This window comes from Ixodes scapularis, unplaced genomic scaffold (genome assembly GCF_016920785.2).
Source record: "Ixodes scapularis isolate PalLabHiFi unplaced genomic scaffold, ASM1692078v2 PGA_scaffold3__209_contigs__length_174095766, whole genome shotgun sequence".
In the NCBI taxonomy this organism is placed as follows: domain Eukaryota; kingdom Metazoa; phylum Arthropoda; class Arachnida; order Ixodida; family Ixodidae; genus Ixodes; species Ixodes scapularis.
The window spans coordinates 75328429-75398850 of NW_024609868.1; the positions used below are offsets into that span (position 1 = coordinate 75328429).

General features: G+C 43.4%; 6 protein-coding genes across 6 annotated transcripts in view; 5 read left to right on the forward strand and 1 right to left on the reverse strand.

The window, feature by feature from the left end:
- LOC115315983 overlaps positions 1-1467 on the forward strand; it is a 16292-nt gene extending 14825 nt beyond the window's left edge. Inside the window, exon 5 of the mRNA XM_029975295.4 lies at positions 1317-1467. Coding sequence (XP_029831155.4) covers positions 1317-1463 — 147 coding nt within the window. The 3' untranslated portion in view covers positions 1464-1467. The remainder of the gene's footprint in view (positions 1-1316) is intronic.
- Positions 1468-7183: 5716 nt separating this feature from the next.
- Positions 7184-9880, forward strand: LOC115316000 (antimicrobial peptide microplusin-like). Its single transcript, XM_029975320.3, has 5 exons — positions 7184-7275; positions 7692-7753; positions 8629-8718; positions 8844-8870; positions 9672-9880. Exons 1-5 carry the CDS (start codon positions 7206-7208, stop codon positions 9726-9728), a joined length of 306 nt encoding a protein of 101 aa, XP_029831180.2. The 5' UTR covers positions 7184-7205; the 3' UTR covers positions 9729-9880.
- Positions 9881-11361: 1481 nt separating this feature from the next.
- On the forward strand, positions 11362-19253 carry LOC115314886. The gene is made up of 5 exons (XM_029974014.2): positions 11362-11497; positions 12048-12112; positions 14790-14879; positions 15766-15792; positions 19026-19253. Exons 1-5 carry the CDS (start codon positions 11422-11424, stop codon positions 19083-19085), a joined length of 318 nt encoding a protein of 105 aa, XP_029829874.2. The 5' UTR covers positions 11362-11421; the 3' UTR covers positions 19086-19253.
- Positions 19254-29017: 9764 nt separating this feature from the next.
- Positions 29018-34976, forward strand: LOC8043575 (antimicrobial peptide microplusin). The gene is made up of 5 exons (XM_040218481.2): positions 29018-29276; positions 30999-31060; positions 32115-32204; positions 34528-34548; positions 34800-34976. The coding sequence occupies exons 1-5, from the start codon at positions 29033-29035 to the stop codon at positions 34890-34892; spliced, it is 510 nt and encodes a 169-aa protein (XP_040074415.1). The 5' UTR covers positions 29018-29032; the 3' UTR covers positions 34893-34976.
- A 12774-nt stretch (positions 34977-47750) lies between these two features.
- On the reverse strand, positions 47751-56014 carry LOC8043576 (antimicrobial peptide microplusin). Its single transcript, XM_040218482.3, has 5 exons — positions 55929-56014; positions 54693-54754; positions 51994-52083; positions 51372-51398; positions 47751-47951 (listed from the first exon to the last, which is right to left on the reverse strand). The coding sequence occupies exons 1-5, from the start codon at positions 55993-55995 to the stop codon at positions 47769-47771; spliced, it is 429 nt and encodes a 142-aa protein (XP_040074416.1). The 5' UTR covers positions 55996-56014; the 3' UTR covers positions 47751-47768.
- A 13586-nt stretch (positions 56015-69600) lies between these two features.
- On the forward strand, positions 69601-70177 carry LOC120846639. Its single transcript, XM_040218466.1, has 2 exons — positions 69601-69816; positions 69935-70177. The coding sequence occupies exons 1-2, from the start codon at positions 69601-69603 to the stop codon at positions 70175-70177; spliced, it is 459 nt and encodes a 152-aa protein (XP_040074400.1).
- Positions 70178-70422: the final 245 nt, after the last annotated feature.

Below are 70422 nucleotides of genomic sequence, written 5' to 3' on the forward strand. Positions count from 1 at the left end.
GAGCGGTAATAAAATGCTCGTAACATTGCCGCGTCCCGCCTTTTTGGAACTGTTGGTGATTATTGTGTGGAGTATTCATAGATAAAACGCATCGCTAATGTTCAAGTAATTTCCCTCCTATTGATCCTGTGATAGGATGCTGAGATGGTTGTATTCGTGAGATAAGCTGATGGACTCGAGCAATGCCACGCTTCCTTCTTTCTTTTATCACATATAGGCTGGTTCGTGATCAGAAGTTGGCGAGCTGCGTTTTATTACTGTGAATAACAGCACCAGCACAAAAAATATTTCAAATACGCTTTAAAAAGAAACCTATAAGGTTTACTTCCATGCACAGCCCTCGGGAGAGCCAGTCGCTAAAATCCACGGAGTGAGCTCGGCGTATTGTAAAGCTGGAAACATGTTTAGACCACAAACCACAGTCTGCGCTGCGACATTGAGCATGGCGTAATCACGCAAAACCTCATGCGCAGTGTCAAGGCGCAGACAGTATTTTTTAGGCCTAAACATGCATTCAACGCGAGGGCATTAAGGACCTCGTGTCACAGAAGAGCCGGCGTCGGCGTCGGTACGACGGAAAAATCCTTATTAGTCGATAGGGTCATGACGTCACTGTCACGTGACTCCGCGAGGGAATTAAAAAATAGCCCACAACGCTCACGTGAAACGTGACGTCACGCGTGAAATGAAAGTGATTTAAACATGACATCGGGGGGGGGGGGGGGGGTAAAGCGAATTCAAGGTCGCCGCAAGTTTCAAATTATTTCACTTTAAAAAGTAATTCATTTGCCTTAAAGAAAAAAAAATGAAGAATTTTAGGCGGATTACGAACCCGCGATGCTTCGGTTGCGAGCCAGGCACGCTACTGACTAAGCAACGCAGACACGCTTGCACAGCTTGGGAACGAGAGGGGTTTGTATGTTTAGCTGTCGCGTTCTACTCGTAAAGGCGAAGCTTAAGCCCCCCTGTATTAACCTCGTCATTAGCCCATCAATCTGTCCATAGATTGCTGCTATTGGTCCTCCCAAGTGCTTTGTGGGAAAGTAAAGACATCCTCGCTTTACGCCCCTGCCAGACGGGCTCCTTAAATGCCCTCAGAAAAAACTCTTTTAAAAGCTCGGCGACTCAGCGAATGACAACGGCCGCGAGATCGGGAGTCGATTTACCTATTCGAGACGTTTGTTGTGAACACCGTTAACGTGTCCGTCTGGCAGGGGATTTATGAGTCTATGCGGGGCACCCTTGTATATAGAAGTATTTTGTTGTTTTGTTTTGTTTATAGTCCTAAGATGAATAATTATTCTTTACGCGCGCAGTATGAACACTTCATGGAGCTCTACGACGCAGCTCAACAGTGTCAGGAGCTGACGCCCCTTGCAGCATCGCAACCCACTCGCGTTCAAGGCTCGATCTGGAAGGCATTCGTCAACTGGATTCGTTTTATGATAGTCTCTCAAAACTAGCGTTTGCAATCTTTAAAAATAAGAGTTTTGTTCGTCGCTTGCTTATTCCAGTGACTTAAAATTTATATGAAGAAATGGGTACTCGCAAAGAATAAACCTTTGCCAAATAAAATACTGATTTAAAAGGTTTTGGTTATTGCCCTTCGTGTCAATTTATTCAAAATAACCCCAGATTCAAACTTTCTTGAGCTATGGTGTTGGTGCACACACAATACTTTTGTCATGCTAGTTTGTTTTATTCGAGTAGCTCTGGCAAAGCTTTTGTTTAAATTTCAGCATACTTATCTTACCATGAGTTTTAAAAGACACAACAGAGTGCCATTTACCGAAAAACTGGGAAAGTCGGACACAAAATGTGGCCATGCAACTACTTTCAATCTCTAGTGCGATCCCCTCGTGTCATGCAGTACCTACATATTTATACTGCAGTTTCACCCTGTGTATTTGATGTGATTCTCGGTGATGTGATTTGTTAGGTATTAGCCGTTTATGACACATTCTAGCAAAAAAACAAAATGATCAAATATGTTTTTCTTTATTATTAGAACCATGGGTTTTCAAATAGTTTGTGTGTTATATTTTTTGCTTCGTTAATATGCTCGTTTTATTAAGGAGTTGTGTATAGCGCCATTTATGACTGGCAAATCAAACGATGTGAGTAATACAAGACGGCCCGTCGCTCGTTGTCACGCACACCCACTCTTGAGTTTCAATTAATACATATGACTCGTTTCCACTAAAACTTTCCGTTTACCCTTAAAAAATATCCCCGAATTAAGTACCCTTGAAGTACTAGTGTCACAGGGCTTCGAGGTGAATAAGGTATAACTTGTGCGCCAATAAACTCTGTAACACAAGCTGTAGAATTCGATTTCTGCGGGTTCTGCCAAGCGCTCGACACGGTGTCAGAAATGAAGTTCCACTGTCTCTAAAGCTTCGGGCGTCGCCCTGCTGCTGCGGGCTGCGACTTGTACTCGTGGTTTTGGAAACAAGCCGTCGCTGGAGTCGCAGGCATTCACCCGATCCTTTGGAATGGCCGGCGTAAATCGTGATATTCGATGACTACAGCCACACGTCCGAACTTTTTGACGCAACACAAAGAAACACGGAAACGCCCTCTCCTCTACATGTCACGGATCAATCGCTCACTTTGTCCAAGCAATGCCTGTCGTGGCTTAACGGGCGGGTACAACTGGACCCACAGAAACTGCGTACCAGTGCGTTACCGCGCCGTAAAACACGACCGACCGGTGCGGCTGTGCTCCGTTACACAATCGAGGGTTCTGGGGAACCGTTTTTGCGCATCCGATACGGTATGATTGGTCCTCCAGTACGAACTGCGCGTGCGCTACTACAGAAGACCCGCATATGCGCAGTTCGTAGCGTATCGGATGCGCGAAAACGGCCTATTGGTTTCGCTGTCAATAGCGAACGCACAAAAACGACAAGCACCATGACGATGCACTTTTGGCGCCGCTTGATCTTCTCTATCGCATCGCAACATTTTTTTTTTCGGATTTAATGTAAAACGGAATTATATATGAAAGCCTCGGTGACCGCCCGACCAGCGACTGCAGGCTACGTTCACGGATTACGAGGAAAGGCACTCTGGGATGCTCTTCGGTCGGGCGCGACGCGCAATTCCTAACGTCAGCGCTAGACGGGGCACGACGACGAGTCTGTTAACCGTCAGCAGCAGCTGCATGGGGAGGGCGAAACGCGAGCTATCTGTTCGGTCGGAAGGCTTCGGCCACTACGCGTGCAAACTCGCGCGTGCCTCGCTTAGCGAGAAAGCTCGAGATGTCTCATGTCACACTCGTAGCATTGGATTGTTGCGCTATGACGTTGAGCAATCCGTAATGCGTCATATTGCATAATCGCACATTGCGGAATTGCTTAAGACCGTTTTTTTTTCATCGTAACTCAATAAGTTATAAGAAAGCACGAGTGAACTTATTATTCGTTTATTTATTTTAAATTATGAATATAAAGAGGACGTCAGTTACTGAAGCAATAGAGGTAAAAATGGGGTTTCATTTCATGCAAGTTTTGAAAAATTATAAGTAAAAAATTCCTATTGGTGAGGTCGCTGGCGCGACGTTGTCAGTGGGAATTTTCTTTTTCTGCACCAAGGTGGTGGCAAAGGTTGATCTGGAATTGAAAATTTTATTTATTTATTTATTTTTAAAAGAATGGTAAACCGCAATTTGGATTTTTTTTTTTTTTAATGCAGGAGATGTAGGCGGGACGCTGCAATCCATACAACACTATTCGTAAAGCGATATCTCGAATGGACGGCCGTATTTTTGGGAAAAGAGGTCGAGATTGAACCAGGCCGACGATGCGCGTGGCGTAGATATCTCGTTTCCTCCTCTCTTCGCTTCGCCCCCTCAAGGCGGCGAGGCGGAGAAGACGCGAGGCCGTTCCCTTTCCTTTTCAAAAAAACATGACGTGAACATTTCTGCCAAATGCGCCTCCTTCTTTTGAAAAATACGTCATTCGTTTGAGATATCGCAGTATGAGTGGAGTTTTGGTGTTTGTAGAATTCCGTTGCACGCTTTTGCCGCGTGTTTCGTGGAATCCAGATTTCGGTTCAGCATAACGAAGGCGATAGATATTGCGACGAGGTGTAATATCAGATAGGTTAAGATTAGACTTAATTAAATTATCACCTTCCGTCTGGGAATAGTTCCAAACAGAAATGAAACACGTACAGAACGATTTCGGTTGACTTCAAAGTTGAGAACAATATCCAGTGCATATGAGGGTCAGAAATGACGACTCGGGGTTTGTGTTCAGATCGCACCAACGTTTTAAGATACTTGTTTGCCATGAATCGGGGGTGTCCAAGCTGCGGCTCGCGAGCCGCATGCGGCTCTTCCCATGTTAAAGTGCGGCTCGCGGCTCCCTCCCCAACCTTCCCCCCCCCATCCCCCGGGGCCCCGCCTCCCTGCCGGTCACAAGAGCGCGTCCCCCTCAAAAAAAGAAATGACTGCTTTCGACTCGGATAGACTAAAGTAGTTTTGTTTTTTGCTATGTACAAAAATTTGCCCCCCCCCCCCCCCCCCCCCCCCCCGCGGTTCTTGGAAGTTTTGTGGCCTGTTCGCGGCTCTTAGGCCGGGTCAGCCTGGCCACCCCTGCCATAAGTGATCGAGTTTATGATTAGCATTGCATGTTATGTGTACAACGTGAGTATGCATTAGAAACTATACTACCTATTGATTAACTCTAACGGTCAGTCATGTCATTCTGGTTTCTAGCGCGGGAAACTTAAAACCGACAAAAGCATTTACACTCTTCTTCACGATATGATTTCGATGAATACTAGAGCTTTCAGATGTTGACGGTGATTCAAATTACATACCAGGGGACTAAATACTTGGCATTATCGAGAGCTGTGCTGGTGGAAGTTCCCACACTTTCAGTATTGGACAAATCGAATAACACAGACAGGCGACACGGGAATGAGAAAGATCAAAGGATAGTTGTGCGAGAGAAGTAGGTGTAAAAAAGAATACGCTGTTGTTGTTGTTGTTTTTTGTTGTTGTTTTTTTGTCCTGTCTTCTACAAAATAGTTTTGAGACGGAGACGACTGACCTCAATAAGAAGCACGCGTTAGCGCTGAAAATATTTTTGGTCTAAATACGCATGCAGGAGCACTTCTCTGAGATGGAACAGAATGCTTCACTTCACAGAAGTTTATTTTTGGAGTGCTACATTCTGAAAGCGAAAAAAGAGTAGTGTATTTTACGCATATACTTAACATGTCAATGACCATCGTCGTCTTCAAAATGCTTGATCGCATAGCTTGACTGTACCTCTGAGGTATGGTACTATCTTTTCGGTGTAGTAAAGAAACATATTAGGGGGCGATATATTCAAAAGTGATTATCTCACTGCCGCCACACGTTGTAACGCACAACATGTATAAACTTGAATGTAAACAATGCCTTCAATATTACATTATTGCAACGATCAAGATTCCAAGCCTTGTTTTCTTTAAGCCACAGTATACGGTATGTCTTTTACTAGTGATGAGTGTCAGGAAAGAAGGTACCCCGACGGTAGTCAATAAGTTTGATTAAAACGAGTGTTGCGCTTTCAGCACAATTTGGCTTCAGAAATAATTACCGCATTCTCATATGTCCGGCTAACAGCCTGCTGTAAGTTAAATGACCAAGGCACTGGAGATTATAGTTGGTATGCACCATAAAACAAGCATTAGTGTCGGTTTGTTGAGTTTTACTCAGTATGAGAATTGCTTAGATGACTTAAAGAGACACTAATAGCCCTCCTCGCCCCCACCCCCCACCTTCTAAAAAAACCATTTTTTGCCAGGCGATTTAGGATGCTGCCAGAAGACCACCCAATGAACATTTTGCTACAGAGTGACGTATATTTTGAATAAAGACACAAAACGCAACTGCTCAAAACCAAAATTTAAATATGTGCAGGGAGGCTCCGAGGAGACAACTGCCGGAATTCGCGTGGCTATCGCTCTCTACCCTGTATTTTTCCCGTTTCTCCGCTTCTCAGCAGAAGACGAAAACGAGGACTTTGCTTGAAGCGTCTGTCGTGCGATTCTTTCTCACTTACATCCCTTCCACTCAATGTTCAGCACTTGAAGATCGATTGGCCGGTGTCACGAACGACAGTTCCGAGGCAGCGGCCTCACGTCCGTGACAATGTTGGTCCGTCTAGGGCCGCCATCGCGTCGTTCAGCCCGCGGTACGTCGCCATTTTGAGAAAATGACGTGTACATGTACTTCCTTTTTTTTTTTCTTTTTCGATCAACGTATTTGCAGTTTTTTGGAAGCCAGAAAAAATGGTTTCATATTTTTTTCTATTTTTAATACTGAATGTGTGTTTTAGATGGCCCAGAACTTAGAATATATTTGATATTCATCAATTTCAACGGCACGTGACCATAGGAATAGAGTGAAGGCGCCTGAAACCGGCCAATTCTCGACCGGCGGTTTTTGGGTGGAAAGAATCCAAATTTCGAGCCGGGAATTGTGTTTTGGGTAATTCGGCTCTCATAGGCCATGTTCAGATAGAAACATCAGCATAAATTAGTACCATGTTAGTGGCCCTTTAAGTTCACGTCACATCAGCTGCCATTGTGGCAGTCTTGCAGCTAAGGGTGTGCCTTTTTCAGTTGTCCTGTCCTGTCCCCTCTTCGTTTCCTTGGTGTTTGCGCTTTTGAATTTTTATACAATGTGTAGCCAACTAGCCCAACAGTTAATTTTGATTGCATATCGGACCACCGAATTTGTTCTCCTCGACAAGAGCAAGTTCAAATGATCGCCAACATGTTGCAACTCTGTCACGTGCGAACCACGTCTAAAATATTACATAAAACCAAACTGATGGCGAAGCGTCGACAGCATCACAGTTCGAATCATGCCATCGCATAACGTTTGTGTGAGGCATTAAATAGTGCTCTTCAAATTCGTTGTCGTGTCTACCGACTCCCGGACTCCTACAGACCTTTACCCCCTTGTAACCCTAAAAAAGAAGTAATAAATATTCGCGGTACCTCATCAGGGGCTCCCCGGAGTTATCTGGGAGCGTCTGTGTCGGCAAGAAACCCGACCAGAAAGATAAGACAGGAAAAAATGAGTTTCATCGTTTATTATTATCAAGGTGTGTGCATGCGAAATATGAACCCACGCTGCCTTGAAAACTGTGTGTGCACCATTCCCGCTTTGCCCAAAGTCCTGACGGAAACACGGGAGTGCCATGAAGATTCTCTTTTTCACTATGACTGCCCTCCTTCTTTGTTACTCATCTGTCAGTCTGGACTACTGCGGTGAGTAGAATGGGCCGACGAATGGCTAGCTGACGTTTAATTTAAGAATATTAAGCCTCCTTGTTTTCACTCTTACTGCATCTATTGTTTCACTGGTTTTGTTGTGTTTTCAAATAATTTGCCTCGACTGTGACAATTTTCTTTACGCAAAAAAGTGAGTGTAAATAGTGCCGTAAAGGGCATCTGTCTCCACGTAACATTAAACCTCAAAATTTATGTTTTGTTACCTTATAGTTGGGCACGTTACTCTGAGAGCCTCTTCCGTTCAGAAGATCCTGCATTACGGTTACTGCTGAAATTACACATTTTGCAAAACCTCTTAGAGGCCTTTTAATATATGTGATTTCACTAGAGGGTTGTCAATATTTTCAAATGAATTTAAAAGTTAACGCACAAATGTTATGGCTTTTTGTCAGAACTAGAGTACCCCGATCTGCACAAATGGGCCGTCTGCGTCGGGTTGCATTCAAGCGTCAACGTAAGTTGATTTGAAAGTTGTGAAAATGAAGCATTAATTATTCTCTTAGTCTTTTTTTTTTAGAACGCAGCTCTTAGGGGCCCGTTCCCGGCTTGAGCGGCGTCGCCGTCGCCGTCGGCGTCGCCGTCGGCGTAACCAAGGTCATCCCAAGGTCACGGGACCCCTCCAGGTCACGTGACCCCCAAGGTCCCGTGACCCCTCCCAAGGTCATCTCAAGGTCACGTGACCCAACGTGACTCCCAAGGTCACGTGACCCCTCGAGGTCACGTGACCCCTCCCAAGGTCATCTCAAGGTCACGTGACCCCAAGACCCCACGTGACCCTTTGAAGGTCACGTGACCCCCAAGTCACGTGACCCCTCTGAGGTCACGTGACCCCCGAGGTCACGTGGTCTCCTCCCCAAGGTCACGTGACCCCCAAGGTCACGTGACCCCTCCCAAGGTCATCTCAAGGTCACGTGACCCCAAGGTGACCCCCACGTGACCCCCAGGTCACGTGACCCCTCTGAGGTCACGTGACCCCCCCGAGGTCCCGTGACCCCCTCCCCGAAGTCACGTGACACCCCCCCCCCCCCCCGAGGTCACGTGACCGCCCCCCCGGAGCATATTAAAGAATGAGGAGAGGAGGAGGGGTCTACCCTCCCCTCAGTACCCTTCACTCCTCCTCCTCAAGAGCTGCGCTCCAATTCGGCGTTACAGGGATTTGTAAACGGCTTTCACTTTTTTGCTAAAACAGTTTGAGATTTTGCTTTCAAGACATCATTTCTTAACTCTACCACAGGCGTTTATAAACAGTGATACTCTTTATTGTATAAAAGCTTGACTGGGCGAATGTTTAACTTCCCTGAACAACCTGATGGATGTTATAATTTCCAGTTGAGGACAACAATATTGGAAGTTGGAAAAGCTCTTTCCTGTCGCAACTTCTTGTGCACATTTGGAAAGTTTTGTCTAGAAGGAAGCCCGGTGAGTTCTGCCAGCTTCTTTATTATTACAAGGTTTTAATTACGACCTCCAGTTAAACAAAACGCAATTTCGAATATTGTCACTGTGACAAAAAGTTTTAATACCTTTTTTTTCTACGTCTTTAGGATACGGTACTCCCAGTCCACTTCACGGTAAGCCAACATCAATTGTATGTTGCAATTAACTTTACACGCCCCCACAAGCTTGGAGCCCCGCTTGCGGGGCCTGCCCAACAAAGATATACCAGGTGATATATAACCCGAACCACATGAAGGAACACACAACAAAACTGGGCGAGCCCCCGTTCAAGCAAAGTTCCAACTTTATTCAGCTACATTTAATTTACTGAGAGGACCATTTGGGCACACAACCGACTCCGTTTATCAAGTTTGACGAGCCCTGCTTACAGCCGTTCTCTAAAGTACACTTTTTTTTCATTGCTTTTCTGGATATACATCTGCATGCTTTACATAGGGAAAAAGTAACAAAGCCTAACACGTCCCCTCTCTTTTAGAAAGCTACTGGTGCAGATCAGTTAGCAATCTACCATGTAAATACATAAAAGAAAACCTACTACGTGAAAAAATACTAATGATCGAGCGATATGTCATAAGTCAACAAAATGTTCCGCTGCTTTTTTTTTGTTTAAACCGCACTGTCTTGTACAATTCTTAGATAGTCATTGATAACAGAATGTTTAAAAAGATTAAAATATGTCGTGTTTTTTTTCTGGTTTATATCCATAACAATTTCGTCTCTCCATTATACGAACTTTGGCTAAACATTGGACGCATCGCTAAAGTAACAACATTATCCTATTAATATACTGTAGACAGATAACATAACATTTAGTTTTGTGATTCATTGCGACCGCAATATAAAAAATGAGGTGAAAACGTTCTAAAGTTGTATTGAAGTATATATACAATTTGTTTTCTTTTTTTTTTTTGCAGGCGGAGCATATTGCCGAGCTAGAAACACTGTGGAAAGAGTGCAGCCTGGGAAACTGACTAAAAAACAAAGCAGGCTTTGACTCTAATTTGGGAAACTTGAGCAATAAAAAATTACATAAACAGTGATTTTGTTAGAAAGTGGAGTAATCTCTCACCAATTCGCAGTTTGGCTTTTACCAGCGTGTACATCTCGTCTGCCTTCAATGCAGTCAAAACAATTTTAACTGACTCGAATTTTTAAAAAAACGTTATGTTCGAACTTAAATTGCAAAGTATAAATTCTTGTGTCTTTGAAGTATTAATATATTAATTTAAATCCTCAAAAAACTACGGTGGTAGTTTAACCACAGCCCTATATATATATTAATAGTAAGGTACACACGAAATTGATGGCAAGTCACTAATTTTCCTAATGATAGGGTAATGCTTAAAGGAACTATCAAACGAAAACTGCGAGTGAGAAACCATCTTAGCTTTTCTTCCTTGTTGGATTCTGTCATGACTCATCTAGGCTCCCCAATGACATGTGCATTACTTCAGGATCATGGGATGCGTGGGTTGCAGACGTTACTTTCTTATTTTTGTTTTACCTCAACGGCCAATGGTTTATCTGTCACTCTCGCAAAGGTGATCCGATGAGCAAGGCTCCCGTGAAAATGGTTAATCAGTTTTTAACTTTTTTTTTTCTTACGTGAATAAAACCTACATAAAAGTATGAAATCTTCTCCATAAAATAAGAGCAGTGCGGCGCTCTAATGATTTACCATCTCTGTTACTGTAGACAATACCAATCCGAATAAATCCAAACCGCTCCATTAAAATGTGGTCTTCTCCAGCAGTCAGCGTAAGGAGCGAAAATTTAAAATATTTTAACTTACTGAATCAGTACAAATACGACATTAGTCGCGATGTAGTTAATCTATTAATTGGTAGATTCATTCATTAAGTCTACAACCCCAGCATTTAGATGTACAAAAGTAAATCCGCAGTAGTGTATATTGAAAACATAAGGTCCTTGAGAGGCAGACGTCCCGCAAGGATTTTATTCTTGCTCTTAAATTAGACTGCAACGAAACCATGGGTGATTAATACATTATTTAGACTATCCTAGCTTCATTTAACAGTTTCATAGTCTTACTATAGTATATATATATATATATATATAATACACACATCTGGGGCTTTATGCTACACGGCGGGACCAAGCGGAGCAAAGGGACAGGAAAAAGCCGTCTGCTGCGATTAGTCAACGGCGCGTCGCTGACCAATCGCAGCAGACGGTGCTGTACCGGTCCTCTGGTCCCTCCTGGTCCCGCCATGTAGCATAGGGCCCCAGGTGACTTCAATCAAATATGCGTGGGAAAGAGAGAGGAAAATACTCTTACACTGTATAGGACATGTATACTTAGGTGACTAGCAGTGACTGCAGCGAAAATGAAACCCGTTCCGGAAAGACAACTCGAAGACGCTAGATGGCAAAGAACCTCCTGACAAAGGCAAAAACTTTATCTCTAAAAAAACTTATCTACAGCGAAAACCAAAGAAAGGCTTCCAACGTGGAAAGACAGCAGAAAATAAAATGGTTTCGTCTATCTAGGCAGGTGCTTTTACTGCAAGTAAATCTCAGGTGTTGCATTTCTGGACGAGTATCGCAGAGCGATATCCGATACCCGCGTGCTAATATAAGGTCCAGGAGTGTGTCTCTTGTGCGGCTTCTTCAGAACTTCCACAGGAAGCACACAGCACAGCCATGAAGTGCGCAGCCGGTCTCCTGGTTTTCGCTTCCCTTGTCTTCCTTGTTTCTGCCGATCACAAAACCGTGTGCGGTAAGTCTTTGCCGCATCGACTTACCTGAGATTGAATGCATTAGAAAGGGCAGGTCACTTTGTATTACTTTGTTAAGCCTTTTCTTGATCAAGACTTAAGTAACATTAGCCCCAACAATACTTGCAAGTACAAAGACACCCCACCCCATTCATGGTAAATCATTACAGGAAGTTGCTTATGGACGGCAAAAACTAAAACAAGACTTTCGAAGAATATAAACGTGTTTTAGGGAAGTCTCGTCAGCACCCAACGACTCAGAAAGAATGGTATTAGTAAGAGCTCATAACTTTTCCGTCCGCTGCATCCCATTTTTGCGAGACATGGCCCTCTATAGTTCGTATAAGTACAGTATCAGGAGTAAGCTCGTAATGCGTGAGATTTTGTTTATAAATAAAAAAAAAAAACGAACAAGGTTCTGGGAGCATCAAATCTTGTTTTTAGAATGTTATAGATGGTGAAAAACTTATGCCATGTCGCCGTCAAGACTGGTTCATAAATAAAAAATATTAACTTTATGAGCAATATCTAGAATTTTTACTCTATTTTCAGACCTTCAGGATGCGGAGTTCACCGCATTGGCGAGTTGCGTTCGTACCGCTCTTGGTGATGGAGATGTAAGTTCAAGATTTCTACGAAGAAACCATTGTAACCGATCGTGTCACTTGAGTCGCTCACAAGTTTATAACGTAACCTTCCTAGCAGCTTTTTACAGTATTGCCAGGAAAGAAGTGAAACGGCGGACATCAATTTTCTAATAAAGAAACTTCTGTAAGGTTGCTATGTCACATTGGCTTGCTCTCCTCATGTGAAATTCTAACATGAGACATGTCTAGACATTTTCGTAAGAAGTTATTTCAAGCCGAACCGTATGTCTACTCAAACGTTTCGTATGATTCATTGTAAATGCAACACATTTAAAACCTGCAGGATTTGAAATTAAATAAAATATATAAAGTACCCAAAATTATCACAATAACACTCTGTCAAAGCTACCAGCCCGAACTGTTTTTTTTTTTTATTTCTATTGTCGCAAATCATTTTCCCTTGTTATAAGGAATCGTCATAGCCATAGTCGCACTATTTTGGTTTCGTTGCTCTCTCAGTTTAAGCTGATACCACACTACAGTTTAAGCTGACACCACACTACGACCATTAATAGCTAGCACGTAGAAGTGGAACTTAATATTTTGTTCTAGTCATGGGGACACAATATTGTACCTCGAAACACGATATAACACTTCTGCGAGCTTCTTAATCGCAAAACCTCACTCGTCAAACGTCCAAGCACTCTTTTCCTTCTTTTTTTTTTTCTTTTTTTCATTCCTAATACGCTGAAATGATTTATTTTTTGTATGAACTGGAGTTTTCGATTCATGTATTTTGCCTTTTATTGCAGTCAATGTAGTCTAGTACAGTGGTGGCCAGGCTGACCCGGCCTAAGAGCCGCAAACAAAACCACGAAACTTCTAAGAGCCGCGGGGGGGGGGGGGGGGGGGGGCACACGTTTGTTTAGAACAATAAACGAAATTTGAATTACTTTCAACCTATCCGACTCATAAGCAGTCCAATTGTGCTGAACGTAGCAGTAGCACAAGACAACCAAACCGCAACCTGTCTCAATTTAAAACGGGTTTGATTTCTTTTTTTGGGAAATTGCTCTTGTGACCGAGAGGGAGGAAGGTAGGGAAAGTGGGGAGTTGGGGAGGGAGCCGCGAGCCGCACTTGAACACGCGAAGAGCCGCATTCGGCTCGTGAGCCGCAGCTTGGCCACCTCTGGTCTAGTACAATGCCGATATACTAACTCGCTTGGGGTCTCATCTCGGCACGAAAGGACATTTTAGGAGCGAAGCTCCTTAGGGTCTAGCCTTGTCCGTCCGGCGTCCGCGCTTACATCGATCTTGCTGGTGCTCGTGCTCGTGATCGTGCTCGTGAGCTTACGTGCTCACGTGCTCGTGTACAGCAAAAAAAAATAATAATAAAAAAATGCGTGCACGGTCGGCAGGATTTGAAACTGTGCGTGGAGACCCCAATAGATTTCTAGTCCATCGCCTTAACCACTCGGTCACGACTGCGGGACGAATGGAAGCTCTGAGGTGTGGTAGTAACTCAAGAGCTGGCGATGTCATGGATGAAACGTTGCATGTAGCCGCTCAACGTTTATACAGGAAAGGGCGCTGCGGTCAAATGCGTATATAATCGCGCTAAGCTTTGCATGCATTGACTCAACGTTTATAGACGAGGGGGCGCTGCGATCAAATGCTTAAATGCGTATATAAGCACGTTCCATACCACACATTCTCTTTCTGACATGGATGAAAACGAACGAAAGACTCGTCATGCGGCGGCTCAGCGTCTAGGCAGACAAGCACCATAAGAGCTTCGCCCCAATCAACATCGTTCACCACGTGGAGATGCATTCATTTTTTATGTTATACATTTAAGGAAACTTTCTGCAATCAACTCGTTAAGTTATCGTTGGCTATTTAAGAATATCACGCTTTTTATCAAGGGCTACACGCCTCATAAAGAGAATAAAAAGCATAAAGAAAAAATAATTAAAATATTCGAGTCAAATAACCTAGTCCAGTATCTTAAGCGCTCTGCTTTCTCAGATTATTTCATCCAATCGCACAATGCAGAAAAGTCGTGTGCCCGATGAGTAGATGTGCGAGCTTCTGATCACCCTTTTTCATGATCTGTTGTTTTAAAAAGCACCGCCATCGTGTTATAAGCAAAATGTAACAAATAGTAAATATTTAAAAATTAATTACTTCTATATTATTTATTTCTTATGTCCAGCACTTAGTTCGCTGTTAGTTAGAAGGTAGACCCTTCTTCGGTAGCAGCTCAACATTTTCTGTACCTCGTTACACTGTGAGGAAAGCGAAGGGAATGACCAAAAGAACTCCTAATCTTCTTAAAAATTAGAATCGGAGCTGGTATTTGTTAGGTTTAATAATGATATAATGTTTTGTGGTTGTTGTAATTGTTGTTGTTGTCGATTTGTTTGCAAGCATTTTACTCTTTCTCGTGATAATGTCCCCTCACATTTTAGACACTCCTAATTATTTTCATACAAGCTTTAATGTAAATGGTTCCAAAACTAAACTATAATCGCCCAGTGTGATTATGCCGCTTTTAGTGCCGTGCTGTTGCGCTGGAAGGTAACACTGTTTTTTCACACAGGTGTCCTAATAAAAAGTGTTCGACATCATTGTGTTTTCCACCCTTGTGCTCACAATAAACTTGCATTACCCACGTTTTTCTAACGTCAGTCGCATCCTCTCACAGCTCGCCAAGAAGCTCGCGACAATCCGGGCAAATGCTGACTGCGCTACAGACGCTTGCCTCCATCGCAAGTTGTGCGAACAAGGCACTCTGGTGCGTATCTAAAAATGTCTAATCTCTAAAATCGTAAATAAATGAGAACCTTCGGCACTCATTACAAACCCGACTTTTTCGGCTTGGTCGCTAACGTCAGTAACGGTGAAATAAAAAAAAAATCAAAGTCGTTTACAAATCTCCGTAATGCGAAAATAGAGCGCAGCTCTTGTGGAGGAGAAGGGGAGGGTACGGATGGGAGGGTAGACCCCTCCTGCTTTTCCGTACCCTCCACTCCTCCTTTCTTTCTCCTTCCCTCCTCGTCTTTCTCCTCTGCTCATCTTCCTCCCTTCCTCCTCCTGCGTACCCTCCCATCCTCCTCCTCCCACAGTTTCCCCGCTAAATTTAGCTGGAAAATTGATGCCACGTGACCTCAACACCAATTTAGTTTTCCCCGCTAAATTTTAGCGGGGAAAATGACGACGCCTGACTTCGTGTCACTACACAGATGAACAAATTCGGTTTCTCCGCTAGATTTAGCGGGAAAATGGACGTCACGTGACCTCAACACGAATTCAATTTCCCGCTAAATTCAGTGGGGCGTTTACGCCGACACCGACGCGGACGGCGACGCCGCGAAACGCGGAAACGGGCGCCTAAGAGCTGCGCTCTAAAAGATATTGACCGTAAGGCTTCTCGGATACAAAATTTTAAGTGAATTAAGCAGATGAAAATGCATACCATGCCCGCACCAGGCGGATTTTACTTTTTATATTTGTTTTGTTTTTGAACATCAATTTTTGTCCAGCAATCCAAAAAATGTCGTATCGATATTGAATTTTTTTCTCTTTCTCTCTCTCGGCAACTAGTTTAGTTGCATCCCTGTTTTATGTGTATTCATAAATTATTCCTATGTGTCTGAACTTGATATTTTGCTTTATTTTAGAACACTCCGGCTTCAAGCCAATTCACGGTGAGTATATTTCTTTCTCATTTTGCTTAAAAAGAAGACGAAGATTTGTAGCTCATGATCTCTAAAGTGTTTTCGATGTAGCTCGCACCAAAGCGCAAAGTTTTGCATTAGTTGTATTTTTTTTTACTTACGGTTTAAATGACGGCATTTTCAGCCTATTATGCTCTAAACCTTAAAAATTATTACCTTTCAACTTTTGTTTATTCATTAAAAGCCCAATCTTGCAAGAGATTGTTCATTTCTATTTTCCGGTGAAACGTGTTTTAATGGCGAAGAGCTGCGTTGGATTAGTAAATTCTTACCAAAAAGAACAAAGCGTTGCTTATAATACGAGAACTCGTCAACCTCGTTAAGTAAATCACATCCGATATTTTGTTTGTTTGTTTGGTTACGCAAGTAGTTATTTAATGTTATTCTTCTCTTGTTTACTGCATTTGTATATCTTTAGTTAGATCGCGGTTGGAGTTTAAAGCTTTTACCTGGGATTCCTTGAATGTTACACGGGCCAATACGATCGAAAATGTCCAGAAGCAAATCATTAGATTTGTTTTTGGTAGGTATATTGGTAGAGAGTATTTCTACCATTATGAATCATTGTTTCACCGATTTTCATTGCACAGGCTGTTCGTGAGGAGACAGTACAATATTTTATATTTTTGCACAAGGTAGTTTCCGTAGATGTGAATCCGATAGATTTACTCCAGTCTATTTATTTTTGTGTTCCAACCCATATGAGCGGGAACAGATAAACTTTTTACCCAGCATGCATATTACATGAGTCACCTTTAGCGAGGGTACAACTGGCTGTAATGTTGTTCGTGAATTTCCCTGTGATATTTTTACTCCGATCGGGATTTTATTCGGCATGTACGCGGATGTATGACTTCTGTATAAGCACGACAACGCGGGTATAGCATTAGTTATCTATTTCCTGTGTTTCTTGTTTTAGAGATATTATGCCGGACATACTTATATTTTTATATGTATGAAGTCTAATTAAGAAGTAGACCGCGAGAATGTTTTTGGGGCACAGAGAAAAAAACTTTTTTATTATTATCTCAAAGTTAGCTGCGTATACTTTAAGAAATAGCGATCAATAATTTATACATCGCTTTCATAAAATAATCGTATTACCTAATAGTAATTGGGTTATATTACGTAACAATAATTTCACAAAAAATGTTTATAAACACTATATTGCAGATGTTCTTTTTGTTTTTGTTTGAAGAATACTTATGGAACATATCACCTTCGGCGTGTTCATGGCATTCAGAAATCACAAATTTAACAATTTTATTAGGTTTATATATCAGTGAGAATGGCGGGGCGTTGTGTTTAATAGCGGTAATTAAAAGTAAACGTCATATTTAGTAAACGCCATATACTCCCCACGCTAGCCACAGTATAAACGAAGCAGTCACTCTGATATTCTTTCTCCTTTCGTCAGCATGAACTCCAGAATTGCAGAATTATTGCAAAAGTAATTGCAATTGAAAAGTTTTTTCGGCCTCTATAAAATAGAGAGCATTTTACTCACTTTTGGTCAGGCGTAATAAATTAAGAGCACACAATGCATTACTCAAAGTACAGTAATTTAATAACTAGAATTGACTTATGACCCAATTATGTTTGTTCTTGCATAAACATAACATTGTTTTTGGCTTAAATGAGACGAACGGACAGAGAATCACAATATACCTACAATAATAGACCTACAGTCAATTATTTTCTAACTAAATTATTGCCCAATATGCTCGATCTAACATAATTGCAGCATATAAATTTGCGCAGTGCACTTAGCCTGTTAGAAGTTAATGCTACAAAGGTAATGGACTGGTTTCAAACCAATCTTATCAAAATTAACGTTCAAAAAACGAAACTGATGTGTTTCTGCAGTCCATTGAAACGTAAATGCCGTGATTTTCCATTTGCGCTCCACACGTCAAAGTGTGCTAGCTCCAGCTGCTCACCTGTTGAATATGTTTATACAGCGAAATACTTGGGGTTATATTTTGATAGTGACATGTCCTGGAACTCGCATCTTAGGTATGTTGCTAAAAGGCTCCGAAGTGTATCATGCATGTTATATTCCACAAAATCCTTTCTCCCTTTTTCTGTTCGAAAGATGGTGGTCAACTCTTTAGCCTATGGTGTTTTACGTTACGGTATCACAGTCTACGCAAACTGTTCGATGACTTGGCAGAATAAAATTGATAGTATATTGAGGGGAATTCTGAGGGGCGTAGCTTACGCTCCTCTCGATACTCCAAGTGACGAACTGTTTTTATCTTTTTGCGCCTGCCGCGTTTTTCAGCTCCTTTTAAAAGAAGTGTCATTATGAAGCATTATTGGACTACCACCTTTAAGACCCCCCGTGTTTCCGAGCGTATTCTAAGGGACTGTGAACGCTTTATCATTCCTCGTGTTTATACCAAGTTCGGAAAACGATTACGTTCGTTTTAATAATAATAATAATAATCTTTATTTTTCGGGTGCCCTAAAACGGCCGAGCGGCCTTCTCTTAGGTACACCAACTCAATTTATGTGCCTGAACTTTTTAATGGCCTACCTGATTCCTTTTTAGAGTTGAACTCAAAACGTCAATTAAAGAGACAGCTAAAAACAATATGTTAAACTTTTAAATATTTATTTTTGTCCCTACATTAGCTCCTTTAAGTGACTGTTAAATACTATTTTTCTTTTTGTCGTGTTTTTGCTTTTTTGATTGACCTTGTCTTTGCAGCTCTAAGATACTCGAGATGATCTACGGTTTGCTTTATTTGTATCATTCAGTATTGTAGTGTTATAGTTGTTATTTCAGTGTCATAGTGACCTTGTTTCTTTTTAAGAGATCCTTCTTGGTGTTCGGTTTTCTTCGCTTTTAATATTTTTTCAGGTTTTTTCATATCTTTTTTCCTTTTTTGTATTTCAAATAGTTCATGGTTTTTGTTTTGTTTTCATGTGAATAGTTTTGGTATTTTTTACGCCGCTGCCGGGTCCAGTCCCACAAGCCGCTATCGGCTTTTGACGGACCCGCATTTTTATATATTGTATTTATATTTGTGCAATAAAATTATTATTATTATTATCATTATCCTACTTTTAGATAAGCGAAAGAAAGTAAAAGAATATATTACTCCAAGTAATAACCCTACACCAATTCAATTACTTTTATTCAATTATTACTGAAGCATGCTCGTTCTAACACATTTTGGTGTTCCTTTTTGTGACAGCCGGAAGAAAAAGCCGAATTCCGGAGGCACGCCGTAGCGTGCAAACAAGCGCACCCGTGAAGCTATATGGCTCCGAGCTTCGCAGCGTAACAATGGAATAGCCCAGCACTGTGATTAAAAAAAAGACCTAATAGGTTTTCCTTGTGTTCTTTCAATGTGTTATACTGTAATTGTCCCCATCTCTCCACCGTAAGAGCGGCAATAAACTTTACTTCTCAAGTTCTCCAACTGGGGATGTTTATTGTGCCAACGCAACGGGAGAATTCGATTCCCCGTGCCAGCGAAAATATTGACTTTTATACAGAATGTGTGACCAACCCCTCACCTGTCGTATACCTAGCAGCCTACGAAATCGCGAAGGGATGTAATAACATTAGTTAGGAGTCAATTGCAATCATACATACTCCTTTATACTTTGCCTGGAAAGGTTATTGGGCGAGAGCATTTTCTACTTTGACATTGGGCATTCTTTATCGCTGTTTTGTATCTTCTTGGCATTCACTTTCCCCATCATAAAAATAAAAAGTTAAGTTTGGTTGTGCTTAAAATTAGGACTTAATCCTGATTTAAACCACCATACTGTTCTTTATATTATAATTTGAACGAAACATTTTGTACACGAATATTTTTTTTTTGCATCTATACGGTATTCGCTATACCGCTTGTCTGTGAATCGGTTCTATCCCTGTGCATTTATTTTGTAATAAACTAGAAGCATAATCAAGCAAGAAAGGCTTATATCAGGCTAATCATAAGCCAAGAGTGTTGCTCTTTTGAACAAATTGGAGCGTCCAGCTTTCTTTCTAAACTCCAGCTTGTTTGTCCGCCCGTATATTTTACTATTTTAAGCAAAACATGATGCAGAAAAAAACAAAACAAGAAAAATATACTTGTACATGCACATGCACACACACATATATGGAGAGAGAGAGAGAGAGGGAGAGAGGCAGACGGACAGAGGGATACGTCGAATATGGATCATGCATCAGCTAGTCAGTCGTTTTGTCTAACATGATGTTGCCGCCTGCCTCATGAGACCCCTAAAACTCTAAAAAAGGTACCTGTGTTCACTTTCCCGCAGAACACGGAGGTTTTACGAACGAAGAACATAAGAGTCGCAGCAAATGACAAAGCTCAAGATACATACAGATCTGAGAAAAAAATCGATTTTTGCATTAACAATTTTCCAGGAAAACGTCATTCTCGTTGACCCTGGGCACTTACTTATCAATTTTCATATCTAATCGTACTGTGAGCCTGGTCATTCGCTAGGGTCATCTTATTGTGCGCATTGATTGGCTGTCTCCGTGTTTTTCAGGGGATGTAAACACGTAGCCCTTTTTCTATGATGCATTCTGGGCATTATACAATACCACCGTGTAACTTATTCTTAGAAACAAAAAAGCGCATGTAACTTTTTACCGCATAAAAAAAAAACATTGTGACCGTGCAAAGAGGTTTCGGGTTTTAGTTCAAATAGTACCGGGCTTCAACTCGTTAAAAGTTAACATTTCTGTTTTAATTCTAAACTCAATTTTCACAAAACTTTCAAGTTATTCGCGTCCTCATATCTACGCCATAGCAATGATCAAAATAGCAGTAATCCTTTTTTCTTTGTTTTTTTTTGGTGCGTAGTTTACCAATTTTTGGCTTGTTTTGGGGAAACACCGTATATTGTTCAAAGTGATAAATTAGTAGTATATAAAACCGGGGAACATTTACTTTGTATACAGTTGATCTTAAAACGTTGGTGAATTTTATGATACACAGATACTATGAGTTTTGTAGTCGTTTTTTTGTCGTACTTTGTCTAGGGACCTCTTTTATAATTACCAGTCGTGTAGTACTAGAAACCATCGCAATCCTTGCGGTGGTTGGACACAGGCGCCTTCCACGGAGTGCTTCTCCTGTCTGTAGCTATCTAGGCAGCCAGCTAGTTGAAAGAAAACTCAAACAGGTAGGCAAACCATTATACGATGAAAAAGTTTCAAAAAACCTAAGTATTAAGCAGCCTCTCACAATATTTACGGGGAGCACTTTTTTTATACCAGGACCCCATATACAAAAACCATGTAAGTACGGCACTGCAACAGAGTATATGAAATGTCACAAATCCGATATTAAAAAAAAAAGCAAAAGAAAAACAGATTTTTTTTACAATTTTATTTTTTTTTCTAAAAAGAAAATATTTCGGAGCCGTTTAAACGGCTTCATTAAATTTAGTGATGTACAATGTCACTCGTGCTAACGCAAAGAACACAGAAGGAGTTTTCGCTGTGATCTAGACCGGGTATTTCTGCAAATATTTTTTTTTCTAAAATTACGGTGGTTTAGAAAAAATAAGCTCTTTTCAGGAACAAACTGCCAGCCACAACGGATTTTTAAAAATTTTTGAAAGCACATTATTTAGAAAACAAATCAGCAAACAATTACTAACTGACGTTTTGCTTACTGAAAATAAACAAATAGTTACAATTAGAGACTGTTGACGGTCATCAATAACTCCAAAATCAATCAATTTTAAAAAAGACCTGAAGCATGTATAGGAAGCAAAGGGTTGCACTAAAGCTACCAGTCGTGCAGCAGACGTGAGTCTCGCGGCGTGAAAACGCGGACGATAAGAACATTAATTAAACATGAGGAAGATTGTTGTCCGTCGTTTTCCGTCCCCCCTTTCTATGTATCTTCCTCATGTTTAATTACTGTTACCAACACGCTCGTTTTGTACTTGATAAGAAGATCATCCGCATCTTGGCATCGCCGACCTTGTGGCTGCTGAACGAGTGGTAACTTGAACCTACACCCGCCCTCCCCGCGTGCTTCAAGTCGCCCTAAAATTGACTGATTGGCGGGTTTTCCATGATTCTTAGCAAGTTTTAAATGTGAAACTGTGGTGGTGGGGCCCACAGCCATAGCGGTGGCCGCGTTCCTCCCCCCAACACGTCCCCCAGATGGCACTCTCGGAAGACCCCGCGCACAGCTGGGACCGATACCCGACCAGCCGTTTGGGACCAGCGCTCTCTCCTCCGCCAACGGAGCGATGCGCTGTGTGCCGGGAGAGGAGGACGCACACAAAATCACGCACAAGCCTGCAATAGGCTACACGACTTGGGACCAGCGGAAGGGACAGACGCCGACATCGCGTCTTCGTCCATATTCTAAATTTGGCTGTGTAGCTTCAGGTCCAAAAATTACATTTTGTAATAGAACGCACTTCACTACCCTGGTGACTTCTACAAGCCTTATGTTTCTTTCACGAAATAAAAAGGCAATGAGTAAATTCGAGGTACAGTACATCGTTTGGTAATATATGTGAAGAAAACAGTTTTGGTAAAAACAAAAGAGGCGGGGTCACTTTCTGATGTCTATGTTTCATAGATATTAAATTAAGGCTCTCGTTCCGTATTTCCAGCTTCATCCAAATGAGGCCAGAGCAAGGTACGGACTGAACGCGAGTGCTGACGTCAGCGTTCAACTGGGACTCGGGTCTTCACTGATTGGATACGAGCCCCAGCCGAACGCTGACCTAGCACTTAATGCATCGATATCTATGAGGTGTTGACAATGCTCTTGCCTTTTTATCTTTTTTTTTGACGCGGAATTAGTTAGTTAGTTTTTTTTCTTTTTTTTTATGCGAAATAAGTTGCATTTTTAGGTCTACTTTTACAAAAATAAACGACATCTGCGGCGCCACAAAAGAAAAACACGTTGGCAATTTATAGAGACGGTAAATTTCACGCTCAATCAAAATCCATTTTCAAATTTGTTTAAAGAGATACCTGTTACAACTTACGATAAAATAAAATTATACTGTAGGTAGTAAATACCGACAAACTCGAACAAACTTTTTCAATTATTAAATCTCTTATCCGTCCCAAGCAGCGTCTAAATATTCTACATATTTCTAAAAACTCAAACTCCTTAGACCTAAAACAAAATACAAGTGTATACCTTGAATCGGAATATGAGTATTTTGTCTAAAAGTATTGAGGCCCAATTTATCGTAGACATTTCGATACATTTTATTTGTCCGTGTGTATTATATTCCACGTGTTTCGCGTGTGTCACGTCGAAACCTGTGTGGGCTATAAAAGCATAGCCGATTTTTAAAAAAATATTATGGAATTATTTTAATAGCTCAAAATAGAAAATAAACCATTATTGGGCCACAAACCTTCTCCCTCTATTTGGAGCCTCTCACGGGACACAGTGCCGACCCGCAAATCCGCCCTGAAACCCAAACCGTATAAGCCCTCACTCTGCACCGATGGAGCCACTCTAGGCAATGAACGCCTCAATAGGGTGAGACCCTGCGTCCACGGCAAACTTGGCTCATCTAACTCCGTTTCACTTTAGGTACAAGCGAAGCGGACGCTACGAGACGATAGGGCCAATCAAGCAGGCAACAAAAGCGCACTTTTTGCACCTTATTGGGTCCCCCGGTGATGCACTCCGTGACGTTGCACCTTTGCCACTATTTTGATTGGCTCTGCCGTTTTGTAGCGTAAGCTGCGCTCGTACTTAAAGGGATTGTCCGGTCAAATTTGGTATTCGAAAAAACAATTGAATACCATTGTTATTGCCTCGAGACGCATCGTACGTTCAATATCTGAATTTTATATGCCCCTCTGCGTGAGTAATTGAATTTGTACTGCTCCAATCGCATTCTAGCGTAAACGCTGCTTTCGTTGGCAACATTGAAGCTCTGACATCACAAAACACAAAGCTAGCATTTTCGTCTCGTCGTTTGCTTGTGAGTGAACGCCTCAGCGTGCTTCGTTTTTGTTGTTGTGCTCGACTTGTTTCGTGGTTGGGTGAAAGTTTTGTTGCGCGGTTGGGTGCCACAACCACCGGGCAGCACATGTGACCCCAGATATGACGTTCCACACTTTTCCGCGAGACGTGCAGTGACGAGCAAAGTGGATCGTCGTCGTTCGTAGGGGTTGGGTTCCCGTCAAGATCGAGATCCCGCTTATGCAGCAATCATCTCACAGAAGAGAGCCACGAGCTGAGCTCTAAGCGGACAGAAGGCATGTAAGCTGAGGTGTGATGCTGTGCCAACGATATTAAACTACGTCCACCCACTCCTCGCCCAAATCAGATCAGTCAATTTAGGTCTGTTCCATTCGCCTGAACTGGCTGAACTAGTTCAGCAGTGCAGGAACTGGTGCATTCGATTCAAGCGGAAGTTGCACGACCGCTACACTGGCGCGTTCGATTCATTTCAGTTCTGAACGAGTTCAGACCCAGTTCCTCAAAATCATGCACCGGCTCCGAACTCAGTTCAGCGTCCGTGCAGAAGCAGACAAGAAGAGCAGACGGCGATAGCAGACGACAGTCCTCTCCGTCTCTGCTCGCGGTGCCATTTTTCGCATACCTTGCTCAAATGTCTGCGATGTTTAACAATAACGCCGATACGGAGGTTGCATTTCCTCTCATTTATGATAATAACGTACACGCGGTGGACGCGGAATTGAGATCATAACCGAGGTTAGGAATTTGCTTGATTATGATATTCTGAAAGCGTTTTAGGCACCTGCTCGCGTAGGTTTGGCTCCCTGTGGTGAGTGTTGAAATATTGGCTCACGTAAATTGTTTCTTTTTGATGCTATGTGGGGATGCACAGTGTTGATATTCTTACTTCCAGACACGGGAAATGTATTGCCCTCTTGATAGACCCCGCCTTCAGTTTCTCTTGGAAGCATATTGACGACTCCGATACAATGCAGAGGTCTGGGATTTAGTGCGTTGGCACTTGCATGTCCCCGTAGCTGAGCATAATACTGCATGCTTTGTCCGCTGGTATCTGTGGACGCCCACTAAAGGGCCTAGGAAAAACGCAGAGAATCGGAATTTTTGCCCATTCTCCTTTTAACTTGACGCCAAAGTTACGGTCGATAACTGTCTTGGCCAAGACGCTATCGCCATGCCTTCGTCTTCGAGGTGAACAGTATACCGACCGCGCGCTGCCACCAGTGACTCTCGACGAAAAATCATCCTGATACCGCGAACCTATCGTCGAAATGCAAAGATTACTTTGAGGGGCATTTGCCGCTACCTTCTTGAATTGTAACCGACTATTGATCAGAACTTCCTGGCCGAATCGAACAGACCTTGATTATGCAGCGAAGCCGAAACCAACAGCTAGGCCATCTCGAAATGATACCAGAAGTTGTATTTAGCACTCGTGCAGCCCGATATCTGTTTCACCCGCCTGTGAAAACGAAGCGTGTCTATGATATCATCAAGCTCGTCCAAGTCAAGTCACGACATGCATTTGAACGGTTCGCCGTTTGCCTTCGACCAGCGGACATCGCCTCTGAGGGAATGACCCGCAGCCTCATCACCGATCCAATGGATCCGCCGAAATGGTGCCGCTTAAGAGGCGAAATCGACATCCTTTGCTTTGCAAGCGCCCCTAGTTCGATCGGCGTCCGTCGCAGTGGTGTTTGCACGAAACGGCAAACGTTTGCTCGAAGCTTATGGCTGTCTGCGAGTAATATTCTGCTAAAAGGCGTGAGTTTTTTTGCACGTGCTTGGGAACTGCATTAAAATAACCGTATTTCAGTAGGGTACTGCCTAGGAGACTATACAATTCGAAACAAAAGTCAAGACATCCATCGACCAACGCTTGTTGTCCCGAACATCCGACAAACCTTTGCGTTTTGTGACGTCACGCAGCACCTACGGATGTCAGCCGCGTACACTGGCGAAATTCGGTGTGCAGTTTCGTACATAGGCTCATGAAAGATTTAATTAATAACGGGAGATCATATATCAAAATAAAAATGACGTTTGTCTATATGAAGGCTCCCTCGACGTAACGAGCGCAAGAACTTAAGTACTTCCGGTTTCGACCGGACAATCCCTTTAAGGTGAAACGGAGTATAACTCCGTTTCACTTTGTGTCTGGACGGAGCCAACGCTACGATAACATATGGGCCAATCAGGCCGTGCCAAAAGTGCACCGTCACGACGCTCGTTTTCTTTGTCTGTTTGCTATGATCAACTAAACCAATCAAGCATAACGAATGCACCGCCGAAATTTTGCGTTTCTTTTTTCGTTTTTTTTTTTTCTTTTGCGGTTCGGTTTCAATTGAAACTGAGTATAAACAATCCCAATGGTATACGCCCCGTCCGAATGACCTACATACAAGGACAAGAGCTTAAGATAGCCAAGAATAATCTGCGTAGGTGCCAGGAGTTTTATCACGATATGCACATCACGCGTTCGTAGACGGCAGAACTTGATCCGCTTTCTGCTCGCTGCTTGCAACCGGGGCAACTCGTGTTGAAACCGGTGACGCCATTTCTCTAATCGAGCAAGAAACCAGACACCGTTTTGCGTTCTCTTCGACCTCGCGGTCGTGCTTGCTTCTTTCGCGTCAATGTCACGGAGTCATTTAGCGCGCATAAGTGATAAGAAGCAATTTGCACTTTGCATGCCCACGTTTGCGTCTGACACTTGGTGTGCGGCGGAAAATTCTTATCACAGAAATAAAGCATCACTTTTGTGTCTGTCGAGCAGCGAGACGCAGCTTTTGTACACCGTGTCTATGGGATATGCGAGGGGTGATCAGAAAGTTTTGCAACTCGTATATAACGAAAACTACCAGGGCGTTGGAAAAAATTTATTTTCCAACATAATCTCTCTTCACACTAATGCACCTTTCCCATTGTCTTAAAAAGTTTAAATACCTCACAAAAAAAATATAAAAAAAAACTTTATGCTCTTTAAGCCACTGCTCTGTGGCAGTTCGCAGTGCACTCAAGTCATCGAACCTTTTTCCTTCTAGGTTTTTTTTATTTTTCAGATTCGGATTTAAAAAAGTCACTAGGGGCCAGATCAGGACTGTAGGGTGGGTGGTCAAGCCCTTCAAAAGCACACTCTCGAATGACAGGCTGGGAAACGCGAGATTTGTGAACGGGGACTTTGTCATGCAGGAGGAGGACGCCTCTTGTCACCTATCCTCGTTGTTTTACCACGATGGCCTCACGCAGTTTGTGGAGAACGTTGGCATAGTATTCGCCTGGCTATTGTCCTGCTGTTTTCCAGATAATCAATCAGTAGGATCCCTTTTGCGTCTCAAAAAACTGTCGCCATCACTTTCTTTCCCAAGCGTTTCTTCTTGAATTTTTCCGGAAAGGGCACCCCGAATGCTTCCACTGCATAGACTGTTGTTTTGTTTCGGGGTCCCACAGGTAAAAGGTAAAGCCACGTCTCATCCCCAGTCACAAGGCGAGCGAGAAAATATTCGGGGTCGCTTTCATAGATGCTCAAAAGCTCCCTTGAAGAATGCAAGCGGTGCTGTCAATCCTGCGTAGGGAGGTTATGTGGCAGCCATCGTGCCGAGACCTTCGACATGCCTAAGACGCCTTGAATGATTGTGAAAGTACTGCCCTACGAAATGTTCAATCTTTTAGCAACTTCGGACACCTTAATTCGGCGATTCTTTATGATGAGGCCCTCAGCTCGGGCTGAATGATCCAAATTGGTCGAAGTGCTGGGCCACCCTGACCTTGGGTCGTCTAGCACGTCCACACGACCGCGTTTAAACTCGTTGGACCAACGAGTTCCTGTAGCACATGAAGGGCATTCATCGCCCTACACATTCACCATTCTACTGTGAATTTCCTTTGCGGAACTACGTTCTTTGCACGAAAACTTTATCACGCTCCGGTACTGAAGCATGAAATAGGGGAGGACACCATGTTTAACTGACTGATGCAGAATAAAAGCGGAACCGGAAGTCTTGATGTTACGAACATGTTTGGCTAGAGAGATATGCTAACCAACGCTTAAAGAGAGATCGCCGTCAGACCTTTGGTTATAGCCGAGTTGCAAAGCTTTCTGAACACCCCTCTTATTTTGTTTTTCTTAACATCCTGAGAACCAGGGCTTTTTTAATCAAACGCAAACGATAATCCCCCGGGTTGCCTCTCCGTAAAAGCCAACGTGCAGCCACTTTGCAAAAAAATATTTAAAACAAAGCAAACAAAAATCTGGTTCTTTTTAAAAATTCAGTAGTGCATCTCCCTTTAACGCCACATCCAACAGAAGCCGTAAAATGTTTAGAAATATGCGAATCAATTAAAAATAAAATATAGGAACAGCGAGCAGTACAAACAGCACATAGAATAAGAAAGGATCATTCGCTTGAGCTTTGATGTCATCGCAGCGACGAGGAGCCCGGACACAAATTTGACAGGAGCACCTTGTGAGCCTTCGACTAGGCATCATCATTCCCTATCAACGCATCGAAGGACGCTCTGTGTTTGTCTCGAGCCCGATTGCAGGGTTGACACCATGGGGGTCAAAAAGGCTTTTCACGTGCTTTGTTATTTGGAACTGATGTTGGCAATTCGTGACTGTTTTGACTTTTCCACTGAGTTTTATAATGCATGCGTAATTAAACAAATTAAAGGGTGAAAACAACCTCGCTTGACTGCGGGGCACTTATTTCTCAGCTACCGATAAAAATTAGTATCGGACATCATTCTTGAAGGAGCTGACTTGGCGGTCGAGGCCATTCTTCAAACCACCAGGCTCCCTAACATATTGCCTTTGGCTCTTCATTCTAGTGACATTCAATCCCATCCGCCATATGATTAGATTCGTTTATTGCGAACCTTGAGCTTGGTGCTGACGTTTACACCCGTTGAACGTGCTGAAGTCAACGTGAGACATAGGGAATTTCCCCGAGAGAAAATTTCCTAACGCCGATAAAGTATCTAGAAGTATTATGTTACCCGACGGGCTGTTGGCACGCATGCAAGCTGCGAACAGATCTGCTCGTGGTGTTGGCCGTGACTTTCGAGAAAATAGTATAAGATGTCGAAAGTGGAAGGCAATACGACACGTCGCAACGGCGGTCCTAAGATCACCCCAAGAGCGCAAGGAAAGCGTATATTCTCATATTTTATCTCAAACCCAAAGGAATGAGACTGGCGCCGTTGAAAGGGGCGCAGATTGCTCTCGTTTGCGCACGTCTGGGCCAAATTATCTGATGACGAGGAAGGCCCTTGAGGACAGTTCTGTTTGGCTTGATTTCTTGAGCGATAGATATTGGGAGTGCGGCCATATAAGGACCGTCACGTCCGGGCACTGGGGCAACTCGTACCAACCTCGCAAAACAGTCATGAAGTGCAGCGTGTGCCTCCTGGTTCTGTGCTCTCTCGCACTCTTTGTTTCCGCCGAGGAAGCACACGAAGCCCCGGCAGCCCCGACTCCGACTCAGAGTCCCTACTGCCGTAAGTACTTTAGAACAGCTCGATTCTACGTTTCAATATGATAGTACTTTTTCTTCCTAGAGAACTCTTTGTTTTCAACGGACACAATGTAATAGTACACTCTCAAAAACCTATATGTGGTAACTTTCCTGCAGAACACGAACGCAGCCAATCGCGACGAAGAATATAAGGATCGCAGCAAATGGCGAATCTCAGAATACGATTAGATGTGAAGAATGTGATGTGCGCAGGGACAATTAGCATCAGCAATCAAATTTTGAGTTTCGTCCTTCGCCTGGTTTATTCTATATTTGGTTCTGTGCCCTCTCGCACTCTTTATTTCCGCCGAGGAAGCACACGAAGCCCCGGCAGCCCGGGGCTTCGTGTACTTGCCGGCGGCGTACAAAAGGCCTGTAGAGACGCCACAAAAGGCATGTAGATTAACTTTTTTTATTATTATTAAAAATTGCAAATCTGGGTGTGCGGTTTAGTTCTTAACACAAAGATCACTATTACTACTAGCCACCTCAGTCGCATAAAGAAAAAAGGAAACCTACTGTTTCAGCCAGAATCATAAGCTCCCCATGTAATTGCATGCTTGGTGAGGAGAGGACGCAGCTGCGTGCATAAGATCCCCATGTAATCTAAAGTTATCCTCACACCTTTAGTGAAGCTTCTGAAATGACCTTCGGGGGATTTCACAAAAAACCACATCTGTACTGTATTTTGTAATTACTTACGAATTTTTTTATACACGGTCAGAGCCGTCCCAACCTAATTTATATACCGTAAAACGCTTTAATTTCGCATCTGATTTTTGTTTTCGAAATTGGCAGCGGGATAATATTCGCAATCATTAAGTTTCGCGATATCTAAAGGTTGGTATTCAGCTCTACAGACAGTAGAGATATTCGCGCCCCGTAGAGTTCGCAAATTTTACCATTCACGAAATTCCCGAAAATTAGGGGCTCGCGAGCATTAAGGGTTTCACGGTATCTCATCAAAATATCAGATGTACAATTCAATTTTAGCTAGCTGTACTTGGTTTTGTTACCTACTGCTCCTCTGCAAAACCGACGCCGATTTAAAACTAGGAGTATGTCTCTGCTCCAGAATCTTTTTTTTTTTTCATACAATTTACAAAAGAAATGACTCCCGAAACTATTTACGATTGCGTTTCCGGCCAAGCTGCTAAGTTGCTGTCATACGACCCTGAGCCATGCATCGTTAGTCAATTTATGTCAGACAAGTACCTAACTGCACATTGATGTGTATCTAGCGGCAGTTTTGTGCCGTACTGGATATAGCGTGCGTTACTGCTGACGTTACTTCTGTTGCCTGGAGAAGGGCTATACTTGGTTTCACTCTAACTACGGCCGCAGCCGACGCTATGCTTCAATCGAGCCAACGAAGCAGCGTGAAAAGTAAGTCGTCATGAGGATCGTTGTATTTGTCAGTTTTCGATCACCGGCTAAATCAATCACGCACGAAAGACAAGGACCGTGGCGCATTTGATGGGCCTGATTGGCTTTGCCGGGGATCGAAAACTCACAAAGACGACGATCTTCATGACGATTTACTTTTCACGTTGCTTCATTGGCTCTATTGAATTGTTTACGGTCGGTCGGGGTCGGGCTTAGAAAGGAAACAAAGTGTAGGCTACGCATCATTGCAAAAATAAAATTTCGGTGCAAATTTAATTGCAGCAACACAAAATTTCTTATCATCATTATTTTATTTCAGACCTCGACGACACAGCTTTGACTGCCCTAACACAATGTGTTGGCGCACAAGTGAGCGAAGGGGTGAGTTACACGGAACTTGTAGCCAAGTATCCTTGTTCGTTCGATTTTAAGGTCTAATTTTCAATTCAGCACTTTATGGAACCTAATATAGATTTCGGGAAACTTAATATTTGATCAACTTTAGTTATAAGGATTAGTTGCTTTGACTGATCGTTTTAGTAGTCAGCATAGCAAGGTACTCGCATGTTTAAAGCTTTTAAAATTTGACTACCGATTTAGCCGCCTTTACTTTCTTTTTTCTGCATGCCGGTACATTTTTCAGTACTTGTAGCTGTAGTTTTAAACACGTCACAAATAAATGTAACTGTAGACGAACTCTACTCTCTGGTGTACGTCACACCATTGTGATGGCGCTGCTGTCGGCAGTGGGCATGCGCAGTTGCTTCGCCTCGCGCGAATCTTGTTTCGGCGTACGCGTGGCGCCCGGTGTGGGCAAACACGGACTTGTTTGTAAACGGTTTGTTGGTGTATACAATTTATTTACTGTATTAAAAAAGAAGCAAGTAACTTCAAGCACTCTCAGCTCTGCCCCAAGCTCTATCCAGCACAGATATTCAGATATGTGCTGTGTTTTGCACGCAAGCAAGACAACGTTGGCATTCAACTGATAAAAGACGTTACGTCTTCGTTGGTGAGGGCACACCAAAACTTAAGTCAAAGGAATATAAAAAGGAAACTTCGTTAAACCAGCTGATATAAAGGCACATATATCTTAAATGTGAAAGTTTTGCGTTATATTTAAAAGATCCTCACTGCACACTGGTATACAAAAAAAATGACGTATTGCATGTGGATTAATGTATACAATATGATGTAATTTGATGTCACTTACGAGTTTAGTAATAGAAACCGGAGTGAATTCGCGTGAATACAGGTAAGAGCACTACAAAACGGAAGCCTTTATTAATTAGGTTTATTCGGTCTTACGTGCTACTTGTGTACGCCTTTTAAATTTCATATGCTAACAACCTAAGTATGTAGCATATCTCCCGGGGTTTTTTTTTTTTTTTTCTTTTTATGCATTGCTCTGCATTTCTTTCATTTTTGGTTTCAGCTGAGAGCTAAACTCCACGATGTCACCACCCGCCTGAGCTGTGAAAACACGGTGTGCACATTGAAGAAGCTGTGCGAGCAGGAACCATTAGTAAGTAACATCTGCAGTGTTTGTAAAAGAAAAGATATTAGCATACCTTCATTTTTTATTAGTTATTCTATTAATCTGTTACGTATGCCTTCGTAAGACCACTTCTTAGAAAGGAAAAAAAAGCTTACCATGGACTGTATTGGCGACGTGCGCGATCGAAAGCGTCGTTGTGATCGGCCTTCCTCGATTGGCCGAATGCTGAGAATTTCTCGACAAAAATAATAGTAATTTAAGGGCTTAAATTTTGACGATGTTGGCAGTGTTGGCTTCAAAGGAAAATGATTTCAGGCTTCCACCATGCTCATTACAAACACCATCGGACTTGTTGTTTGCAAGCTAATGACGTCGCGAGGAGGAACAATATAGGAGCGCCACCAAAACATCTCGCCGCTAATAGATTCTCTGAAGGTTGAAAATACTTCGACCGTTCAATTCCCACACCCCTTAGACAGTTCTCTTAATCCGAGCGTACACGATCACTCGCCCTTAAAATGCCCAGTAACGAAAACTCGATCGGACGGGAAGTCCATCGTACGAAACGAGAAGGAGCATTCAAGGGACCTTTTGTGAGGTCATGCTACACCATAGTCGCCGAGAGTTTAAAAAAGGCCGGGCGTTGCGAGTCCTGAGAAACGTATTATCAATCCGCAGTCCATAAAATAGCGATAGTAGCCGATCAAAATACCGAAGCAAAATCACAAAGTGGCGTGATCCTAATAAGCCACGCCGTGCGTTTCTTAAAGGGGCCCTGCAACGACCTTTTACTGTTTGTTTATTTTTTTAGTTCGCACCGAACCTGAGCACACTGCACGTAATAACTTAATGAACTTTTTATTTTCTCGAATTCGCTTTATTTTAGACCTTATAGGCATAATAAAATGACAAAAACAAACAAAAATAACCTCCTTCATGACGTCCTTGGTTCTCTGTCCCCCCTTTTCCCGCCCTGGAGGGTGCCGCCGTGGCTGAGGAATGTGGGAAGGGAGGGTAGACGGGGAAAGTATGTGAGGCCGTGGAGAGGGAGCTCTCTCTCCTCGGCTGGCCAGGGCCAACAACGTCACAATTTCGTCACATGCCGCGCGCGTTTGACACCACGGGGCGCCCCCGTAGGAGGAGGAAATTTGCGTGTCGTCCGGTTAAAATATGACGCACTGATATTTAGTTACCCACTCCGTGCCCGCCGGGTTGCCCGAACCACAAGGGACGTGAAAACCGCCAAAAGGGTATTGCAGTGCTCCTTTAAGCTTTCCCTCTTTCTTTCACTCTAAAAAATGTCTGTGCGTTTACTTTCACGCACAACACTTGGAGAGCCAATCACCGCAACTTACGGAGGCAGCTCAGCGAATGACGATGCTGAAACATATGTTTAGACCAAAAAATGCAGTCTGAGTTGTGACATTAAGCAATGCAAAACGTCACACTCGAGACAATGCCACACTATTTGTGCGACGACATTGTCACCTCAGATTCTTTTGGCGACATATGCGTGATTAAAAAGCGTAAATCTGGTCCGCCTTCCATGATTGGCCAAGCACTCGCATTGTGACGTCTTGGGTAGGACGAATCCCACTTTCATTCTTGGAAATAAGAGTAATGTAGGATGTCAACTCAGTTGACGGTGTTAATTTAAGGACGCGATTGCTACGAGCTTCCCCTGTGCCTTTTACACACACCATCAAAATTGTTGCTGGCAATCTATTCTACTGGTCGTTACATAGGGACCCGGAAGCAACGATTCGCCAATACACCATGGTGTCCCCCAAAAAAATTACAGCAGTTTTTTTACCGCAAAAATGAACTAGGTATCGCCGGACGCTCATTCTTCGCCCGAAGGGGGCGCTAGAGGTCACAACCAGACGCCAAAGTTTCAGCGCGAACTAATATGGTATTCAAAAGTTAGAACTGATTTTCTATTCTAAAAATGTCAATGGGAAAATGGTGGTCGACGGAGCGCTCGAATGCATGGAGCTATGGCGCCAGAAACCGAAAACGGGCGAAAATGGGCCCCATTTTCGCATGGAAAATTTCAGAAAATCCCTTATAACTTTGAAATAATATATCGGTTCGAGCTGAAACTTTGGCGTCTGGTTCGAACCTCTAGCGCTACCCTTCGGCGGAGAATGAGCGCTCGGCGATGTATTGGTAAATTGTGCGGTGAAAAAAAACAACCTCGAAAATAGTTTGTTGGGACCACCTGTAGGGTGAGGCATGTTGAATGTAGAGAACACAGTATAATTTGGGAGCATTCATTGGTATAAATAGTAGTACCTGTGAAAACGACGAAAAGGTCCTAATTGTTGTGTTATTTTTTTTTTCATTTCAGAGCACTGTCAGCGTCTTCACCGTAAGTGTTCCTTCTATCAAGCAATTACAAACAAATTTATACATTTCTTTGTTAGCCCGCTTAAACCATAAAGTTTTGCCTTCCGCGTAACAACTGAAAACTCGATGTGAAATAGCGCGATCTTTAAAAAAAAACAAAAAAACTATCGACATTTTAAAAGAAAAAGCCAATAATAATGAAGAGCACGTTTTCTAGCGGTCGCAAAATGTGCATAGTCAATATATATATATATATTTCTTTTCCTTACATAGGCCGAAGAAAAGCTTGAATTCCGAACTCTCGCCGCTGGATGCCACAGCCATACTACTGCCCACCCTGAAGAGGCCCACCATGAAGCAGCGTAGGCGTTCTACGCAACCATTTATCTACAAGACCAGCAACATAACCCATTATTTCAAATAAACAAGGCTGCTGCTACCCGAAACGTTGCTCATGCGTTAAAATGCATATTCATTCGTTGGCTTGTTTTTTTTTTTTTTTTTTTTTTTTGCTGGGAAAACACATATTGACTGCTCTTGGCGGTAATTTGTGTAACTTAATCATTCGAGATTTTCGTTTCTTCGGTTCGTTCAATTACCAGTACCATGACTTCTAAACAAATCCAGTGAAACAGACACTCTCACAACCGCAACTCTGTAACGTACTAAGAAAGACCGTTCTTAAACAAGAAAATGTTTGTGAAGAAATCTATACTAGAGACGTACAAATCGCGGTAGTCATCAAAACGTTGAACAGCGGCTGCCATTTTGAGGAGTTTGAAGACGTTTCTTTCGTAACGACTATTAAAAGCTGATCGTCGCGACTACCGTGTTCGGCGGCCTTCGGTTGTTTTCGGCTTTGCAGCTTTCGGCACCATAATGACAAGCATGCACTTTTCAGCCTTTCGTATTAAAAAAAGAAAAAGAAGAAACACGTCATATATTGTAGGGTAGAAAACCACTCGTATGCATCGTAATATTGCACAGCTTTGAAGCTCACCTTAACCATTGTCGATATTTCTGACGGATGTGGACACAAATAATCAACTGTTTTTTTTAGATACCTGTAAATAAAACGCGGATGGAAAATGTGCTGGCGTGCTATCATTCGCGTTTTCGTACTCCAAGGTTTGCGCCTGTTCCACGAGTGGTACTTACAGGGCACTACCGCGATTCACACTAGCTTCAAATCCTGTTAAAATTGTCTGATTTAGTAGCGTCTTGATGACGCTAATCAGTCATTTTCTATTAAGACATATATTTATTTTTACTAATTACATTTTAGTTTATTGAACATTTTATTGTGACGATTTGTCCCCTGTATTACGCCCCCGGTTTGTAAATCTTGCTTGCACATACCGGATTAGCTTATCTTTTACGACTTTCTATAACCAAACTTGCAACACCTGTAAAAAAAATACCAGTATTTCTGCGAATCGAAAATTGATGAAATGGTTTACAGTTACGTACCGTGCTGGCCAAGATTACAAGTTGTCTCAGTTAAAAAAAAAGGACAACTAATAGTCAATATCTCGAACAGATGTTAAGCCCTACCCTAGCGTTTTGTTTTTAATTTTAACTAAGTCTTTGTATTCTTGAAATCCATGTCAGAGGTTCTCCTAGTTTTATTGTCCGGCGTTCAAAATAAATTCAGACGGCTTCGTTAAAATAAATTACTACCCGACCAACCTAACTCTTTTCCATGAAAATAAGAGGAGAATAACCGCCAAGGTGAATTATCTCTCAGCAGTCATGATGGCAGTGTCAACGTCATGAGCATCAGCTGAACAAAGTTTCAGCACACTGTGGCGTTTCAAGAAATGCCCCAGAGCAACCATATAACAGAAACGACCGAAACAGGTGATGTTTACGCATCTTAATAGTGAGCGAGCATTAGTCATCGATCTGTCAATGAGGGAGTTCGTGTCGAGTACCGTCCAATTACGAGCCGTCTTCACGCAGCCTTAGTTTTCGAATGTCGCCCTTTCTCGAAAACAACACCTGAAGAAATAATCATCCCTGAAACCAAAGTGTGTATGTTTTGTTATTGAAGAGTTTCATATTGCAAGCTTGCGACAAGGCAGTGGTGTCACAGTGCGGCACATAGAAGAAGCATTTCGCACTGAACACGACCAGACTGGCATAGACATCATGTTTAGCAGCCAAGCTTGGTTCCTAAACAATGTCAACTTACCTGAGCACGGCGCTTACAAGAGGTTCGGCGCAACGCTAAACGCTAACATTTTTTTTTTTTGCATGATATCTGGAAATTGATAGCACATGTCTCCTTCATGCGCCGATGGAAACCACCTCAATCATCTCAATCCCTGCATGTCTACTCGATCGGCCGTCCAGCAATCTGATAATAAGGGGAGCGAAAAATACTATTTTATGTAGATTTTATTATGAATGTCGTCTCGCAGTAACTCTCAGAACGTCGAGTACACAGACGCTTTAAAGAAGCAGATTCCAGCGCAGATAAACGAGAAAAACATGGCGGTGTGTTACCGTCGTTGCTGCTTACAACTGCGGGATGCACAATTGAACCCGAGCTCCGAGCAACTTCTGGGGGTCGAATTACGTGAAACAAACATACAGAGCAACACTGGACGCGGGTAGGTTTTCCAATTTCAAGGTGTTAGACGATTACTTTGGAGCGAGCTCGAGAGACAAGGCCGCGGGAAGGCGCGGAAGCGGCCAGGATGCTGCGGGCACATAGGAAGAGTGAAAGTACTTGTTGTTGGTCTATGATTAACGTTTTGGACCATGGTTAAAAGCGCTAATAAAACGAACACAAGAAAAGAGAAGAAGCGTCCGTGTTTGTCTTTTCTCTTGCGTTCGTCTTTTTAGCGCTTTTAACCATGGTTCAAAGGCATTAGAAGAGGCCCTAGCATATGGTCCGAGCGGAAAGAGCTTCACTATGCGAAACAACGAGGACGCTGTCGATGGTGGCGCTGACAACCAGGTTCCAAAGCTTTAAAGGCACAGCAGCGCGGTAAACCCTTTAAGTGACGGACGCTCCCAATATATTAAGTATAGTTCCTGGCAAGGAGAGCACCTCAATGGGGGGAGCTTATAACCCTGTCAGACGGGCTAGTTTAGTGTCACTACAAGCGAGTGCATTTCAACCGGTCGAAACACACTTCAAGTGTGTTGGTGCTACGCGGGAAAACTTAGTGTCACTCCAAAATGATGGCAATGACGATGGGTAAGTAATGGGCACGCAAACTATTAGAGTGCATACGCATTTTTTTATAAATAACTTCGTCGTCTTATTAGAAACAACGTACCACACATTGTTGCGCTAAGTCACGAGCTTTAATCCAAATTGAAATCCAATTTGATAATTACGATCAGCCATTACAAGCCAGTGATACTCGTCCGCACGCCAGTACGATGCTCATCCAGATCGAAACGAGCAGGGGTAGGAATTGAACCCAGGATATCTGGGCTCTGCAGCGCGAGCTTTCGCTCCGCGTGCTTTGAGCTGGTGTGCACGAGCCCACTCGGCCACTCGCCACTCGCCACAACGGAACATCATGGAGTGTGTGGAGGACGAGCTGGAGGGCGATATCCGCCATGTTGGACAGTAGAAGCGCGCGGTTGAGTTACTTTTCTCCGTGAGAGCCCGACGCCTCTCAGATGAGAGGCAGCTGGACCTGGATGCTGACGCACAGGCAAGAATTTCAAGTGACATCGATCAGCAGCTGCAGGCCAATGTCTTCACCATACCCGCTCTCATGACCGACAACCTACCCGCGATCAGTCGAGAACGGTGGGCTTTCCAGAGGAACGAACGGTGGTTCGAAAACACCTTGCCCCATTTGGACGAGTTCCATTTCAAGCAAGCCTTTCGCGTCTTTCCTGTCACCTTCAGATACCTGGTGGAGTTCTTGCAGGTGCCTCCTGGCTGTCGCTGGGCGTCGCGCAGGGGCCAAGGCTGGAAACTAGTTTAGCCGCTTGTTTTTCTACAATGCACTACTTTCCTGCCAACAGAAAACAAGTGCGCATCTAATATTACTCCTATAAAAATAATACTAATTTTACGCCGCGTTAATTTCCTCTATTATTTTTACTCCTTGAACACTGCTACCGAGATTACACACTTGGTCTACCGGAGCGAGCGTAGTGTGCTCCCCGATCTCACTTCATTGGAAGTGTGTTCTTCGAGCAGGGCTGGGGATTGAGCTCAGGATCACTGGGTTCTCCAGCGCGAGCTTTCTCTCCACATACTCCGATCTGGTGGGCGCTAGCCCACTCGGCCACCGATACCCCTTAATAAAGACACGTTAAAAACATTTGCCGTTTACACTTCTCTGTAATGCCGAATTGGAGCGCAGCACTTGAGGAGGAGGAGGGAAGGGTACGAAAGGGAGGGTATGAAGCTGCTCCCCCTCCGCACCCTCCCAACCTCCTCTCCTGTTCCCATCCCACTTAGCGTGAACGTTCGCTAAATTTCCCGCTAAATTAAGCGGGGAAATTTTCCCGCTGAATTGACGTGTGACGCCACGTGACATGTCACCTCAGATTTTAAGTGACGTCACGTGACGTCACACGGGTAAAATTTCCCCTTTAAATTTAGCATAAGCATTTTCCACCAAACTAAGCAAAAACTTTCACAGCAAAATTTAGCGGGAAAATCTTACCCTCCTGACGTCACGTGTGACGTCATTTTGAGAAACAGCCCTTAATGCAACGCGCGGTTACGCCGACGCCGCTCAACTCAGAAACGGGTTCCTAGGAGCTGTGTTCTAAAACAACGTTACATTAATAAACGATTTTTACGCCAATTGGATGATTCTGATCGATCATCGCAAGCCAAGATAAACAACGAAGCATATCCAACTTTAGCGTCCCGCTTCGTTTCCTGGAAGTCTACGCGGAGGCCCTGAAACTGCCTCATTAGATCATAATTATCCTGTTGTCTCGAATAGTTACATGCTGAAACAAAAGTACGCTCCATCATTCTCTGCTAACCAAGATAGCCGTCGAATGACTGACTTTGTCGTCGTCTTTTATCAATTCGCGCTACGCTAATCTTGGTTCAGATCAGCCTAAACTCCAAGTTCACCCCACATTTTTTTGCAATGCCACTCTTCTACATGTCGTCTCTTTCACGAATTTTTTAGAGCGCAGCTCTTAGGGGCTCGTTTCCGGCTTGAGCGGCGTCGGCGTCGCCGTCGGCGTCGCCGTCGGCGTCGGCGTAACCGCGAGGTCACGTGACCCACCCAGGTCACGTGACACCCCTAGGTCACGTGACCCCCTGAAGTCACGTGACCCCCTTGAGGTCACGTGACCCCCTGAGGTCACCTGACCCCTTAAGGTCATGTGACCCCCAGAAGTCACGTGACCGCCTTGAGGTCACGTGTCCCCTGAAGTCACGTGACTTCTGGGGATCACGTGACCCCCTAAGGTCATGTGACCCTTCAGGTCACGTGACCCCCAAAGGTCACGTGAACCCCTGAGGTCACGTGACCCCCTGAAGTCACGTGACCCCCTTGAGGTCACGTGACCTCAAGGAGTCACCTATCCCTCAGTACGCTTCCATCTTCCTCCTCAAGAGCTGCGCTCTAACCGGCGTTACAGGGAATTGTAAACGGCGTTTACAATTTTTTTTTCCTTAAAAAATAAAACTTGCTCCACGCTTTTGGTTTCTGTGTTGTTATGTTTTACTGTTGAATCACTCCTATCGATTCCACGCACTCGATCGAGCGCAGTGAGTTGCTCAAACTCACTCGAAGCCAAGTGTGTTCCTCAGGAAGGAGCCGTGTGGCACACTACAGAAATGACTCTAAGGGCGAGTGCACTCGCTTGTAGTGACACTTAACTAGCCCGTCTGACAGGGGTATAAGATTCTCCCGGCCTCTAGCGCGACATTACGACAACACCTCGAGCACGAGCGCGCAGCCAAAGCACGGCAGAAGCCATGGAGCACGCGCTCGGAATCGGGCTTTCAAAATTCACACCTCGATGTTCTCATTCTTTCAATGACTGAAGGAATCTTCGAGACTTTCTGTCTTATAAAAAAGTCAAATTTGGGGGTTTTACGTGCCAAACCTACGATGGGCATCTGACGCGCCCCAGCGGAGGACTGAGGATTAATTTCGACCACCTGGGGATCTTTTGACAACTGAAAGCTCGGTTACACGGCGCCTTCTCCGCAATAAGCCTCCGTCATATTGCGGGCACCTCGGTCGGGATTCGAACCCGCCACCTGGGGATCCGTAGGCCGGCGCTCTCGCCTCGGAGCCACCGAGGCGGCTTCTGTCTTATAGCTCCGTTTAAAATTATCGTCTCCTTCGTTCGCTCCCACTTTGAGTAGATCATCGTGCACTAACCGCCGAATTCAGAAACCTCACTCAAACTACACTCAAACTGAAGGCCCCCCCACTTCCTCGAGGAAGGCGCGAGGGCCGGCGCTGGCCAATTGCGACGGCGGATCCGTCCTCGCGATTGGCCAGCGCCGGCCCTCGCGCCTTCTTCGAGGAAGTGGAGGGGCCCCTCAGTTTGAGTGTAGTTTGAGTGAGGTTTCTGAATTCGGCGGTAAAACTCCAAAGAGCCCCTTTGGGCAGAACGTGTGTATATTTATTCACGAAGGCAAAAGAAAAATTTGCCTTTTGTAAATGGCAGCTTCAGATATGAGAGCTTTGAAACCTGGCAGTTTTTAAAACGTATATTCCCGCATTTTGACTCGTGATTTGGTCTTTGTTGGTCTCATATGCTAATGCCGCAGTGTGAATGACTAAAACTACAATAAGAAGTTCGAGACATGACACGCACTGCATTCTGAATGATGTCAGTAACTACGATGAAGACAAGGGCAAGGAATAAAAAGAAAACACACTCGCCAACAGTAACGCATACAGGGTAATTTATAAATTACACTTTCGGTTTTGTGGCCCATATGAATCAAATTGTCTGATTTATTTGTTATTAGTGCTAAGTAGACGATGCATTGTTTAGTGCATTAGTCGGTTTATGTGTAGCTTCAGGAACTTATCCTAGTCAAACTTGTCTAAGTAGTACGTAACTAAGTTAAAAATCGAAATAGTTTATGTAAGGGTTTACACCTTTAATGAGTATTGAAATTATAAGCTGTTGTTTCAGCGTAGTTGAACCTGTGGTATTGTTAATGTTATTAATTTGTGTTTATGCCATACTTTCGTAACTACGAACGATCTGGTTTGGCATGCTCTTGTGTTAGGTTTTTTTTCTTCTTTTTTTTTAATGTATTCATAATATTCAAACAACTTTGAATCAGCACATATATTTTGTTTTTGCTTTGGAAGAGTGCTGATATCAAAGTTGTTAGGCGCAAAATATATATACGCTTCGTTTCAGATGCAGTCGACGCTACGAGCTCATGCACCAATCAGAGAGCGTCAAAAGCGCACCATCATGGTGTTCGTCATGTTTCTGTGCGTGTTCTATATCATCGCTGAATAAATCATAAACAGAAAAGGCCCAGTGACTTGCGCTTTATACGCTGCTTGATTGGTGCCGTTGCGTCGGCTGCGTCTCAACTTAAGCTGAAACGAAGTATAGAGAGGTATTTCCTTTTGTTTAATACTTGCGGCACCGTCAATTGAAGTAGAATCAGGTCTTGAGTATTTATTTTTTAGATATTTTATTTGTTCCCGAGAAATGTTGATCGGCGATATTTTAGTTTGTGATCTTCTTGCTCGCAGATAGTGGCTTCGGATAGAAGACGCAGCAGCCAATATCACGTTCACCGGAACCAAAAGCTGTCACAGAAAAAATATAAAAACGCTTGGTCAACAACTCAAAAGGTGCTCAAGTTGCCAGGCTAACACCGGCAGCGTGCTCACACTTATTTGCATCTGTGCAAACGGAAACAGGGGTGCGAAATCCTCGCCATGGCGAATATATTTTTTTCGTTCAAAATGTATTCAGTGTTACACCATCTTTTACGTGAATGTTAGAATAACTTCAAAAGATTGACATATCATTTATTTTATTGAGAGAAAACGAGTTTTAGTTTCAGTTAAAAGTACTACTTATAATAACTTCGAAACAACTCCACAGTTATCCTCATTTTGTCTTCTCCTTAAACATCTTTCAATAAAGAATGTCACTAATTTTAGAATTTGATTTATAGGTGCTACATATAAAGCAGTCCGCTATCGTAATGAGATTTAAATTATATTTCAATATAAGATAAAGTCACATAGGGCATCAGCGAAAACATTGAAATATATGCGAAACGCTATAACAATCCCCAAAGGAAGGTCAACACATTTTTGTAATGTGCATAAAAAAAAAAAGGTTCGGGAGCATTCAGACGCACAGTATTTCTTCCTGCGAATTACTTCGAGTTTGTTATTGCTAGTGCGGATAGTGCCGGCGTAAATTCGATTTAAGTCTAATGGAAGAATTTGCATTCAGTAAAACTTTTAAATCAAATTTGGTGAATTTTTTTTTTTTTTTTTGTGAACTGTGGGCGGTTAGCAATATTTTTGTTTTAATTGCGCAGGGGCCCCAAATCTACACGGCGGGACCAAGCGCGACCAAGGGAACCGGGGCATCTACTAGATTAGGGCCCCAGGAATTAATACGCTTTGGTAAAATGGCGACAGTGAGTAAATCTCTTGTCTCTCTTCTTGTCTAGAGTTTCCTTGTCTAGAGCAATCACCATCTCCCTGTCGCAAAAGGATAGGAAAAAGGAGAAACAGGCCATCCTCGCTGACCTCCAAAGAAACGGCTACACAAGGAGTTTCGTTCAGTGCGTCGCCCGTCGACAGTGCTGCACGCGCCATAACCATGGATCGCCGGGTGACGCACAGCCCCACCCCATCGCGTGAATCAGCGTACTCTATGTAAAGGAGACCAGCGATGCATGACACTCGTGCTCCGTAAAGAAGGGATTCAAGTGACGCACAAGCCAGTGTCAACATTAGGACGGCTTATGCCAAAGCTGAAGGATCGCCTCCCAAAAGAAAAAAAAGCACAAGGTGTGTTTTAAAAGATACCGTGTGCAGAGTGCCCCTCCGCCTACGTCGGCGAAACTAAATATTTTTCCTTCACGCATGCGTCAGTACCAGAACGACGTGCGCAATTTCGATCGCAAGCGTAGCGCCGTCGCCGAACATACTCGGTACTCGATCATCGTATCGACTTCGCGAACGCGCACGTGATAGACACGGAGCCACATATCCGAAATCATCTGTTCTTGGAGTCGTAGCATATTCAGGACACATCGGGGAACATTAACAGGTCCCTCTGTGCCTTAATATATTTGCATCCAAGGCCCGCGACACGTTAACAAAACATCAACTCGGTAGAAGACGAAGAACAGGTCGAAGCTCTCGCTGTCCCTTTCCATTTAGTCACTTCCTGAAGAAGTCAAGTCGACCCCGAAGCGTTGAGGACTGATTGTTTCTTTTTTTTTCTTCTTTATTTATTTCATTCAACAACACTTTAGAAAACAAGGAACACATGAAGGAATCGTTGGAAGCAACTGCGAACGGAACACTTGGCACAATGCAAACTCGTTCAAAATGAGAGAATAAATAGAAAGTACTTTGGTCTGATATTTTTTTGTTTTTTGCGTTGTTTCCCCAAACCAGACAGATTTATGTTGAAGATGTTTACTTTCAAGTGACCATGGTTTCTTTTCTAAATAGAACAAAGCGAACTGATTTTGTCTTTTTTTTTTCTTAAATTACACATCCTCTATTGCAAAACAACGTTATAAAATAATCCGTTTTACCTTAAGCGCAAGCACAACCGAGGCAACAACCAGAATCAGGCAACTCCAAAATTGCATCGTCACGATGCTCATCGCCTCTGTGTGTTTGACTAAACTACTCACGTGCGGTGAATGCGCCGTGATCTGCGCTTTCTTTCGTGCATGATTCATTGTTTCAGCTTCTTATCGAAACCTCCCAAAGACAGCGAATGTTATGACGATGCAGTTTCGGCGCTGATTGATTCGCTCAATGAGAGAGTAGCGTCGACTGCGGTCGAACATCGAGTAACACAAAACCTTAGTAGTTTTGTTTTTCTCTTTTCAGGGGGGGGGGGGGGGGGGGGGGATGGGGGCTGCAATTTAACGGTGGAAAACACCGCGAGATCGCGTTGTCTTACTATACAGGGCAATTCAGGGCGCGCAATAAGTGTTAGATAAAAACAAGAACGGACAAGATGTACAACGAGTCATGAATATCTAAAAATCATCACCTTATCTGCGTCTGCTACAGCCTCAGTTTGAAAGGTAGCGCCCGATTCTCTTCCAAGTGCTGATCCACTTTCTCCAATAAGGAGAAAGAAATTATAGAACTTTTAAAGGGAAAAAAATTGAAGCTTGTTCTAGTTGGTGATTCACAATAAGCAACACCCTTTTAGTTATTAAAGTATAGTCAGTGCCCTTGTTGTTGTTGTTGTTTTTCCGCGCAGTTGTTGTTTGCAATGGCAAAATTTTGTTTTCTGTTGAAGCTTTTCTCTGGGCTGTGTTCCAGTTCTGTTTCGCCTGCACAGAACTCGATCAGAAGTAGGGATGTCGCGAACCACCCTAGGTTCGATTTCGAAAGGTTTCGATATTTGCGAAGCGAACTGAGGTTTGATTTCGAAAAATTTCGATATCTCCGTACCGACCGAGGTTCGAATTCGAAAAATTCGCAACTTTTGACCACAGCGGAGTTTCGAATTCGAAAATTTCGAGGCTTTCACGGTTTCTAAAATTTCGATTTCGAATCTTTCGAATATTTTCTTACTTCAGGTTCGATAAATTCGAAGATTTCGAAATTCTTTGGAAAAAAAATTCGAAAACTTTGAACGCTTCGAATTTTTACAGACGTGAAGTTCGAACAATTCGAAGATTTCGAATTTCTTTCTGCATAAAGTTCGAAAAGTTCGAAGGTTTCGATTTTCTTTTGACGCTAAATTAAAAAAAAAAAAAAAAAACTTTGAAGATTTTGAATTTCTTTTTAATCCAAGTTTTCAAAGTTCGAAGTCCGATTTTCAAGTTTTTCCACAGTTTCAGTTTCAAATAACGTTTTCACGACTCACTGGTTTTCACAAAATCAAATTTAGAAAAGTTAGGGTGTTATATCTAGATTCTGCGAAGTTGGTCAGGCAATTAAATGAGACGACGAGTGCTTGATTTTTCACAAAATCAAGTTTAGAAAAGTTAGGGTGTGATATCTAGATTCTGCGAAGTTGGTCAGGCAATTAAATGAGACGACGAGTGCCCCGGGCGTGTTAGAATATTTGCCAGTGCAGAATTGTGACCGCCAGCCCCGGGGGCGGGGGGGGGGGGGGGTCTTTAACCTGCATCACGCAGTAGTGATTACACGAACACACTGTTTTACGAGACTCATCCAGTTCGAAACGGCCAGGGGCGAGCAGGAGGTTGAGGCTCGGAAGAACCTTGAAGCGACCTGGCAAACTAGCTCGCCACCCCTTGCACGCTGGAAGTAATCCGATCCGGTGAAGTTTATAATTGTCCTGGAGGTTTATTTTCTGGGACGGAGGAATCGCCTCGCAAAAAGCACAAAAGCCGACACAACTCGAGGTCGAGGAGCGTTCTACCATACAAGTGGCGTCGGAAGAGGAAAAACGGGGGGAAAGAGGGTAGCGGGTGGGGGGGGGGGGGGGCTGGGTTTCAGCCTTTTTCTCTCCCTTGCAGGTATTTCGGACTGTTAAAGAAAACAATACGGGGAAAGAGGGCGTGGTCGAGCTTATTTTAATCTGAAATTATTTATGCATATGTGTAGCTACTGTCGCTCTTCACTGCATAAAAGGTTGCGTAGATGGTCATTGTTAGAAACTCGTTGTCAGAAGGCACTACTCGTCACATGCTTAGTGGTTCGGAAGTTTAAAGCTGTCTTTTCGACCTAAATACCTGTGCCAATAAAAAAAAAAAAAAAAGAATAACTGCGAGAATAAAAAGCAGGAGAAGAAAAAAAGCTATCAAGAATTCATCGGAAGTGTTCTATTGCATATTCAGAGGTTCAGAACTTCGAAACAAGTTTCTTTTACCAAAATGTGTACAGGCTAAAAGAAACACGTCCCAGGAACGTGAAGCGAAAAAAAAAAAGTTTTCTTTTAATGACGTGCTGAATTAAAACACTATTAGATATGTACTGTCTGTGGTGTTAATTTAAATGCGATACCTCAAACAACTTAGACGAAAATAAATATCAAGTTTAGGTCATAATTGCAAGCAGATACATATTGGGACATTTCTTCGAAACTCACGTTGAATAACAATCATCACATCTTGGGACGGCACTTACCTAGGCTATACATAGATCATTCTTAAAAAAGTATACCATAAATAGCTCCGGCTGCAGCGTGCTTCAAATCTGGCACAAATGATAATCGTCAAAAACCCGTCGTCCTTCCTCGCCCCTTCGGGGATTTATTTCTTTAAACCTAAGCATGCCAGAACATTGAAATAAACGACATTGTCTTTCGTAAGGAACGCAGCACCGCGTGTACTAATTCGAGAAAAAAAAATTACGAATGTACCCCACTACTTGAAATCAAATGAAACCGTCCGTCGGTCTTTGGAAGTTCGACGAACGTCGAACTTTTACCCTAAAAGTTCGAAGTTCGTCGAACTTCTGACATTTCAGAATTCGAAAGTTGGAAACTTTTCGAATTCTCTTGATAAATAAGTTCGAAAATTCGAAATTCATCGAATTTTTTGGTCAGTCAAGTTCGAAAGTTCGACAAGCATCGAACCTTGCAGCGCAATAAGTTCGAAAATTCGAAAAAGATCGAATTTTTTAGCGTAATAGGTTCGACGGTTCGAAAAGCGTCGAAGTTCTTAGCTTAACAAGTTCGAAAATTCGACCTCCGTCGAATTTTACGATATAGACAATTCGAAAACTCGAAATCTTTCGAACCTTTCGAACCACTTGATTCGATCATCGAAACTTCGATTCGAAAAACGTTCGCGGCATCCCTAATCAGAAGTAGATCTACTGATAATTGAAATCAACTAGGTGTTGTACTGTGAAAAAATGTTCTCGGACCTTTCCACTATTCTCAACTACCCAACAACATATGGCTCCGTATCTCACGGTATGTCTAGGGAAAGTGTACGGCAAGTTTCGCACAATTTAGACCGGACACAACCAACGAAAAAAAAACAAGGACAACACAAAAGAAGTGTCAGGGTGTGTGTAACCTACACCATCTCGCCCGTTCGTTAACTTTGTCCTCGCGGTATGCTCCTACTAAGCTACTCACTTTTGCTCGAGTGGCGAATCAGTGTCAACCTTGCCACACTCCGGGACCGATGCCGACACCTGCTCCGGGGGCCCTCTGGAAGCCACCGACTCCGACTCCTGCCGGTCGCTTGGGCTGCACTATTCGGGGTCCGACGGGGACGGCAGCGGCCGCAGGTGCAGGGTTGCACTTGGCTGCCAGGTTGCGAATCTGGAAGACTTCGTTCGGCTTTGGACGTCGAAGAAAACAATGCAGAAGGTTAACTTCCTGTGGCTCTTTAAAGCCCGGAATGCTTTTTCATCGAACCTCCTAATCCCAGAAATGTGTCCGCCCATTCGTCAGTTCGTCTGTTTGTCTGTCCGTCCGTCTGTCCGTTCATTTTTCAGATTAGAATGGCACAAAAATTAACGTTGCATCCCGTCAAAGTGGCACGGGACACCACGACTTGAAACTGCGACGTCAATTTCACGTGATCTAATGCCACGTTGCGTGAGGACACGTGAAACCGTGAAGTGACGTCACGTACGTGACCACGTCATGGAACCTCAAGTCCCATTATGCAACGATTCAAAACCGTGACGTCAATTTCTTCGCTAAATTTAGCGATGAAATATGCCAAGCGAATAAAAGCCTCGTGATGGCAATATCATGTGACACCGTCGTCACGGCACGTAGCGACACTGTGTGGCATCAAGTGACGTAAGAGCATGACTTTGAACCGTGACGTCAACTTTCCCACCAAATTTAGAACAAATATTGATGTCACGTGTCGTCATCGTGACGTCACGGTGTCGAGCCCTGATGCCACGTGATACCATGAAGTGATGTGACGTCATTTCGACCGACAAGTTTTGTGGGGAAATTAGTTAATTGTGTTGTTCAATTTCAGAAGAAGCTGTTTAATGTCGAATAGCAGAAACGACTGGAATGACGTTTACGATTGTATTAAAGTTAATCTAAACAAATTCGAAGGGGTGCTCTTCAAATACTGCCTCCGATGCATAAAAAAACTTTAAAGATAATTTTCGCTTCAATTTTTTTAACTTATTTTTCCTTTTTTCAACCATCTCTTTACCTCTCGCCATATCATATATATATATATATATATATATATATATATATATATATATATATATATATATATTACAGTATTATATTGAATGACTCCAGGCACTTCACGACATGTAGCTTGCTTTCTTAATATATTTATGATTTTATCAAAGAACATGGCGGGGTAGTGAAGTGGTGATACATGTGACATGCTATAAGGAGAAGCCGTGCTCGAAAGCCGGATTCGCCACGTTATGCTTTTTCGACAGCTTTCTAATTTAACTCAATCGGAACGGTTATTTATCGGCAAACCTGGGTCATTGCTTTGATCACGTACGTACCTCGCCATTTTGTTTTTAGTGCTCCTGAATTTTAAGGTTGAAGTTTGACGTGAGGGGGGAGGGGGAAAGGGGGGGGGGGCACAGCTTTCATTAGAAATGAAACATAGAAGAAAGAACAACACAACAAAATAATTAAAGAGAAAACTACCTTCCTTTCTATATGCGCGTGGTATGCATTTTCAGTTCTCTTTAGGAGAAATCGGAGAGAGTTTAAGGAATATTTTGTGGGAAATAAACAAATATCAATATTTGGTGTTTTTTTTTCTCTCTCTATGAGTTGGGCAGCGTTTATTTCAAGCTATAAATAACATAAGGTGGGAAACGTTTACTATCCCCCTATTGCCCCCCCCCCCCTCCTCTGTAAAAAAAGGAAAAGACCTATTGCATTAGTTGCGCACAGCGTTACCAAAGGTAGAGGGGGAAGAGCGTAGCTCAGTCAGTTAGAGGGCAGAGGAAGGAGGAATTCCCTTCTTACCCTGACACTCTTGTGTATATCCCAGATGTCGCATTTGTACTCGCAGAAGATTTTCCTGTCACTCGAAATTCGTACAAAAGCTGTTTTCCTTGTTTTTCTGCCTGTGGCTTCCACAGTACTGCGCGAAACTAGTAAAACAGAATATAATATAAATGGTGTTTTTTTGTTTTTTCTTAGTCTTTACGTAATTGTATAGAAAAGTTGGGAGAACTACACTAATGCGGTTTGTAGGTGAGTTAACGACCACGGGTACATAATGTAGGGGGCTGATCGTCACAATAAGTAAAATAATAAACTAAAGTTTGTTAATTAACTTTTTAATTTTCAGCTAGTCAAAATAAACCTGTGGTTCCAATTAGAAACTTGCCGACCGTCATGAAAAACCACCAAATCTGTAAATTTTAGTACCTCTTTGAGCGCCTACTGTAAGCTCAAAGCTCATCTAAAAACGCAATACTACGGTTCTTAGAGAAGCGCGGTATTGCGCTGAAGTTACCACTCGTGTAACAGGCACAAGACTAGTCGTGAGAAAACGTAAATGGTAAGAGACAAAAAAAACGCGCGTGCGTGTCTTTGCATTGGTAGCCTTGGTCCTCTGCATCAGGAAAAACCTTAGCGCTCTATTTAGCTTCCCTCGTTCTTCTATAACTTTCTAAAATTGACTGACTTAGTGGTTTTCGGTGACTCTCACCAAGTTTGTAGTGCGAGTCAAATGTTTATTTTCACTAATTAAAAATTTAATTAACATATCTTAGTTACTTATCTGACTTACCATCACGATTAGTCGCCTATATCATGCACCCTATCTCAATAACTAGCCTGCACAAACTGCATTAGTGTAGCTTTCACGGCTTTTAAAACAAATCTTTAAAGCTTAAAGCTTTGCATTAATCGCATTATCATCATAAAAAACACTCTGGGTATGTCATGTCACGTTGCCTGATTGGTTTTACATTAGGGGTGAGACGTGTTGTCCCATACAGCAGGTAGAGAGGAACATAACTATCAGTGTGGCTTCACATTGCAACGTCCTCCCAGTTATGCCACGCTGATTTCAATATCAACTGTTTGTGACGTTGTGATATTTACGTATTTTATGTGGCAGCTGAAGATGCTTAGTTTCTGCACAGCGTGAAACTTGCGTTATTTTGATAATGGCGAGGTGGATGTTTAAATAAACTACAAACACCTCAAAACGTTGGGCTAAGAAACTTGAGTGAAGAATGAGTAAATCGTTTACAACTTTGACTGATACAGCAGACGCGCTCAGCACATGGTTTCACAAGTTATTTTAAGGAACGGAGATAATAACTTTTTTCGAGCTGGAAAATTATTTGAAACTATGGGCGAATCTCTAAAGTAAGCACTGCATGATGCAGTTAGCAATTTTGCAGTGATTTATATATTTTTTATGATTGCTTTGAAACAACTCTTGACGCCTTATGGCTTCTATAACGATAAAAAGATAAAAGCATTAAGAAGCATTCGGTTTTAATCCTCGTTCGTGTAATAACATTTTCAACGCGATGCAAACCCTGTCAAACCAACAACGATAAAGTCGTTACCGTTACGGCTCGTTTCATACTTTCTCTAATAAATGTCAGCTCAAATTGTAACTAAATTATTAAGACATGCGAACGATATGGGCTCATGATTGACACAAAAACTGGATAAACTAACTAAAAGAACTACTGCGATGTTCACTCAATATCGGGTAACCGTGAGCAATAAAAACAAACGATAACAAAAATTTGCTTATAAGTATCAAGACGTTTTACTCACCGTGAAATAGGTGTTCAGGGCTGTGTTCTGTAACCAAAATAGTCCTAATGTGTTAGCACTTTTGCAAATGTCTTTGGTAATAAAATTAGGCTGGCAATAGACCCTTTTTAAAATTCAGTGGCATCGGTTGGCTCAGAAACTAACGGTGGCCATAAAAGTGTATTTCACTGGGCGCCATCACGTTCGCACGTCAATGGCAGATAAAAATTGATTCTTCGATCTCCCCATTTTTTTTTTTTTTCATTCATTTTTTTAGTTTTTATTGTGTGAACATAGCAACGGACCAGTATGAACCAACGACCTATAAGCCACTCGAATGAAGTTCCGCCATCAAAAGGCTTTAAAGACAGACTTGTGCCGAGAGATTAACCGGACCACACTTCGAAATAAACGCTTACGCAGCCTTCGTATCTAATTCGTGCACGAGTTGTACTGACCTCTTGAACGTACAGTCCTCCTATGTCCCCCGCTTGATAGTATCCTCAACCTCCTCCATCATCGCCTCAAGAAGGCCGCCCTTAGTTTAGCACAGGTGCCATATATCGAGGTGATGATCAAATTTGCAGGCTGAATTTCGAAACAAGTCTTTTACCTAAGCGGGCTCCAAACAAAATAAACGTACCAGGTCTCCTGTGGCGCACAGTTGGCGCAAGAAGCAGAGGGAGTCAGCACAGCCCGAAAGAGCAACTACGTTGTCCAATCTTGCACGAAACTGAAAAGAAAAAGTTTGATATACGCGTACCCTCGCTGTTTTTGTGAACAGTGATACTATTCAATTAAAATAGTGGGCTCATGATATATACAGCACTAAATCTAAGGAACCAAGAAAATCATTTATTTTAATGTCGTTGTGCTTCTAGTTTCTATTGATGTATAACTACGTCGTCAATTAGCGCATAATAGTAATCTAAAGAACGGTTCCTTCAAAATATCTGTCATTTAAAAAAATGCCTCGTCACGAAAAATTCACTTTCCATTTAATCTCTGCATCTCTTCTCGTGTCACTGGGCATAGGCACACAATGCTTCCGCAAATATTGTTTGGAGATGCTGAGCAAATCCGAAGATCAACTTTATGTTTACGTGTCATGAAGATGAAGTATCACTTTTTAATGTAACGCTATGTTATCAGAAGCAGTGGAAAGATATTTAATCATTAATATCGCACACACAAGAACGAAATGTTTTCGGCTGACGGGCAACAAGATTACACGATCCTCCTTTGCGCGATTTTATCGGTTTTCACTCATTCTCAATTATTTTAAGACAGAGATTGGCAACTTAAAACTTTTTCGGCAGAAATATCTTACCAACCAAAACTTTATAAGTAATATGTTTGGTGTTGTTGTTGTTGTTTTACCTGATATTGTTTTAAAACGGGATGGCAGTAACATGGATGCCGACTCCGTTCATCCGTCTCGGCGAACATTAGATGGTGGGACTACAATCGCAATGAGTTAGCTAACTTACTACCTTTCTTGATAATGGTTTCAAGGGTTACTTTAACATTTTAGTCTCAAAAGTAGTAACCAATTATATGTAAGACAATTTAAACAATTCGCGAAAAGACAACGGTCTCTGAGGTATTCATCGATCCGTTTTCTTGTTTTTGTCGCCTGAATCCGAAACGGGGCGCTGAAGAAGCGCCGTGGCTGGAGCCCTGCCCCCCAAATATTGAGAAGAGCGACATAAATATTTTCGGTATCTCGGTGTTAGAGGGTTTTCGTAGATCGCGCTTCTCCCTCCGCTAAGCCCTCCGCAAGGAAGAAGCCGCAACTGTGCCTGCGCGGCGATGGCCTGGACTGTAGAGTTCCGGTCATCGTAGCGGGTTGCGGAGAGCGTTGCGGAACAGCGGAAACGATCTACGATAACTCCCTATTAGGGAGTTTTCGTAGATCGTTTCCGCTGTCCCGCAACGCTCTCCGCAACCAGTTACGCTAGCCGGAACTCCACAGTCATGGCCATCGGCGCGCCGGCGGAGTAGCGGCTGCTTCGTTGCGGAGGGCTTAGCGGATGGGGAAACCCGGTCTACGAAAACTCCCTAATAGGGAGTTTTCGTAGACCGCGTTTCCCCTTCCGCTAAGCCCTCCGCAACGCAGAAGCCGCCCCTGCGCCTCCGCGCCACTAGCCTTGACTGAACAAACCCGGATCTTGTAGCGGGTTCCGGAAAGGGTTGCGGGATAGCGGAAACGATTTACGAAAACTCCCTATTAGGGAGTTTTCGTAGATCGTTTTCGCCGTCCCGCAAGGCCCTCCGCAACCCGCTACGATAGCGGGAACTCCACAGTCAAGGCTATCGGCGCGCAGGCGCAGTAGCGACTTCTTCGTTGCGGAACGCTTAGCGGACGGGGCAGCGCGGTCTACGAAAACTCCCTATTATCTCCGTAGCGTGTCCTCGATAGACGCGTCTACGCCATATTGAGCCGAGAAAGTTACCAGAGCCGGAAACAAATCACTTTTCCAGGCATCATTGCAAACAAAAACGCTGATATAATAATTTTGGTATTGGAGAATTGAAATGCAAAAACTCAGCTTTTACATTTCAATTTTTAATACGCTTAATGATCATGGCCATTATATTTTCTTATTTCCTTTTATTTGTTCATTCATTTATGTCTTTTTTATTTGGTCATGATAAGCTTCTTAGTAACATCAATCCACATCAAGAAGATGAGAGATTAGAGTTATTAGACTATAACGCAGGGATGTCGGTACTCATGTAGCGGTCACTTTCATTTTAAACAAAATCAAACTTTCCCAAGCACAAGCACCCCGTAAGAAATACCTAACGTGCAGTAAACTAATTTAATCGGTCTTATCGATAGCAAACATTGAGTTCAGATTCAGAAAGCTTATTATATTAGGTTACTATAGTACATTAAATAATTCAGTATATTCAAGTAGTGTCTAACATCTTCATTTTTTATCATGTAAAAACTTAACACGCCATGATTTCGTAGATTATGCAATTATGCGGTGCCAAAAATTATTTAAACAATTGTTATGTTTGATCTATACCTTTATTTTGTCCAAAAACATAGTAGAGTAGGCAAAGTCAATATACTTGCATGATAGGTTAAATGCCAGCAGAAAAACAATCATCGGCTTGAAGCGTATGCAGTAAGGTTGTACTTGCTTTAAATTAGCACAATTGATTAAAACAATTCTTTATTTTGAAAAGCGCATATTTTCGTGACTGATATATGTTTAGAATATTCACTAACTTGGGTAGTATTTTCGTTGATAAGAACTATGATATTGTAAAACTTTAGCATTGAAAACGTTTTTTAGAAATTTCTGGAGCAGCCCACGACAAACTCACCAGAGGGTTAGCCAAATCTCTAATACAGGTAAGTTGAACCCTTGCCGTGTCATCGTCGAGTGCTAAAGGGAAAGAGAAAGACACGTTCATTAATGATTTAGTACAAAGCTTGCATACTATGTTCTTAGCCAAAAAGTATTTATTACATTAATTGTGTGGCCGCCTTTAAGTGAGTTTTCATCAATTTAAAAGCATAAAAAGATGACGTCCTTAATTTCAGTTTTTATTTATTTATTAACAAAAAAAATCAGGGCTTTTCCTGAAATTTCTAGTTGTGATCAATTCAGGTTTCATGAATACTTGGTTTTATGAAAGAAAATACATGACTATTATAATTCGATTGCTCGATACACTATTTATGTGTTACGTCTCTACAGAAACTTCTAATTATATGTAGACACGTCTATACTTCGTAATAGTGCTTATTTGCCGTTTTTTTATTTATTGAGAACGAAACAAAGAACACACACTTCTTAGAGATATCTCGATCGAGAGCCGTTTCTGACTATCGCTCGACAAATCTTGACTCCAGATGGTATATCGGGTGGTTGCTGGTGACAGGGATGAGTAAATTTTTGTAATGTTTCATTACTTGCATTTCTTTTAGTTTAACTGGCACCATTATAGTGAAAGCTTATAATTCCTTTGTTTGCAGTCCCTGATTGGATTTCCATGAAAACAGGGAACTAAAATATTTGTTATTTTCTTATAAATACTGGCGAAAATCTTATACAAAGAACATAATTAAAAATCCGAGGCAAACATTCTAAAAAGAAAAACAGACCACGACACACGTTTAAAACGTGTAGTTATCCGGGTTATTTTTTTTTTTTTTGCTTTTTTAGTTTTTGGTTTATTATTATTAAAAGTGTTCTCCGGCTTGTCTATTTCTCATTATACAAATATCTTGGTAGCTGTACAAGCAATAGGGGTTTAATAAAAATAGTCGGAATAGAGTAGCCTGAAGGATGATGCACTTCTTATAGGAAGATAGCAGACCATCTTTATGACATACTTTTTAACAATCAGGATTCTGCTTGTCACCGCTTCATACTTCATTTTGCGGGTTATAGCAAGGCACTTCCACAACCAGTTAGTCTCTCGAATTGTGGTTAGTTATAAAGAGCCTGGGCCGTTAGAAACACATTCAAGCGTGTGAGACTTTCACTACCCAATTAACGCCACACGATATAAAGGATAATCAAGTGCACCTCAAATATTCCCAACGAAACTCACCGCACATGTTCGCAAACGTGGGTGAAACCACACAGGCGACGATCAGGACAACACTTAGCCACTTCATTGTTCCCAGTTGAATGCCACCGCTCCACAGAATCCAGAGAGTAGACAGTGGACAATTCCTCGTCAACAAAGCCGTTTTTGTACACGGCTGCTACAATTAGTTTTATCACTCCAGACATCGTTTCATACATAAAAAATATAGAAAACAACGGAAGTGATGCGATTGTCAAAGACCCGTTCTTTCTCGTTTTTCGTATTGCCGCCCTCGTTAATGTTGCTCACGGCTCCTATCTTTACGACGAGCGTCGAAGAACGTCAGAGCGAGGGCCCCCAAGAGGCGACAGAGAGGACAATGAAGGTACGATTCCATGCCTGTTCCCTGGGGGGTATCTTTACAGCTCGGGTTGCTATTGCTAGCGCATTGCCGTCTGGCGTTTGCGTACCCTCGTGTCGACCGTTGTTTTCACCGTTTTTGGGACGTCAAGTCCTGACTGACGAAAGAGGAAGATTACCCGCTGTTAGAATCTCGTGAGAACTTACTTTTTTTTTTCTTTTTTGTTTCGTCATGCGCAGGAGAAAGTATTCAGCCTTAATTAGCGGCTCGGTCTACTAGAATTAAGGTCATTTGCGGTGTTTGCTTTTTGATAAAAGATATGTTTCCCCAGTCCTGCTGCTACGGTTTGCGAAAATATGGTGCATTGAAAGAAGGAAGGAGTCCCACGCCTTACGATGTATTGAGAGTTTTTTGTAAGAACGAATTATATGATTTAGTAACAAGGGCTCTTTGTACTCATTGGTTGACCTTTCGCTAGACTAAAACCAACCCCTTTTTTGCATCATCACATTTATTTTTATTGGTTTGAAAGTTGCCAATAACTGCAGAACAACGATAATCTTTTTCGTTTTCGTGAGCACTAAAACTTTTTTTAGTGCTCACGAAAACTTTTTTTTTTCTCTTTTTGTGTAGCGATAGAATAAAATAGCACATTTTGGCTGATCGAATGTGGACAGTTAAATTTTTAATACATTAATCTTGCTAAAAGAAATTCCAGAATCACCGCGAAAATGCGCTTCACAATATTGAGTGCTGAAGCATGATAGTTATACGAAATGAAACAGCTTCAGACCAGATTGATGGGAACGGCATGGTTTAAAATCCCGCGCTAGTGAGCTAAAAAAAAGAAAAGCGAGCGCAAAAACACGTCGCTACTATTACTACATTTCACACTGTGTGATTTTATGTAGTCATGCTGTCTTGGTTTTTTCTAAGAAGAGACAAACTCACGTTCCCGAAAGCTGAAAAGTATTTACTCGTAGTTTAGTGCCATCGTGCCAAGTGTTATATTTTGTCGGCTCTGCAAGGTTTATTCTAAGCTCACAGAAGCATTAACTGCCATAAAAACATCAGTAACAAAATGAGTACGGCAATCAAAAACAATGTTAGTAATAGACACCGCTATCTTAACAGTAAAATGCACTCACGAGATATGGTGTTCGATGCTTTTCGTGGAACTCGTAGGAGATGAGGTCTGCAATTTGCTTATGTAGGAAACGTTCCATAAACAGTGAAGATGTACTACAACATCCCGGTTTGTGTTACTTCTAATACACGCTACGATTGTGTGAGAGCGCGCACGAAACCAGATGTTGAGGTCACAGCGTCCTGTCCAAGCACGTTGCGATGGTTCAAAGACCATAAACCTAAAATAAATACTTCTATCGGGCTGCGCAAGTATTGTGACGACACATGAAAACAAAGATTTTGAGTCCATACATTCAAACTTTACCCCAACATAAGCCGGGTATTTGCATCAAGCGCTCGTATTTCACGTGTTTGTCGAGGTTCAACTGGCATTTGTGGTCACGCTGAAATTACGAGGATCTTTGCGGCTCAGGTAAAATAAGAGTCGGTGCGCGCCGTTTCATGAAACATTCTTTCATTATTTATTACACTGTATATGCGAGCGAAGCTGAAGGTACAAGCATGACCATGTTGCCAGCTGAAGGAGGCCTACAATGAAGGCGCGTACTCAGCAAAAGAGCTGAAAGCAAGCCTGGAGCTCGCTCTTGTAGCCTCTGCGACGTTTTGGGCCTATAACGTTGAGAAACTGAGAGAAAGGAAATGATGAGAGCTCGCGGGGTCATCAGAGCATTGAGCTCTGACGGAAAGGCTATCTGCTTTTGTCTCTATTCACCGTTTGGACGCGTTCGAAACGGGTGTGGGAACGAAGGCAGCTTAATATTTTCGTCTCCCTGCAATACTTGCAATTAGAGCTCGTCACTCTGACGTCCCTGCACGCTCTCATTTCCTTCTCTCTCTCAGTTTCTCACTGTATAGCAGCCGCCATTCTGGATGTGGGTGCGTTGGGTGTGTGTTTCTCGTAGTGCCCCAAAGTGGCAAGCTCGTGCTGACAGACTGTTTTTTTTTATCCTATGCTTCGCGGTTACGCCTTGTAAACAGTGTGACGCAGTTTATTGGACCACCAACTGAAACAATCTCTACGCAGTCTGACTTGGAGGAGTTCTTGGGTGGTAACGCCTTACCGTAAACTTCATTACCTTTCAACTTGTTTAACTGTAGCGCATTCTTTACTTTTTTTTTATAAAAGCAAGTTGCATATGTAGTTTAGTTACGTTTCTTTGAACTAAAATAGAAAATTAACTACGTTAAAGTTGTATTGGGCCATTTTTCTCGTGATTAAGATCTTATTGATTCCATACAATCAAACCGCTCCTTGTTCTTTTCAAAAGCTGCGCGGCCGCATGCTGACAATCTTCAATCTCTGAACATTAGATTGTAAATATGCAGCCTTGTGAAATGTTATAGATTGGCTGTAGCTACGTGCAATGCGAAACGCCATAGACGTATCCTTCTTCGTGCTCGTCTTTAAGCTTCCTGGCTGGAGATTTGCGCGGGATCGCCAAGTTTAGGTAACAAGGCTTAGCAGGTTTACCGTTGATAATTTTGATAGCAGTTTGAAACACTAAATTTATTATCGACTTTTACCTTTTTCTGAGTCATCGCTTTTTTGGCCAGGCCTCAGCACGGGATCGCTATGCTTGGATAACGACGCTTAGTCGGCATAGTGTTCGGAAGTGATGGTCGCAGTTTGAACCAATATCTTTTTTGGCATCTTTGACTGCACTGAGCTATCAGTTCTCGGTCATTTGAGTTGCGGAATAAAACATGAGCGGTAGCTCAAGGCCCGACAAAAACGAGTTTTATAATAGCGTGCGCAGAAACGTTGCGCAAAAAAATAGTGTCGTACCATGTGACAATTCATAACACGGTTCGGGCATAACATATGCACAAATAGAGACGACGCTATTTATTTGCGTACGCTATTCTAAATCTCAATAGTGACACGCATTTAAGATTTTTAGCAATAATGTTGGGTATAATAATAAATGTCACATACCTATAGGTAAAACCTTTGGTTATTTTGTTTTTCTTCCAACTTCAACCAAATCGTGTCTATTGTGAGGCGCAGTAGTGGCCGAAACCCAGGTAGCACACTTGCCTGGTTTAGCTGGGGCCAGAATTGGCACTTAGTTCTGATAGCTTGGCCACGACTGCCCAGCCATTTACGTCTGTATGCCAACCTGGCGTTTCACAGTCTTTCCTTGCACCAGAAAGCCACGGAACTGCCAAGGAACGTCTTTCCTGGTTGACCAGTCAATTTCCTTGGTTATTGATGGCCAGTGTAAAGAGGCCGCGGCCATTATTTATGTACCCTGGCTCTCTATTGATTTTTCTCGGTCAGAGATGGCCAAGGTACCAATGCCTCTGCCAAGCTTGGAGTTTCCATGGTGGTTCGTAGGGATTCCCTGGTCCACTCAATACAAGCAACAGCCAGTATTCGGGCACGTTGCCAGATCGAAGATAGGGTGAGCCAAGAAATGGCAGGGAATTGCCGCTATGCAATGTTCCGTGGCTCAAGCTCGCATTTTATTGGACCCAGAATGCCCGCTGAAAACCACTATTACTTTATAGTTCGTTTAACTTTTTTCACTTTTTTTTAAAAAAAATTCGTATGAGCGTTCTCTTAACATATTTTTGGTGCTTTGTGGCACGAGCCCTCGCAGTAGAAAGCGACGTTTCAGTGCAAGATGTCTGTTTTAGTTAGAGACATAAAAAAGAACACGTCTTCCCCATTGAAAAAGAAAAAAAAACTATTTGGAAACAGTTTGGATATGAACAGGCCAAACCCGAAATGAACTGGTTGCAGTGGAATTGTACCGGACAAATTGGAAATCAAACTGTCGAAATTGGTCGAACTCGAACTTCATAACTTTCCCGCTTTTTACCACGGCCTTCATCTACCCTGGCTTGCATGGAGAAACCGCTTCCAGCCAGGGTTGCCAGGTAGTTTCGAGCTGAAACCGCCAAAAGCCAGACGGCGTAGCCCAAAAGTAGCCAAATACAAGAGATTTATGTAGCCCAAAAGTAGCCATATTCTGCAGAGCCCAGAAAATCGCGCGCTTAAAGGTGCGAGCTCAATATTCGAAAGCATTGCGTCTGCATATCTAGGTTTTAGGAGCAGCTTGCAAGATCTACGACATCTCTAAATGTATTGAACGTTTTATTTCAAACACAAAAGTACAAAAATTTTCCACACGCGTTTTTTTCAGTCACATAGTTATGAAGCACACGCTGGTGCCCGGCTTACCATGCCTCATACATGATTTCCGTGTTAAAACGGGCAAAAACGTGTTCCGTAGGGTTGATGTCCTTACAGAACTCGTTCTTCCCAAGGAAAGCAAACTTTACATAGAGGACGTTTTGAAGAGTTGGAAGGGAGATGTTTTACCTTAGGGACTGACTTTGTGAGGGACACGTGACTGACTACTCTCTTCACGGCGGCATTCGACATGCGCAGTGTTGGGAGCGCGATGGCAAAAGCTCGGATAGCAACGGAAACAGGGCTGCTCCTGCGCATTGATCTTGGCCTTGTTCGGAATATTCATTGTCCCAAATTCGTTGTCTTTTGTTATGGCTCATTGTGCTTTAAGAAACTTTCATGTTTCGCGGAAAAGCCTCCTTCGTTATATCCGGTACAGCACGCTTTATAGGGCGACACCAAATTGTGCAGGATGTCTTGAGTTGCATTTAGTATCATTTTTCCTCGGATGATGTGCTTCCTTTAGGAGGATGGTGGGAAACTCGAGGAAACAAGAGACGCCAGTAGGAAGCAGAAAGAACTTGGGAGCATAAAATAGGCCACAAATACTAGAAAAGCGAGGTCGTCGGAGCTGAATCTATGTCACGGTAACTCACTTGAGCTAATAGGTTCTGGCATCACGCCCACGAATCTTCACGCAGAAAATCCCTGAAAGCGGGAATTCAGAAAGGGTGCACTGTGGCTTTGTTTCCATGCTGAAGTGTCTTTTGTGCAACTACTCTAAACCAAGCAAAAAAAAAAAAATGCCGCGTTAGGATTTGAAATAGCCCAAAAATAGCCACATAGCCAACCGCCAAATTTCGACGCCAAATGCATGACAAAGTAGCCCAATTTGGCTATTAATAGCCCAACCTGGCAACCCTGCTTCCAGCGCAAGTGCCCGAGGCGGGGAGCCTCCCACGTGATGTTGGAAAAGCGCGGGAAAACTCCCGCACCCCCAAGTGAATCACGCGCCGGGAATGCGCCAGTGCCCCGGGACCGGATATGATGCAATTTCCCCGTGCGCAGCGCGGATGCCTTGAAAGAGGAGGACTACTTACGTGCCAGGACAGGGAGCGCGCGGGCCAATCAGCGAGTCCCTCGCGTCCGCTAGAAGCGCCAGTTTGAGTCGGCGGCGGCGCAGTAGAAAAAAAAAATATACATATATAAATAAATAAATAAAAAAAAACAGATTTGGCGTTAGTGGCGCGAACTTGGGTCTTTGTTCCCGCCAGTTCCTGTTGCTGTTCTGCTTGGGGGGGGGGGGGGGGGGGGGGGGGGTTTAGAAGCTGCTGTGTTTGTGATAGTTTGCCGGTGCCTTGAGTGCTGCCTCTGCCGATGGTTCCTGTGGCTGATGACGTCCTCCGCCTGAGTTCTACTCCCTCGCGGGTCAAATGGCTGCATCACAAAACGGCGTATTCGGAATTCGCTTCGCCCTGATTGCAGCGCGAGCAATGGCTGTCTCTTGTCTCCGCGCCAGCGAGCCAGGTAAGCAGGCTCGACCATTTGGATTCATTTTAATAATCAGGTGCATGTGAAACTGAACCTTTTTGCCACCCAATTTGGAACAGCTATGCTAGTAATACAACCGCCAGTGTATACATTCAGTTCCTGAAGGTTTCCAGCTGAACGTAGAAGTAAAAACCAAGGAGTGGAGAAAAAGAGACACACACTGCTGGTGTGTGTCTCTTTTTCTCCACTCCTTGGTTTTTACTTCTACGTTCAGCTGGAAACCTTCAGAAATCATGTCATACCAACCGGCTCAGCTCCAGGCAGTATACATTCAGCTTCAGAGATCCTCTACAACAGGGGTTAACCTTTGTGGTAGAGGATCCGACTGTTGTTACCCCCTTCCTGCCTTCCCAGTCTTTTGTCCGCTATGCAACTCGCGATTGCGAGTTGCATGGCGGACGATGGACTGGGGAGGCAGGAGGGGGGTAACAACAGCAGCATCTTTTCATTACCATTTCGCGTAAAGGCTGAACCGCATGTAAGCGATTAAGCGAGCGACGAGTGGCGGAGATTACCCGCAATCGTTCGTCGCGTCGCTCGGTTTTTGGATTTCTAGAAATCGTCGCTCATCGCCTTGGTCACTTGCTCCCGTCGCTTTCATGCGGTTTGCCGCGTTGCACGAGTGACCGAGCGACAGCGAAGCGGATCGTCATCGCTCGTCAAATCGCTTAGATGCGGTTTATACTTAATTGCCTCGAGACTGGCACCACATGTACGATCGGCACAGGCTTCCATATTCTCTCTCATACTGTTTATGATAGTGCATAGTTTTTATTCGTGGCATTAGTTACATACCGTTTTAGAACAGACGGGTGCAAATAAATCTGCCACGGTTCTAATTACTGCTGTTTATTCTTATTTCAGATGCCTTGGGGTACTACGTTAGCCACCACCGGAACCCCGACACTCCAGAAGATGTGGAGAATCTCGCCAACCGCCTGGGACACATGAATAATATCATGACAATTTTTTGGCGTTGTACATGTTTTTATGCTTATTTTTGCGGCCTGCTGTATGTTTTTTTTGTGTGGAAATAAATTTTATTTTATTAGTTTACGACGTCTGTTGTCAATATGACCAGTTAAACTGGTTTAACTGCATGGTGAATTTCTATTGTCTAGCCAAGCTTGGCTGACCACCCGGCCACTAACCTGGCCCATGCTGTATATACAATAAAGAGCCAAGCTTGGGGTACCACGGAGCTTCCCGCTTGGCCCAGGCCTTAATTCCAGTGGTGAGCCAGTCCATGGCTACACAGGGAACTGCCGGTAGTCGCGAGACTGGCATACCAGGATGGGGCTGCCTAGCGCCATGGTGCAAAACAATCTAGGCCCAGTGAAGCTTCCCCGGCTACCCAGTCTGGCTCAAGCTTGAGCCGGTCGTAATGTACTGCTTGGGAAGAAACTGCAGAATAAATTACCTTGTGCAGCCTCAGAGCTTTCCTGGGAGACAGATTTTTGTTCGTGCGACTCAACACAGTCAGTATATCGAGTGCGCCAGGTTAACTCTTGTCCAGCAAGAGCAGAAGCGTGTTCTTAATAAATTAAATAAAGATGCAGTCTGGTAAAATTTTTGAAACACAGCTACTGCTGAATTACTCGCGTATATATTTATATACTCGCGTATATAAACTTCTTACAACAAACCTGTGGTGTGGAATTTTCAGCTTTCTCCTTGTAGTTTCAACATATATATGAGATTAATAAAAAAAATATCCTGCTTTTTTTGGCGTATTGCGAATGATCTGCGGCGACAAACGATGCTCTGCCTACCATGTTGCTCACAGACAACGAGGTAGAGGGCTTTAGAGTGATAAACTAGCATACCGTTCATCAGGCAAAAGTGACCCCCGATTGGCCGCCGCCATGTTGTACAATTTTGATCACTAGACACGTGACCAGGCCAAATCTGTGACGTAACCAGCCCAAATCTCTGGCGTCAACGATAAGATGGCAGCGCCCAGTGCGTGTCGGAAGCGTTGTGGGCGTTGATCAGAGTGTGTGGATTTCGTGTGCGGAACTCAGTTTTTCAGGGTTTTGTGTGCTCTCCCGCGTAGGAATAACGTGAAGTACGAGGGAATGAGGCTTTCTTTTTTTATTTAATTCAGGGTAAGCCAGATTCGGTCCCGTGCTTCTCGTACGGGCTCGGATCACTACCGACCGGTGCTGCTTCGGACATCGCTCGGTCGTTCGAGTTTAATTAAAATATCCGCAATCGTTAACCACGGGAGCTCCTCGATAATCGCTGTGTCGAAGGATACGTCGAACCCATCCGGAACGCGGAGTCTAAAGGTATGTCGGACGTAACCAGAACGCGGAGTTCTAACGGTACGGCGGACGTGCCCGGGCAATTTTCTTCGCTCGACGGTCAAGATTCGCATTTGAGGCACCGAGAGAAGTGTTGAAATCTCCGAACTGCTCGGTGCTGAGCTAACTACGGACCACGTCACTACGTGATCCGTAGTGATGTGAAAAAGACCGACGGCGGTCACTCCGGGCGGACGGCGGCTCCCGGCCGCCTGCCGGGTGCCTTCTGTGAAGGGGCGACAGTCGTGTAAGCAGTACTGTACCAGCTTTTCTTATAGTTATGTTGTTTTCGAGCAGCTTTCCGATCACTAAACCCCGCAAACGCGTGCCGAACTTTCAAAAGGTGTCTGCCATTCTGGAAAACCTTGAACTCCCAGGGAATTTCGGATCATCTGGGAAAGTCAGGGAATCGTTCAAAAAGTGGGCTAAACAAGAGAAGACGACTAGTGAAAGCGGCATGGCGGTTGCTCGTCGGCACGGCCATGCTGAATGGCATTGCCGAAATGTCATCCTTCGACTCAAAAACTAAAGGAACTTCATCAAAATAGTCAGGGAAAAACTTGGAAAAGTCTGGGAATTTGAAATCAGTAGTTTGTTAGACACAATGTTTGATTTGCTTGACGCTCCACGCGTTTTTACACACGACAGGCACACGCCCCTGTATCACAGGGCGGCCAGGCCAGGCGGCTGCCAGCCACTTATGCAAGGTCGATAAGACGCAAGCGTGGAGTGCTTTCGGACTGCTGCAAATACACCAGCGGGAGCGTCCGGCCGCAGTCCGACTGCCTACGCTAGGACACCCGACACAGACTCCGCGTCCTGGGTACGTCTGACGTATCTCTAGATTTTGCGTCCTAGGTAGGTCAGACGTATCTTAAGACACAGCGCCTGATAATAGTAGTGAATAGGGTCACGTTCAGTGCGGAAGTCACTTTATTACACTCGGAGACCAGAATTTTGTTCCCGTTGCGCAGGTAGTTCCCCAGCTAGGCATGCACTTGAATACTATGTTTCACTCTTTCATAAAGCAAGCTTTGCGGGACCTCTCCGCCCTTGTGCACCCATTCGCAGGTCGTGTCGCCTTTGCTCACGTAACTTCCGCAGGTCCAGCAAGTTGCCGAGCCGCTGTAGCCCCGGCGTCGCTCGGTCCAAACGAGAAGAGGCTCACGTTGGTCGTCCGGCAGCACACTGGAGGGACGCAAAGCTTGCAGCCTCCTTGGTGCATGCAAGACGAGGCTGAGCAGACCTCCAAGCTCTTCTGACGCACATGTGCACTCCAATGAGACAGGTGTCGCACGCCAATTCCTAGAGATGTGGTCGCACTGGCAGTCTTGTTGGTCCTTGGGGACCGTCGAGGAGTGCCAGAAAGCAGAATTTTATCCTTGTTGCGCAGGTAGTTCCCCAGCTAGTCACTTCCTTGAAGACGACGTCGTACTCTCCCTGGAAGCAAGCTTCGGGGGGCTCTTGTGCACCCATTCGCAAGTTGTGTCGCCTTTGCTCACGTAACTCCCGCAGGTCCAGCGAGTTGCCGAGCCGCTGTAGCCCCGGCGTTCTTTCGGGTTCTTTCGGTTTTTGCAGATTTTAAGAAAAATCGTTTGGAGGTCATATTTTTATGAATATCAGTGCATACTGAAAACACGGAACCCACTTATGATTGAATGATTGTAAAAAGCATACAGCATGCCATGGAATTATTATAATGGTGGTGGTTGAAAGGTGTTGCAAAGAACCTGAATGTTTTACTCAAACCTATCAACTTGATCCCGAAGATGCCACTTTTCTAGTGATTTGTTGATCACCACTTTCTGATACAAGAGACACACTTTTGCAAATTGTGCAACTAGTCGCCCGAAGTACCTGAAGACTGGAGCCTGCATCATGTGTAATTTTACCTTATCATTGTTGTACTGACATTTTCTTTATGTGCAGTGTTGTCAAGTGCAAACAGTGAGCATGCTAGTTTATTAGAGTTCCATGGAACCTATGCCCCTCATCTAATGCATCTGCAACGGTGATTTTGAGGCAAATAAAAATATTGTGATCTGCTGCAATGAAACTTGCTCTATTCACACCTATGCCTGTGCTTCGGTCGCTGGCACAGAAGGAAGGCCTCGTCAGAACGCGATCTCGATCGCTTCCGACGTGACCGTTTTGTCTTGCTTGCAGGAGAGCTGAAAACCGTTGGCACACTTCCTTGCCTGAGGTACGTCTTATTGTTCAGTTGGTAGAAACAGTTGTCCGCAAAGTGCAGTGAGCACAACTTGGACCATCTACTGAGCTTCCAGTCTCGGCAGGGCAGCTTCTCCATCCATGCCTTGAGGAGTTCCGGATCATTCAGTTGGAAGCTGTGATGGTATAATGAAGCAATTGTGAAACCTGTTTTTTTTTTTTTTGTATGCAAAGAGAAATGTACCAAGCCATCTGGTGAAGACTGCTTTAGGCACATTCCAAGTGCATAAATGAACAAGAATCTGGTATCTTGAAGACTGACCACCTCTTTGAGTCACTCTGAGGAAGAGTAGGTTAAGGTATGTGCTTATTTATTCAAATCGCCCTGCTCTCGGAAACTAGCAATAAGAATGCCATACTTTTGTTGGGAATCACATTTCCTCCTGTGGAAGGCATGAATCTAAGTGAAGCTTTGGCAGTGGGATCAGCTTACAAGCTGCTTTCCTTGTAGAGCACTATATATGTGCGTGGGACGGCGAGCCACGGATCTCCTAGCACGCGAGGGGACGCAAGAGAAATGCACGCTACGTCAAACAGTCTCAACATGTTTGCATAGCCAGCAAAACGAGTTGACTTCAAGAATTAAGAAACTTACCTATGATACGAGATCCCCAAGTCCTGGCTGCTCCCGTTGGCACAACAAATATCGGCGCAGGTGCTCGGCATGGTCTTGTTTTTAGGGTCGTTTGATTATTTCTCTCGGCTAGCAAAGCGGCGAAGCAAGACTAGCCGTCGAAATCTGAACCGAAAAGACGCGCGCCAAAATAGAGTAAATACAAAACAATGTATTTACGGACCGTAAATAGATTGCTGATCAAATGGTTTGAACAGTTCAGATTATTTGAAAAAATCCATTTTTACCGCAGAAAACACACAGCAAGTTTCATTGCAGCAGATCACAATATTTTTATTTGCCTCAAAATCATTGCTGCAGATGCATTACATGAGGGGGATAGGTTTCATGGAACTCTAATAAACTAGCATGCTCACTGTTTGCACTTGACAACACTGCACATAAAGAAAATATCAGTACAACAATGACAAGGTAAAATTACACATGATGCAGGCTCCAGTCTTCAGGTACTTCGGGCGACTAGTTGCACAATTGGCAAAGGTGTGTCTCTTGTATCTGAAAGTGGTGGTCAACGAATCACTAGAAAAGTGGCATCTTTGGGATCAAGTTGATAGGTTTGAGTAAAACATGCAGGTTCTTTAATACACTTTCAACCACCACCATTATAATAATTCCATGGCATGCTGTATGCTTTTTACAATCATTCAATCATAAGTGGGTTTCGTGTTTTCAGTATGCACTGATATACATAAAAATATGCCTCCAAACCATTTTTCTTGAAATGTGCAAAACCGAAAGAACACGAATTGAGCTTGCTTTGAAGAGAAATAGCACTTTCCACGGCAGGGAACCTTTATAAACGTCTGTACTTTTGATGAACCACAACACCGACCGCACTAAACTGTCCGCGAGGCTGCTCTTTTTCTTTGGAACTTGTTTTTATGTGCTCCTATTAGCAATGAATAGTGCATATAATGTTGCGTCTCCTAGAAACGCCACAGATGTGCATTTGCTTTTACCACATAAGTACCGTTAAACTCCGATTTTTGGTCGATATCAAAAATAGACACCGAAAAACTCAAAATTCGAGAGAACAAATAAGCACCAAAAAATCACTCCCATTAAAAAAAAAAAAAAAAAACTACGAGGGCACCTCAGCTTTCTTTCATGATGTGAGAATGCGTGAGCATTACCTTTGGCTGAGTTATATTGACGTCAATGAGCGAGATTGACGCAACGAATAGCACACTAGTTTTACGATCATGAGAGCCTATTTTCGAAACAGGGCAGGGGATAATTTATTTCTCAGTTTATTTCTTGTTTGATCACGTGATCAATAATTAAGTCGCATGACCAAAATGATAACGTGAGCAAAGATGTTTGTCTTTCTTGTATTTTCTTTAGTTTTTCTTTTCCCTTGGATTGCGTTGCATTGGTCACGGCATTTGGACACAACTTTTGGTTACGGCTTTTGTCTGCACCCTTTGATCACGGCTCTTTTTTCGCTCACTGAGCCAGGTAATACTCACAAATTAAAAATACCCAAAACATGGAACCCTATTCATAAGCCAGAACTCCCAGCATCCCCTTTTTGTGGGTCAGTGCCAGTTCTGGCAAACGCATAAATGTGTGGTCACATATCACACTGCACTGTATAACCTGCCAAGAATGCATGCCCTGGCACACAGTCATGTGGAATACAGGCAGTCTTGAATGTCACCGCTCGTTGTTCTGCTGACAGGTCTCACCCTCCAGAGAGGCAGCCTGGATCGACGACTGATCAGCCAACCCCAGGAGAGGCCCAAGCTGCTGCTGGTTCTGGAAGCAGTGTAGAGCTGGTTACTTCCCCCTCTCAGGCTACGACGTCAGAGACTCCCCCTGTAGCTGTGTTCATGCGACGCAACACTTCCTTCGAAAACCACTCGTACGCAGCTGTGTCACCGCGACTGCACAGGGTCCTGGCCACGAGTAGGCACAAGCTGCAGAAGGCGAGGGAACTGTTGAAACAGGCAAAGAAGAACATCAATCGGAAGACGGCCAGGATTAGGAAGCTGAACACGCTGCTCCGTGAACTGAGGACACGACTTCCTAAGCCAGCAGTTGACATACTTGACAATGCATTCACCAACACAAAGCACAACCTCGTCTTAAAAAGAGTCAGGCACAACAAAAACGCATGTACAGAGGATGTGCGCAAGTTTGCCCTCACGCTCCATTCTTACTCGGCAAAGGCATACAGCTTTCTGCGAAAGCACGTCAAGCTACCACACCCAAGCACACTGCGGAAATGGGCAGCGGTGGTTGATGCACGACCAGGATTCACCCAGCAGTCGTTTGACAAAGTTGCACAGGAAGCCCAGAAGGGACCTCTTTTCGTCAGCCTGATGGTCGATGAGATGGGAATAAAAAGACAAAGAGACTGGGATGGCAAAGAAGTCGTCGGGTACTGTGACCTGGGTCACGGCATCATCCGTAACGACTGCGTCACCTTTGCAAAGCATGCACTTGTATTTTTGGCGGTGGCAGTCAACCGAAACTGCAAGATCCTCCTGAGTTACGCCCTCATCGATGGTCTAGACGGCAACGCTCGCGCCAACCTGGTACGGGAGTACATCATTAAACTGAAGGATGCTGGAGCAAAGTGTATAAGTGTGACCTGTGACGGAACAAATTGCAACATTACCTTTGTTCACAGCGCTCTTAGTGCGCTTTGCTCAGCCGATGAAGAGCTGGTTCACGCATCCATCGGACCCCACCAGCAGGGTCCACGCCGTCTTGGACGCCTGCCATATGCTAAAGCTCATGCGGGACCTGCTGGCCGAGAAAGGGTGCATCAGAGATGGGGCAGCTAAGGTCGTGGCTTGGCGGTGCCTTCCGGCCTTGGACAACCTGCAGCAGCAAGAAGGCCTTCATGCAGCCAACAAGCTCCGAAAGCAGCACATTGACTTCGAGAGACAATAGATGAAGGTGTCGCTGGCAGCCCAAACCTTGAGCCGGTCCGTCAGCTGCGCCTTGCTGTTTTGCAAGGAAAAGGGTATCCAAGGCTTCGAGGGTGCTGAGGCGACTGCCAAGTTTACCGCAGCAGTCGATGATATATTTGACCTGACGAAATCATGTCATCCACATGGTCGTGGAAGCAAATGTCCCATTCGTGCCAGCAACCAAGTCACCATTCTGGAAAGGATTGAGCAAGCTTCACGCTACCT

Excerpts from the sequence above, each read along its gene's own strand:
- LOC115316000 (XM_029975320.3), top strand. The coding sequence starts at position 7,206 with ATGAAGATTCTCTTTTTCACTATGACTGCCCTCCTTCTTTGTTACTCA. Across the intron at positions 7,754-8,628 it reads GGTTGCATTCAAGCGTCAAC|TTGAGGACAACAATATTGGA; the intron begins GTAAGTTGATTT and ends TATAATTTCCAG. Across the intron at positions 8,871-9,671 it reads TACTCCCAGTCCACTTCACG|GCGGAGCATATTGCCGAGCT; the intron begins GTAAGCCAACAT and ends TTTTTTTTGCAG.
- LOC115314886 (XM_029974014.2), top strand. The coding sequence starts at position 11,422 with ATGAAGTGCGCAGCCGGTCTCCTGGTTTTCGCTTCCCTTGTCTTCCTT. Across the intron at positions 12,113-14,789 it reads CCGCTCTTGGTGATGGAGAT|CTCGCCAAGAAGCTCGCGAC; the intron begins GTAAGTTCAAGA and ends ATCCTCTCACAG. Across the intron at positions 15,793-19,025 it reads CGGCTTCAAGCCAATTCACG|CCGGAAGAAAAAGCCGAATT; the intron begins GTGAGTATATTT and ends TTTTTGTGACAG.
- LOC8043575 (XM_040218481.2), top strand. The coding sequence starts at position 29,033 with ATGACGAGGAAGGCCCTTGAGGACAGTTCTGTTTGGCTTGATTTCTTG. Across the intron at positions 29,277-30,998 it reads GACTCAGAGTCCCTACTGCC|ACCTCGACGACACAGCTTTG; the intron begins GTAAGTACTTTA and ends ATTTTATTTCAG. Across the intron at positions 31,061-32,114 it reads GCGCACAAGTGAGCGAAGGG|CTGAGAGCTAAACTCCACGA; the intron begins GTGAGTTACACG and ends TTTTGGTTTCAG.
- LOC8043576 (XM_040218482.3), bottom strand. The coding sequence starts at position 55,995 with ATGAAGTGGCTAAGTGTTGTCCTGATCGTCGCCTGTGTGGTTTCACCC. Across the intron at positions 52,084-54,692 it reads GAGATTTGGCTAACCCTCTG|TTTCGTGCAAGATTGGACAA; the intron begins GTGAGTTTGTCG and ends TTTTCTTTTCAG. Across the intron at positions 51,399-51,993 it reads TGTGCGCCACAGGAGACCTG|AACACAGCCCTGAACACCTA; the intron begins GTACGTTTATTT and ends TTTTGGTTACAG.
- LOC120846639 (XM_040218466.1), top strand. The coding sequence starts at position 69,601 with ATGGTCGATGAGATGGGAATAAAAAGACAAAGAGACTGGGATGGCAAA. Across the intron at positions 69,817-69,934 it reads GCAACGCTCGCGCCAACCTG|CCGATGAAGAGCTGGTTCAC; the intron begins GTACGGGAGTAC and ends CGCTTTGCTCAG.